Here is a 71,602-nt window from a genome sequence, read left to right as displayed (position 1 = left end):
CATGAGTAGACAGTCTCTTCTTTTTACCAATAGTATTATTATTAGACTTCCCAGCCATCAACAAGGAGCATATTCTGGTTGAATTTACTATGCTATATGTTTTACGTGTAGTTTGTGATGGTGTTTCCCATCAGATATATCCTTCAAAAAAATGGGGCTTGACATTAGAGAAATGCAGATGAAAACTATGATGAGATTTCATCTCACTCCAACAAGGCTGGCATTAATCCTAAAAACAAAAAATAATAAATGTTGGAGAGGCTGTGGAGAGACTGGAACACTTATACACTGCTGGTGGGAATGTAAAGTGGTACAACCACTTTGGAAATCGATTTGGCGCTTCCTTAAAAAAGCTAGAAATAGAACTACCATATGATCCAACAATCCCACTCCTTGGAATGTATCCTAGAGAAATAAGAGCCTTTACACGAACAGATATATGCACACCCATGTTTATTGCAGCACTGTTTACAATAGCAAATACATGGAAGCAACCAAGGTGCCCATCAACAGATGAATGGATAAATAATGTTATATTCACACAATGGAATACTACGCATCGATAAAGAACAGTGAGGAACCTGTGAAACACTTCATAACATGGAAGAACCTGGAAGGCATTATGCTAAGTGAAATTAGTCAGCTGCAAAAGGACATATATTGTATAAGACCACTATTATAAGAACTTGAGAAATAGTTTAAACTGTGAAGAAAACATTCTTCTGTGGTTACGAGGGGGGAAGGGACGGAAGGTAGGAGAGAAACCAAAATAATTAGATAGCAGATGAGAACTACTTTAGGTGAAGAGAAAGACAGCACACAATACAGGGGAGGTCAGCACAATTGGACTAAACCCAAAGCAAAGAAGTTTTCTGAATAAACTGAATGCTTGGAAGGCCAGTGTTGCAGGGGCACAGGTTTGGGGACCATGGTTTCAGGGGACATCTAAGTCAATTGGCATAATAAAATCTATTAAGAAGACATTCTGCATCCCACTTTGGAGAGTGGCATCTAAGATGCATCAATTGGTCTCAACCCACCTGGATCAAAGGAGAATGAAGAACACCAAGGACACAAGGTAATTAGGAGCCCAAGAAACAGAATGGGCCACGTGAACCAGAGACTACATCATCCTGAGACCAGAAGAACTATATGGTGCCCGGCTACAACCAATGACTACCTTGACGGAGAACACAACAGAGAACCCCTGAGGGAGCAGGAGAGCAGTGGGATGCAGACCCCAAATTCTCATAAAAAGACCAGACTTAATGGTCTGACTGAGACTAGAAGGACCCCGGTGGTCATAGCCCCCAGTCCTTCTGTTGGCCCAGGACAGGAACCATTCCCGAAGCCAACTCTTCAGACAGGGATTGGACTGGACAATGGGTTGGAGAGGGATACTGGTGAGGAGTGAGCTCCTTGGATCAAGTGGACACTTAAGAGTATGGGGGCAGCTCCTGCCTGGAGGGGTGATGAGAGCATAGAGGGAGTTAGAAGCTGGCGAAATGGACAGGAAAAGAGAGCGGAAGGAGAGAGGGGGCTGTCTCGTTAGGGGGAGAGTAATTGGGAGTATAAGTTTTTTTTTTTTTTTTTAGCAAGGTATATATAAGTTTTTGTGTGAGAGACTGACTTGATTTGTAAACTTTCACTTAAAGCACAATAGAAATTATTTAAAAAATGGGGCTTGAGCAACCGTAAAGTGTTCTCAAAAAGTAAAGTTGCTTTCCTCATACCATGTGATTTCATGTTACAAATGAAAATAAAAAGATACATATGTGTGTGTAGATATATATAAATAAAAAAAATTTTTTTTTCATATAAAATGCATATATAATGTATATACAGGACAATTGTATATCAACTCAAACCCACTGCTGTGGAGTCGATTCTGACACATAGCGACCTTATAAAACAGAGTAAAACTGCCTCATAGGGTATTCAAGGCTGTAAATCTTTTCTTTTTTATTTTTATTGTGCTTGAAGTAAAAGTTTAGAAATCAAGTTGGACTCTCATACAAAAATTATAAACACCTTGCTATATACTCCTAATTACTTTTCTCCGTAATGAGACAGCACACTCCTTACCTCCACTCTCTCTTTTTGTGTCCATTCAGCCAGCTTCTGACCCCCTTTTCCCTCTCATCTCCCCTCCAGACAGGAGTTCCCAACATAGTCTCATGTGTCTACTTGGTCCAAAAAGTACATTCTTCACCAGTATCATTGTCTATCCCATAGTCCAGTCCAATTCCTGTCTGAAGAATTGGCTTTGGCAATGGTTCCTATTTGGGGTTAACAGAAGGTCTGGGGACCATGACGTTCTGTCATTCTAGTCTCAGTCAGTCCATTAAGTCTGGTTTTATGCACAAGAATTTGAGGTCTACATCCCACTGCTCTCCTGCTCCCTCAGGGATTCTCTGTTGTGTTCCCTGTCAGGACGGTCATCGGTTGTAGCCGGGCACCATCTAGTTCTTCTGGTCTCAAGCTAATGTACTCTCTGCTTTATGTGGCCCTTTCTGCCTCTTGGTTTCATAATTACCTTGTATCTTTGGTGTTCTTCATTCTCCTTTGGTCCAGGTGGGTTGAGACCAATTGATACATCTTAGATGGCCGCTTGCTAGTGTTTAAGACCTCAGACGCCACTCTCCAAAGTGGGATGCAGAATGTTTTCTTAGTAGATTTTACTATGCCAATCGACTTAGATGTCCTGTGAAACCATGGTCCCCAAGCCCCCACCCCTGCTACGCTGGCCTTTGAAGCGTTCATTATTCAGGAAACTTCTTTGCTTTTGGTTTAGTCCAGTTGTACTGACCTCGCCTGTATTGTGTATTGTCTTTCCCTTCACCTAAAATAGTTCTTGTCTACTATCTAATTAGTGAAAACCCCTCTGTCTCCTTCCCTCCCTCCTTCTTCTCGTAACCATCAAAGAATATTCTCTTCTCTGTTTTAACTATTTCTTGAGTTTTTATAAAAGTGGTCTTATACAATATTTGTCCTTTTGCAGCTGGCTGATTTCACTCAGCATAATGCCTTCCAGATTCCTTCATGTTATGAAATGTTTACAAGATTCATCATTGTTCTTTATCGATGTGCAGTATTCCATTGTGTGAATATAGCATAATTTATCCGTTCATCCTTTGATGGGCACCTTGGTTGCTTCCACCTTTTTCTATTATAAACAGTGCTGCAATAAACATGGGTGTGCATATATCTGTTCGTGTAAAAGCTCTTACTTAGTAATACCTAGGGTATATTCCAAGGAGTGGGAATGCAGAATGGTATGGTAGTTCTATTTCTAGCTTTTTAAAGAAGCGCCAAATGGATTTCCACAAAGTGGTTATACCATTTTACATTCCCATGAGCAGTGTATAAGTGTTCCAGTCTCTCCGTAACCTCTCCAACATTTATTATTTTCTGTTTTTTGGATTAATGCCAGCCTTGTTGGAGTAAGAGGGAATCTCATTATACTTTTGGTTTGCTTTTCTCTAATGGCTAATGATCATGATCATTTCCTCAAGTATCTGTTAGCTGCCTGAATGTCTTCTTTAGTGGAGCGTCTATTCATATCTTTTGCCCATTTTTTAATTGGGTTATTTGTCTTTTTGTAGTTGAGTTTTTGCAGTATCATGTAGAATTTAGAGGTCAGACACTGAATGGAAATGTCATAGCTAAAAACTTTTTCCCAGTCTGTAGGTAATCGTCTTTCTCTTTTGGTGAAGTCTTTGGAGGAGCATAGGTGTTTGATTTTTAGGAGCTCCCAGTTATCTAGTTTCTCTTCTGCATTTTTAGTAATATTTTGTATACTGTTTATGCCATTTTTTAGGGCTCCTAGCATTGTCCTTATTTTTTCTTTCATGATCTTTATCATTTTAGATTTTATATTTAGGTCTTTGATCCATTTTGAGTTAGTTTTTGTGCATGTTTTGAGGTATGGGTCGTGTTTCCTTTTTTTGCAGATGGATATACAGTTATGCCAGCACCATTTGTTAAAGAGACTGTCTTTTTCCCATTTAACTGACTTTGGACCTTTGTCAAATATCAGCTGCTCATAAGTGGATGGATTGATGTCTGGATTCTCAATTCTGTTCCATTGGTCTATGTATCTGTTGCTGTACCAGTACCAGGCTGTTTTGACTACTGTGGTGGTATAATAGGCTCTAAAATCAGGTAGAGTGAGGCCTCCCACTTTGTTCTTCTTCAGTAATGCTTTATTTATCCGGGGCCTCTTTCACTTCCATATGAAGTTGGTGATTTGTTTCTCCATCTCATTAAAAAATGTCTTTGGATTTTGGATTGGAAGTGCATTGTATCTATAGATTGCTTTTGGTGGAATAGACATTTTTACAATGGTCTCTTGCAGTAGTGTCTTGTAGTTTTCTATGTATAAAAAAAAAATTTTTTTTTTTTTTTTGTATAGGTCTTTTAAATCTCTGGTAAGATTTATTCCTAAGTATTTTACCGTCTTGGGGCCTACTGTAAATGGTATTGATTTGGTGAATTCCTCTTCGATGTTCTTTTTGTTACTGTAGAGGAATCCAACTGATTTTTGTATGTTTATCTTGTATCCCCATGCTCTGCTGAACTCTTCTATTAGTTTCAGTAGTTTTCTGGAGGATTCCTTAGGGTTTTCTGTGTATAAGATCATGTCATCTGCAAATAGAGATACTTTGACTTCTTCCTTATCAATCTGGATGCCCTTTATTTCCTTATCTAGCCTAATTGCTCTGGCTAGGACCTCCAACACAATGTTGAATAAGAGCGGTGATAAAGGGCGTCGTTGTCTGGTTCCCGATCTCAAAGGGAACACTTTCAGGCTCTCTCCATTTAGGGTGATGTTGGCTGTTGGCTTTTTATAAAAGCCCTTTATTATGTTGAGGAATTTTCATTCTATTCCTATTTTGCTGAGAGTTTTTATCATGAATGAGTGTTGAACTTTGTCAAATGCCTTTTCTGCATCAACTGATAAAATCATGTGATTCTTATCTTTTGTTTTATTTATGTGGTGGATTACATTAATTGTTTTTCTAATGTTGAACCATCCCTGCATACTTGGTATGAATCCCACTTGGTCATGGTGAATTATTTTTTTTATATGTTGTTGAATTCTATTGGCTAGAATTTTTTTTTATTAACTTTTATTAAGCTTCAAGTGAACGTTTACAAATCCAATCAGTCTGTCACATATACGTTTACATACATCTTACTCCCACCTGCTCTTCCCCTATTGAGTCAGCCCTTTCAGTCTCTCCTTTCGTGACAATTTTGCCAGCTTCCCTCTCTCTCTATCCTCCCATCCCCCCTCCAGACAAGAGCTGCCAACACACTCTCAAGTGTCCACCTGATATAATTAGCTCACTCTTCATCAGCATCTCTCTCCCACCCGCTGACCAGTCCCTTTCATTATTGGCTAGAATTTTGTTGAGGATTTTTACATCTAAGTTCATGAAGGATATAGGTGTGTAATTATTTTTCGTGTGTGTGTCTTTACCTGGTTTTGCCGTCAGGGATATGTTGGCTGCATAGAATGAGTTTGGGAGCATTACATCCTTTTCTATGCTCCAAAATACCTTTAGTAGTAGTGGTGTTAACTCTTCTCTGAAAGTTTGGTAGAACTCTGCAGTGAAGCTGTCTGGGCCAGCTTTTTTTTTTTGTTGGGCGTTTTTTAAATTACCTTTTCAATCTCTTCTTTTGTTATGGGCCTATTTAGCTGTTCTCCCTCTGTTTGTTTTAGTTTAGGAAGGTAGTGTGTTTCTAGGAATTCATTCATTTCTTCTAGGTTTTCCGATTTGTTAGAGTACAATTTTTTTGCAGTAACCTGATATGATTCTTTTAATTTCATTTGGGTCTGTTGTAATATCACCCATCTCATTTCATATTCGGGTTATTTGCTTCCTCTCCTGTTTTTCTTTTGACAGTTTGGCCAATGGTTTATCAATTTTGTCAATTTTTTCAAAGAGCCAAGTTTTGATCTTGTTAACTCTTTCAATTGTTTTTCTGTTTTCTATTTCATTTAGCTCTGCTCTATTTTTTTATTATTTCCTTTCTTCTAGTGCCTGCAGATTTCTTTTGTTGCTCTCTTTCTATTTCCTCTAGTAGTAGGGAGAATTCTTTGACTTTGGCCCTTTCTTCTTTTTGTACGTGTGTATTTATTGATATAAATTGACCTCTGAGCACCGCTTTCACTGTGTCCCAAAGGTTATGATACGAAGTGTTTTAATTCTCATTGGATTTTTTGAATTTCTTTATTCCCTCCTTACTGTGTTATACAACCCAGTGGTTTTTGAGCAAGGTATTGTTCAGTTTTCAAGTGTTTCATTGCTTTTCCCTGCTTTTTCTGTTCTTGATTTCTACTTTTATTGCCTTATGGTCAGAGAAGATGCTTTGTAATATTTTGATGTTTTGGATTCTGCTAAGGCTTGCCTTATGACCTAATACGTGGTCTATTCTAGAGAATGTCCCATGTGCACTAGAAAAGAAAGCATACTTGTCTGCTGTTGGGTGGAGAGTTCCATGTACGTCTATAAGGTCAATTTGGTTGATTGTGGCATTTAGATCTTCCGTGTCTTTATTGAGCTTCTTTCTGGATGTCCTGTCCTTCACTGAAAGTGGTGTGTTGATATCTCCTACTATAATTGTGCAGCTGTCTATCTCATTTTTCAATGCTGTTAGAGTATGTTTCATGTATCTTGCAGCCCTGTCGCTGGGTGCATAAATATTTAATATGGTTATATCCCCCTGGTATATTGTCCCTTTAATTATTATATAGTGCCCTTCCTTATCATTTATGATGGATTTAACTTTAAAGTCTGTGTTGTGAGAAATTAGTATTGCCACTTCTTTTTTGATTGTTGTTTGTTTGATATATTTTTTTCCATCCTTTGAGTTTTAGTTTGTTTGTGTCTCTAAGTCTAAGGTGTGTCTCTTGTAGGCAGCGTATAGATGGATCTTGTTTTTAAATCCATTCTGCCACTCTCTGTCTCTTCATTGGTGCATTTTGTCCATTTACATTCAGCGTAAATATGGATAGGTATGAATTTAAAGCTATCATTTTGATGGATTTTTTTTGTGTGTTGTTGACGGTTTCTTTTTCCCACTTAATTTTTTGTGCTGAATAGTTGATCTTTATATATTGTCTTTTCTCATATTTGGTGGTGTTGATTTTCTCTCTGCTGAGTCTCTGTTTTTTCCCTGTATTTTATTTTGGTTTGTCGGATGGTTTGTCTCCTTTGTGGTTACCTTAATCTTTACCCCGATTTTTCTAAATTTAAAGCTAACTTTTATTTCTTTGTATCGCCTTGTCTTCCTCTCCATATGCAAGATCTGCAACTACATTTCTTAGTCCCTCTTTATTGTTTTAATGTTGTCTTCTTTTACATAATAACATGGCTGTTTCCCTGTTTTGATTGTTTTTTTATCTTGATTTATTTTTCTGATTTTCCTGTCTTGGTTGACATCTGATTGCTCTGCCCAGTGTTCTAGTCTTGGGTTGATACATGATATTATTGATTTTCTATCCAAAGAAATCCCTTTAGTATTTCTTGCAGTTTTGGTTTGGTTTTTGCAATTTCCCTAAACTTCTTTTTATCTGGAAATGTCCTAATTTCACCTTCATATGTGAGAGACAGTTTTGCTGGATATATGATTCTTGTCTCGTAATTTTTTTTTTCCATCAATGCTTTATATAAGTCATCTCATTGCCTTCTTGCCTGCAGGGTTTCAGCCGAGTCGTCCGAGCTTATTCTTATCGTCTCCCCTTTGTAGGTGACTTTTCGTTTATCCCTAGCTGCTCTTAAAATTCTCTATCTTCAGTTTTGGCACTTTTGATTATAATATGTCTTGCTGATTTTCTTTTAAAATCTGGCTTATGTGGAGTTCGATGAGCATCTTGGATAGATGTCTTCTCATCTTTCAGGATATCAGGGAAGTGTTCTGCCAACAAACCTTTAACAATTATCTCTGTATTTTCTCTTATCCCTCCCTGTTCTGGTACTCCAATAACTAGTAGGTTTTTCTCTTGCTAGAATCCCACATGATTCTTAAGGTTTCTTCATTTTTCCAAAGTCTTCTACCTGATTTTTCTTCACATGTATTTGTGCCAAGTGCTTTATCTTCAAGTTCACAAATTCTGCCTTCCACTTGCTCAATTCTGCTCCTCTGACTTTCTATTGACTTGTCTAATTCTGTAATTTTATTGTTAATCTTCTGAATTTTTGATTGCTGTCTGTCTATGGATTTTTCCAGCTTATTAACTTTTTCATTATTTTCCTGAATAACCTTTTTAATTTCCTCAACTGCTTTATCTGTGTGTTCCTTGGCTTGTTTTGCATATTGCCTGATTTCCCTCGTGATGTCTTGAAGGGTTCTGTATGTTAATCTTTGTATTCTGCATCCTGTAATTTTAGGAAGGCACTTTAATCTAGAAGATCCCTTGATTCTTTGTTTTGAGAGCTTGCTGAGGTGATCATGGTCTGTTCTTTATGTGACTTGATACTGACTATTGTCTCTGAGCCATCTATAAGTTATTGTACTAGTTGTTTTTATGTTTGCTCACTGTATCGTAGCTTCTTGCTTTGTTTTGTTTTGATATGCCCAAGTGGGTTGCTTGAGTGAGCTAGCTTCATTATTTTTGCCTTTGAAGGTCTGAGGTCCTGTCACCAGATGGCTAGAGCTGTTATCAGGTATCCAAGCTTATGAATCCATTCACTTTTCTTGTGTGGATTCAGCTCAGGTAGCTGGTCATAAAGTCTCTGGTACAGGCTCAGTCCTACAGTCCTAGAGGGTCATGGGTATTTGGTTTAGGTACCGGTATCTGGTTGCAGCAGGGGTCACACACTCAATAATGCAGGGCGTTGACAACGATCCCACGATTATCTCTGAGGAAAGAGAGTCCTTTTTCCCTAGAGCGTACAGGTGGGTGGGTTCTACAGGTGGACCATGGGCACCCAATGCTTTTGGTTGTAAGGGCTGGGAGGTACCAGTTATGCTTGGACCTATTTTGCGAGTGGCTGGGTGACCTGAGTGGAGCCACCAGTCCTTAGGCCCCTGATGTGGGTAGGTAAGGACTCTGTTTAATAGGCATAAAAAAGTGTCAAATATCAAATACTCACCTCTCCACTGCACAGCTTAAACAGTTTTAGTCTGCCAGCAAGGGCCTATTCTCCTGAAATAGGCCCACACAGGTCCATGCAGGGGGGAAAGGTATCCAAAATCCAAGGACCTTTTATGCCTGGACAGGAGCTGCTTCTGTCCTGAGCTCCCCAGGTTGGTGGAGCTGGCAAATCATCTTTTCCCCTTGTTGTGAATTTATTCCTTCTCCAAGTCCGGGAGCAAGGCTCAGGGCACTCAAATGGGCCTATCTCAGGCCCAGGGAAATCAACAGCCATTTATGCCGGCTTGGGAGCAGAGGAGCGGTAAACTGTACGCAAGTGCTTAGCTTTTGCCATAAGCGACATTCTTCTCTGGGTCCGGAGGTCTGAGTAGGCTGTATGGCTGGCTGCTTCTCCCTGAGGAAAGTAGGACTGAACACCACCAGCAGCCTGCTGCAGCCACTTTAGGTCCAGTAACTCCTCTCCGCTTCTGATCCAACTCTCCCTCCCCCTGCTGCTCAGTTCATTTTCTAACTTTGCCTTTGATGTTCAGGGCTCCTAGCTTATCAGAGATCTACTCGATTCACTTGTTTTTTCCCGTCTTTGTTGTAAGAGGGCTCGCTGGAAGTGTCTGGTTATTCTGCCATCTTAGTCCTGCCTCTCCAGTTTTTTTAGTACTTGCTCAGGCTTAGGGAAAAGCAGATTTCCGGCATCTGTAGGAAGGAGCAAAGGCAGACTAAAATTTGGGAAAGACAGAGCATAGGATAAGAAATGGACAATTGTGAATACTTGGTCAGCAGAAGTGAATCCCAGAGCAAATCTTCAGACGAAATATCTGAAAGCTCTGGAGCCCTGGCGGTGCAATCGTTAAGTGCTTGGTCACTAACTCAAAGGTTGGTGGTTTGAAACTACCCGCTGCCCCATGGGAGAAAGGCATGGCACTCTGCTTGTGTAAAGATTTACAGCCGTGGAAACCCTATTGGGAAGCTCTGCTCTGTCCTATAGGGTCACTGCGAGTCGGAATTGACATGAAGGTGATGGGTTTGCTTTTGGTTGGTTTGGAGTCCTCAGTCCACTGTGTGAAGCCACCACCCGTGAGAAACTTTGAACTCACAGGCCCTGGACTCCTTTAAAATGGAAAAGTGTATCTGAAGGTGGTGAAGATGTGGAGTTACTAGAAGCTTAAGGGTAATCAAACCATTAGGGTTGTCTGAGGAGACTTCCCACGGAAAGTGATGTTTAAACCGAGACTGGAGATTAAGATAGGAGGCATTAGCCAGGTGAAGAGGAGAGGACAGAGCTAATTCTGTACAGAAATCTACTACCAGCAAGTTGAGCACATCCAGAAAACTGTGGGAAATGTAAGAAGACAATTGCAATAAGTATGGGAATCCCTTCTGCCCTCCTTTTCTGATGCCCAGCTGACCCCAGCCTGTGATATTGGTCCCACCACTCAGCTGAGTGCTTTGCTTTTAGATATCCCATTGCTTTTTATGCATTAATATTTTTATTCGCTGCACTATGTAATTCTTTTCTGAATTATTTGAGTATGGACCTTGAACAATATTCTTTTAGGTAATGAGATTTGCATATATACCAAGAATTTTCTACTGTGTTCCAAATATTTTTCCAATTATTCACATTTCTTCATATGTGACATTTTGTTTTGTGATAGACAAGGTCTTTTATGACTTCCCCTTGATTTTTCTAATTAAATTTGTACCATAGTTAAATGCTTTTCCAGGGCCACACACCTAGTTTAAATCCCCCTGGTGCCTATTCCATGCCCCCAGGACACTCAAACACCCAGCCCTCTTGGTGAGGAAGATGATGGTGGAGATGGAATCCCTCCCTTTAGGCCTAAAGGCCTGGTGCTCTGTCAGAGTCCTCTCAGGGCTCCTGCTCACGTCAGCAACTGTGCAAAACCAGGGCAGGGAGCCTGAGATCACCCACCTCTGATGCCAAGTGTGTGGTGGACAGTAAGTCCCACCCCACACACCAACTGCATCCTGTGGAAATACCAGCTCCCCTTCCCTGGTCCGTTCAGACCCCAGATGCTCCACAACAACAACAAACAGAAACGTATGTGCAAAGTGTGCACCAATCTATTTACAGTTAGTATCTGTGGATCACGGTGAAGGGATCTTATAGATTGGAGATGCAGAATTATTCTCCAAGTAGACTTTTCAGTGTTTCCAAAAAAAAAAAAAGAAAAACCATTACTGTCGATTCGATTCGGGCTCATAGCGATCCCTTAGGACACAGTAGAACTACCCCATAGGGTTTCCAAGGAATGCCTGGTGGATTTGAACTGCCGACCTTTTGGTTAGCGGACATAGCTTTTAACCACTAAGCCACCAGGGTTTCCTTTTAGTGTTTCGTATTTTCTAATTAAACAAATTTGTTGAGAGAAACACTTGAAAATATTGAAAGAAATTTATAAAAACTTTCTCACATATGTATTGGTTTAGAAAAATGTTCATAGTGTAGGGTTTTATTTTTTTTAAGTACAACTTTTGACTTGACCATTTATCTGTGTATGTGTATTTCTGTCTTATAGTTTCCTCAGCCTAAATGTGTACACACTATCACATGCAAATTTAGTTTCTTCTCACTCAGGGGCTGGACTTCTCACAAAGGATAAAGATTGCTTCCGGGGAGTGGAAAGTTCAAGAAGGTTTTAGCTGATTTGGAGGCGCCCAGGCACTGCCTCCTTGTTGCAAAGCCTCATGGCCTCAGACTTTCAGAGCTACAATTCTGACTGTGACAACTAGGGGGACGCTATCTACACTGGAACTTTTTTTTTTTTTTTTAAGGAAAAGGCATTCCTTCTGCCCATCCACCACCCCCTCCACCCAAATCTCATTCCAAAGATAAGCCAAAGTCCGTTATGCCTTCATAGATTCCAGGTCTGTTTTTTCATATGTTGTCTCTGGGATGGCTAGAGTTATTTCCTGCTATATTCAGGTATTTCTGTTACTTTTCCTTAATGTGAAGAAACCCTATATAGTGCAGCAAGACTTTATTAAATCTGTGTATGAGGGGGTCATCACCATTCCATGGAGCTCAGCTCCACTCTCCGTTTTCCCAGGTAGCATCTGAACAACTGCAAGAAGCTCCTGCACTTCACTAAGCCTCAGCAACCGCAGAGTGCTGGTGATTCTGCATTCAGGGCGCCCTTGTGAAGAATACACGAACAAGATAGATGTAACAAAGCACGCAGGGCACACAGCAGGCCCTCAGAGTTCCTTGAGTTCGCAGAATGAAGGAACAGGATGTAATGTAACAGACACAGCTCTTGGTACACACCCTACCCTCAGTTCCCTGAGTTTGCAGCTATGATATCTGGCTCTCAGGCCTCCTGACCCTAGTTAACAATCTCAGCAGAGGGTAGGCGGATAGCTCAGTTGGGAATGACTCCCTGGGTGTGAGGCTGGTAGCAAACTCAGGGGGCAGTAAGAACAGGAAGTTAAGTCTCCTTTGGCGCACAGGGCTCTCCTCTCTATGCCCTTGGGGAAGAGACTTCCTGTGAGGGCTCCATCTTGCTCTTGTGGCCCTGACAAGGTGGTTTAGGGACTGCTCTCACATTCCTCAACAGCTGTCCTCGATCTGCCCCACACCCCAAACTCCAGCCCTGACAGATTCTCCTCAGGAAATTCCTGTGAGGACATTGGTGACAGGACACTGGCTGCAGGCCACACCATGGGTGAGTTGGTCAGGGCAGGAGGCAGGACGGATTCTGGGCCCTTCCCGCAACCCCCAAATACCAGGAGACCTCTTTAGAAGGGAGGTTGTAAGGACCCAGATGACTTTTCCACTCTCCTGAGGATGGGGGTTGGGTGGGCCCTGAGACCCCTGTCATGTTTCTGCATGGAAAACCTCTCTTTCTGTGGTTTGGTCATAGCTGAGTTGAAATCTTCCCTCTGGTTGAGAGGAAAGGCCTAAGTCAAGTGGTTCAGAGTTTGGGGAGTGGAGAATGTCACCTATGCTGGGGGTGTTGAAAATTAACATTCTTGGGATTCAAACTGGAGGTGGGGGAAGGGCTGGAAACCCACTCTTACCCTTGAATCCTCACACCAGCCATACAGGGTAGACTGCATCACCTTTGTAGAAGTTTCTAGAGGCTTGTTTTATGGCCCAGAATATGATCTATTCTGGAATGTCCCATGTGCAATTATTATAAGCAGCATTCTATGTCAAAGTAAATCTTTTTACACACATTGTTTAAATCTTCTATATCTAAACGATTTTGGGTTTACCTGTTTCGTCTGTCACTTAATTAAAGTGTCCCGCTCTCACTGTGGACATGCCTGTGTCTTCACTTACTTCTGTCAGTTTTTGCTGTGTACATTTGGCTTCTGTGTTAAGAGGTGCACACAGATTCAGAGTTGTTTTATTATGATTTTCTTCTGGAACTGAACCTTTTATCAGTATGAGAGGTCCTTCTTTTTTCTAGAAAGGTTTTTCTCTTAAAGGATACTTTTTGTCTTATTAATCTGGTTTTACCAACATGATATGTTTTGTTACTCTTGGAAATTTCTCAGTGATGATCTCTCCAAATGCTACTTCTTCACTATGCCTGTTCTTTCTTTCCAAGGCTCCAATTAAACTCGCGTTAGATTTAATCACTATATCCCCTTTAACTCCCCGCCCCCTCCTTTGGTATTCTCCATCATTTTATCTCTCCAGGCTTCATTTTGGGTATTTTCTTTAGACCTAGCTTTCATTTCTCTAAATCAGAGTGGGGAATTTGCCTTTAACCCTTGAACCATAACACCAAACATTCATGGTGGATTTTATTATTCCCCTAGAGCAGAAGAGGGAGATAAGGGTTAGAGATGTTAAGCAACTTGTCCCAGGTCACTCAGACTGAAAAGAGCAGGGCCGGGACTACCATCACAGAACGGATCCTCTGGACGAGGCTTCCCACTGTCCTGGCTCTCTCCTAGGCTGTGAATGCCCCCTACCTCTCATATCCCAGGAGGAGGAGCCACAGTGAAGTGTTTCAACCTTTGTAGCACCATGCCATAGTTCTCTCTACATTATAAAAGTTAGTGAAATTACTTCACTAGCCATAATTTTATCACAGAACTTTTTGTGGCATTCGGACCATTGATATGTCTTTCTCAATTTCAGGGTATAGTCATCAAGTTGATTATTTCCAAAGAAGAGCAAGATCCTGGGGTATTTCACAAAGGAGATATGACAGTTGATCTCAACAAGTCAGGCCCAGCATTCATCTGTCATTGCTCCAGGAGCAAGACAGAGATGTGGCAATGAGTGGTGCCCAATGTGGGCCCTGGAGCCAGATGGTAAGTGACTACTCAGCATGGTGGCATGTACCAGCTAGTGAAATACGTAACTGTGTATGTAACTCTGTCATTCCTCTTCCCCAACCTCGTAGAATGGGCAATGCTAGGACCAGATTAATGACTGAGCAAACATTATTACAGCCTTGACATCAGTAGGGCGAGGTGTTAGAAGACTTTCCTGGCATTCATGGACACCTTCTTTCTCTCCATATCCCCACAGCACACCCTATGCCATCCCAAACTACTATCGTGGAGGCAGTTGTCACAGAGGAGACCAAACCCATGGGAATATGGAGAGAGACAGGAAACCTCCACAGGAAGGAACGCAGGGGAACAGGCAAGATGGAAGCTCCAGAAGCTGGTTCAAGGTCACAGTGAGTGTCCTGGCAAAATGCACATAATGTACAGGAGACACAGGTTGGGTGGAGCTGTGGTGAGCTCCTGGAGACACTAGGTACTTTGCTGGGGCACAGAGAGTTGGTAACTTCTCCTTTTTCTTACTAGGTGTTAACATCCTCGATTTGTCCAAAGGTAGGTTGGGAGAAGTAATAAAAAGGAAGAGGCTGAAGGCAGGGAGAATGGGAAGTTTGTCTAAAGGCAAAGGTGGAAACTGCTCACAAGGAGATGGAGAAACTCCCACCACATGGCTCAGTTTGACTCAAACATAGGGGTTGGAGTAGGGGACAGGGATGGGATCAAGTCTCTGGAGTCCTTGTGGGAGGGGCAGGCAGGATCTGCTTTAGGTAGAACCTCTTGGAACCTTACAAAAGGAAGATCATGCTAAGGATCCTAAGTTGAATATTTGGAGGAAAATATTTGAATGTAAAAAAAAAGCATTTAGCAAACCTGTAACTGGAATAAAAGTTAGCCATAATGGACATTGGCCTATGTTTAGAAATTATTTTAAAGCTTGGTAAAAGATCAGAAAGGAGCACATGCTTGAGTCTCTATTTAAGCTTTATTTCCATCATTTCAGTCTCTGCTCCCATCCGTTCTTTTGATCCTAGATTCCATTTGGCATAAAATATGATGAGAAGTGGCTGCTGGGTTTGATCCAGAGCCAATGCAGTGTCCCCTTCAACCCGATTGAGGTAAGAGAGGACACGGAGGCGGCTGGTGGGCACAGGCAGGTAGAGGGGCCAGGCTGAGCACGGAGTCTGGCCTCATACTGTATTTCTCTTGCCCCTCTCTCTTCTTGAAGTTTCACTATGAGAACATGCAGGCCCAGTTCTTTGTGGAGAATGCCAGCATTGCCTTCGAGTTGAAGAAAGTCAGTGGCAAGATTTGGGATGAAGAAAATGAAAGTGTGCGTGTCAGAGCATGGCCAGGGCTAGCTAGGAGCAGGAGGGCAGGCTGCGTGGTGGGTCTTGCTTGATCTTGGGTTTCAGTGTTCCTGGTAGTTACCCAGCCTCTCTTGTCTTCTCTACAGATATCTATCTTTGTCAGCCCCTCTGCCGTACCCCACTCTGTGCAGAAGGATCTGAAGTCAGAAACGGTGAAACTGCCAAACGTAATGCAGACTCAAGACATGATGTGCACCCACACCCAGATCCACTGCGTGCTCCCTCACTGATTACCTGGCTTCCACCTCAGCCTCAGAGTCACTGACCCCTGATTCTGTCTGTGCAGGTGACCAAGAACAAAGGGTATGAAGTCCCCCAACCAAGCTCTTGTCTTCCGGCGAGTCCACTCAGACCCAAGTATTACTGATGGCAGTAATTCTAGGGCAGTTGTGGGCACAGGGAGGGTTAGGGGGCAACTTAGGAGGTGTTGCTGCTGGGGCTGGTCCAGCCAGGCTCCTCTCATCCTTCTGATCCCCTCCTCTTGGCTTCCTGAAGATGTGATGACCCATAATATTGAAATAGGGCCAAATCTTAGAAACTGCATGGCTGCCTCCCTGCAGATCCATGAAGATAATAGGCCCAAGGTGAGGCCTTGGATCCAGTGCTGAGGGGGACAGTGGGACAGATGGGGTGGAGGGCACATTTGTTCCAGATATCACCTCTTGAACCTTCAGTCTAGCTCTTCCCTCCATACAGATTTTGTCCTTCAACTCTAGCAACAACATACCCTACCGGGTGGTTGGCCTGCCTGACACCATGCAGAAAGCCCCCAAATTCAAGAGCCTGAACCTTTCTAAAAATGAGGTGAGAAGCCATAGGCAGAGCACTGTTTAAAGGGAAGGTGTTAGTGCTCATTAGGGTGATGTCAAGATTTAGGCAAGGCAATTTGTGGTAGAGTGTGGATCTGGGCTGTAGGGCCCTCTGGCTCTCTCCCTGATTCATGTTTCCTCATCATAGTTGCAGGTGAAGTCTGAGGGGGAGTTGGACAAGGTGAAAGGGCTGGAGCCAGAAGAGATGATTGCAGACAAAAACCCTCTGTGCACCACCTTTCCAGATAAGTCCACCAACATAAGGTCAGTTGTGCCCTCTGTTCTCCCCTGGCAGCCTGAGCTGCCCCTCACAGTGCCCATCTGCAGGAGGCTGCAGCCCCGGACCTCTGGGAGGACCATGTGCCCTGCCCTCCCCTCTCTCTGTCTCTCACCTGTGCTTAGAGGTCTCCCTGCCTTCCTCTGGCCTGTTCACTGCTCCCCTGACCTGGGGCCAGTTTCATGCTTCTCTGCACTCAGCCTGCTCTGGCGTGGCCTCCCCTAAATGTGCTCCAGGAAGCAGGGCTCCCCCTTCGTCTCCAGGACCAGGGGTGTCCAGACTGTGCCTTACTCCAGCACTGGGGCTGCCTGGAGCCAGGTCCTGGCGCCCTGGACTGTGAAGATTCCTTCTGACCAGGGCCACCTCTGAGACAGGCCTTCCTGCCTCTGAGATAAGATGGGACTTAACTCCCTGTCCTATGATAAGCCATCTCTTCCTTGCTCCAAAAGGGTCCCCCAGCCATCCCCAGTTGGACATCTTATCATGACATCTGTTCTTATGGCCCAGTGAAGGAACTGGGCCCTCCTAGGGGAGAAATCTGAGTTTCCTGAGTCAAGGGTCAGAAACAGCTTATCTCCAGTGAGCAGAGGGCATCGTGAGGCAGGTCCTCAGTGTGGAAGACAGGGGACAATAGTGGATGAGGAGACAGGGGGACTGTTCTCACAGGGGCACTGACCCCTCCTCCACCACATCATGGCATACTGCCTGGTCCTTCAGGGCAGCACTGGGTAGACCAAGATGGTCTGATTCCTCAGACAAGGGACCAACAAAGACACACAATACACTGGACACCAGGTGAGGTAGCAGATGAACGACAGGGCGACAGCAGGGGAGCCATTTCCTCTTTCTTCCCCCCCTTTCTCCCTAATCCCCACCACCCACGGTAAGCTTCTCCCTCTTCCCTCTCCTTGGCTTTCTCTTTCTCTTTAGTCTCCACTCCCCTATGTCTCCCCTCCTTACCTGCACTCCCTTTCTTTCCTCGCCCCCTCACTGCCTCCTGATCATGCTTCATCCATCTCCCTCCCAGCATCTGGGACCATCCTTGTGGATGTTCTGGTGCTGTCCAGGGCCAGGCCTGCAGAGCACTGGACACCTGGTGAGGGAGCTGAGCCCTGGGTGCCACCTCATTCCCTCCTCCCTCCAGAGACTTCCCTGGGGACTTGGAGGGAGGTAAATGAGGCAGGGAGGGCAAGGAATCCCTGGAGCCTGGGCTCCACATGCTGCGTCTGTGTCACTGGAGAAGGGGGTCAGGGCCCCCCTATGGGAGCTTCCCAGGAGGAATGAGAGGGGGAGACGGGTATGAGGAGAGTGTCTACTAGCTCTCTCTGGGTGAGTTCATGGAGGAGGTGCCCAGGGTGCAGGAGGGGTGTTGGCACTGGAGTATAGGTGGGACAGGTCACCTGGATGTGTTCCTTGGCAGGCTTGCTTGCCTCCATGAAGCAGGCCAGCTGTGTCATTACTTGCTTTTCTGTGTTGTCTTATATTTGACAGCTCCATCCTGGAATTGTTCCCCAAGTTATTATGCCTGGTAAGTGTCTTCCTTTATCCTTGACTCCTCTAGCTGGTAAAGACAACACTCACAACCTGCCCTGAGTTCCTTAGCTCTTGATCTGGTTAGATTTTTGGATCTGACCCCTAATCCTCATGGGGGACAGACCCATAAGAGAACATGATAAAGTCCACGGATCTTCTCTGTAGTTCTTTACCCACTACTGGAAGCCCCTAGTGAAGACATCACAGTAGTCTTGCCCATGGAATTTCCAAGGCCCTTCCACCCTGACCTCTGACCCTCACCCTCTCCTGGGCCCATCCTTTTCCCTGAACTTTCAGTACCACCTCCCTGGTTTGCACTGCTGACTTCCTCTTACCTCCCCCAGGATAACCAAGAGGGACCCCCACCCATAGTCTTTGGCACTGAAGCCTCCAAGAAGTTACCAGTCTACAAGGTGAGGAGGTGGGATCAAGTAGGGCTGGGGGTGGGTGGGTGAGGAGAGGATAACAGCCATGGTCCTGAGAACCCTTTTGATTCCAGGGGAGCATCTTGGGATCTGAGACCCTCGGGAATCTAATCTTACTATTCCTGCACCAGTAAGTATCCCTGGGACACCAAGGCAGGGAGGGCTGGGATGGATCAGGTCACCCAGGCTCAGGACTGCTCATGCAGGGCTTTCAAGTCCACTCAGGGTCCCAGACCACAGAGAGCCTGTCCCCTTTACTTCCCCACAGGTATTACTGCGTCTATGACTACGGGTACCGGCATCTCCTTCTGGATGCTTACTACTATGAGGCCTGCTTCTCGCTGGCCATTCCCTTGAACCTGATGACCTAGTTCCGTGAGTATCACAGACCCAGTGACAGCCATGCACCCTGTGACTCCCCATCAGACACTGGTCAGTCAGCTACCTCGTGTTCTTCTTGTTCTCCTAGAAACAGCTTAGACAAATACTCCAAGGGGAGCAGGAATATGAGGAAGCTCAAGGACCCCAGTGAGTGTGTGAGGGGAAACATGGTGGGACAGGAGGCGTGAGGTGGTCAGTCCTGGGCCAGGTGAGTGAGGCAGCCCCTGACATTCTCTTCTCCTCCCCCAACAGTCCTGTGGATTCAGTTGCTGAAATACACAAAACATGACATTGTTGACTTCCTCAGTGTGTTGCCCAGAATCCACCATGACATCAGCTCCTTGGTGGTGGACATGTGTGTCCAGACGGTGAGCATCTGCTTCCTCCTTGAGGCTGGCCCAGAGAGTGGAGGTTGGTTGGGGGTTTAGGGGGATCCTGGGAGCCTGAGCTGTTTTACTCTTTCGGGAAAAGATGCTCTGCTTTTCTGTCAGCGGGGCCTTCAAGGAGGGTGAATGTCTGTAGAGCCCCTTCCTCATGTCGCTTACTGCTCCCTCCTCCTGACTGGCTCCCTCTCAGAATTGTCTAGGCTTTCCTGATCCCTTCCCTTCCTATTCCCTCTGGGATCCCCAGATCCCACCCTGCCCCCAACCCACCCTGGTCTGACCTAAGCCCATAGCTCTCTGCCCCAGCACAGCCCAGGGCTTAGGGACACAGCCTGTGGAGTTTGATGGCTCTCATTCCAGTCTCTCACTATGACGCCTTGGGACACTTTCTTACCTCTCAGCATCCTCATTTTTAAAATGGGGCTAGTAATACCCATCTCTTGGGCTGCTGTGAAAAACGAGTCAAATGAACTTGTGAAGAGTGTGTCACAGGGCGTGACACAGAGTAGGGCCATATCACTGGGAGGTGGTTGGTCCTGTTGTTGCCCTTCCCATTGCTGACACCCCATCCTGACTCCCAGTAGACAGTTGAACCTGTTTGGACACCTTCGGGGTGCCGCAGGTGTATCAGGTAAGACCATGACTGGGGAAAGATGCTGGTGAGCAGGTAAAGCATGGGAAACTCTGAGGGGAATTGTTGTTTGTTGTCCTTGAAGTAGAAGGAATGTCTCCAACTCTCTCCCTTGCTCCAAAAGGGTCGCCCAACCTGCCCCAGTTGGAAATCTTATAATGACATCTGTTCCTATGGCCCAGTAAAGGAACTGGGCCCTCCTGGGGGAGAAATCTGGGTTTCCTGAGGTAAGGGTCAGAAGCAGCTTATCTGCAGTGGGCAGAGGGCATCGTGAGGCAGGTCCTCAGTGTGGAAGACAGGGGAAAAAGGTGGATGAGGAGACAGAGGGACTGTTCTCTCAGGGGCACTGCCCCTTCCCTTCTCCACATCATGGCATCCTGCCTGGTCCTTCAGGGCAGCACTAGGTAGACCAAGATGGTCTGATTCATCAGGCAAGGGACTAAGTAAGACAGACAGAGCACTGGGCACCAGGTGAGGTAGCAGATGAAGGACAGGGCAGCAGCAGGGAACCATTTCCCCTTTCTTCCCAATCCCCACCACCCACAGTAAGCTGCTCCCCCTTGCATTTTCTTGGCTTTCTCTTTCTCTTTAGTCTCCACTCCAGAATGTCTCCCCTCCCTACCTGCACTCCCTTTCTGTCCTCACCCCCTCCCTGCCTCCTGATCCTGCCTCACCCATCTCCCTCCCCGGCATCTGGGGCCATCCCTGAGGATGTCCTGGTGTTGTCCAGGGCCAGGTCTGGGAGAGCACTGGACACCTGATGAGGGAGCTGAGCCCTGGGCCCCACCCCATTCCCTCCTCCCTCTAGACTCTTCCCTGGGGACTTGGAGGGAGCTAAGTGAGGCAGGGAGAGGAAGGAATCCCTGGATTCTGGACTCCACATGCTGCTTCTGTGTCACTGGAGAAGGGGGTCAGGGCCCTCCTGTGGGAGCTTCCCAGGAGGAGGGAGATGGGGAGAGGGTTATGGAGGGAATGCCCACTAGCTGTCTGTGGGAGAATCCGTGGGGGAGGTGCCCAGGGTCCAGGAGGGGTGGTAGCACTGGAGCATAGGTGGGACACACCTGGATGTGTTCTTGTGTAGGCTTGCTTGCCTCCATGAGGCGGGCCAGATGTGTCATTACTTGCTTTTCTGTGTTGTCTTATATTTGACAGCTCCATCTTGGAATTGTTCCCCAAGTTATTATGCCTGGTAAGTGTCTTCCTTTATCCTTGACTCCTCTAGCTGGTACAGACAACACTGGCAACCTGCCGTGAGTTCTTTAGCTCTTGACCTGGTTAGATTTTTTGATCTGACCCCTAATCTTCGTGGGGGACAGACCCATAAGGGAACCTGATAAGGTCTATGGATCTTCTCTGCAATTCTTTACCGGCTTCTGGGAGCCCCTGGTGAGGACATCACAGTAGTCTTGGCCATGGAATTTCCAAGGCCCTTTCACCCTGACCTCTGACCCTCGCCCTCTCCTGGGCCCATCCTTTTCCCTGACCATTCGGTGCCACCTCCCTGGTCTGCACTGCTGGCTTCCTCTTGCCTCCCCAAGGATAACCAAGAGGGACCCCGACCCATCGTCTTAGGCACTGAAGCCTCCAAGAAGTTACCAGTCTGCAAGGTGAGGAGGTCGGATCAAGCAGGGCTGGGAGTGGGTCGGTGAGGAGAGGATAACAGCCATGGTCCTGAGAACTCTTTTGATTCCAGGGGAGCATCTTCGGATCTGAGACCCCGGGGAATCTAATCTTACTATTCCTGCTACAGTAAGTATCTCTGGGACCCCAAGGCAGGGAGGGATGTTATGGACCAGGTCACCCAGGCTCAGTTCTGCTCATGGGGGGGCTTTCAAGTTTACTTAGGGTCCCAGACTACAGAGGGCCTGTCCCCTTTACTTCCCCACAGGTATTACTACTGGATCTGTGACTACGGGGACAGGTGGGGTCTCCTGGATGCTTAGCACAATGGGGCCTGCTTCTCGCTAGCTGTTCCCTTCGACTCTGAGGACCTATTTCCGTGAGTTTCACAGACCCAGTGACAGCCCTGGGCCCTGTGACTCTCCAAGAGATACTGACAGTCACCCACCTCGTGTTCCTCTTGTTCTCCTAGACACAGCTTAGACAAATATTCCAAGGGGAGCAGGAATATGAGGAATCTCAAGGACCCTGGTGAGTGTGTGAGGGGGAAGGTGGGTGGGACAAGAGGTGTGAAGGGGTCAGCCATAGGGCCAGGTGAGTGAGGCAACCCCTGGCCTTTCTCTTCCCCCCACAGTCCTGTGGGTTCAGTTGCTGAAACACACAAAACGTGACATTGTTGATTTCCTCAGCGTGTTGCCCAGAACCCAGCATGACGTCAGCTCCTTGGTGGTGGACATGTGTGTCCAGATGGTGAGCACCTGCTTCCTCCCTGAGGCTGGCCCAGAGGGCTGAGGTGGGCAGGAGGTTAGGGGGAGCCTGGGAGCCTGGGCTGTTTTACACTTTCAGGAAAAGATGCTCTGCTTTTCTGTCAGTGGGGCCTTCAAGGAGGGTGAGTGTCTGTAGAGTCCCTTCCCCATGTTATTTACTGCTCCCTCCCCCTGACGGGCTCCCTCTCAGAACTCTCCAGGCTTTCCTGATCCCTTCCCTTCCTATCCCCTCTGTGCTTCTGAGCTCCCACCCTGCCCCCAACCCACCCTACTCTGACCTATGCCCGTAACTGTCTGCCCCAGCACAGCCCGGGGGTTAGGGACACACGCTGTGGAGTTTGATGGCTCTCATCCCAGTCCCTCACTCTGACACCTTGGGACACTTGCTTCCTTCTCAGTCTCCTCATTTGTAAAATGGGGCTAGTAATACCCATCTCTTGGGCTGCTGTGAAAAATGAGTCAAATGAACTTGTAAAGAGTGTGTCACAGGGCCTGACACAGAGTAGGGTCCTATCACTGGGGGGTGGTTGGTCCTGTTGTTGCCCTCCCCATTGCCGGCACCCTGTCCTGACTCCCAGTAGACAGTTATCCCTGTCCGGCTCCCTTCAGGGTGCCACAGGAGTATCAGGTAAGACCATGACCGGGGAGAGCTGCTGGTGAGTGGGTAAAGAATGGGCAACTCTGAGAGGAATTGTTGTTTGTTGCCCTTGAAGTGGAAGGAATGTCTCTGGCTCATGTTCGTGCCTTCACCCAGATCTTCATCGCTACTCCTTCCAGTAACTTCAGGTATCTGCTGTGTTGTGGGTGCCACTTGGGAACACCCATCCCAGCCTGGGGCCAATGGTGTCCGCCGGTGATGATGGTACTTTCCTCTGGGTTTCACCAATATTGCAAAATTCCAAAAGGTAGACCCCAGGAGCAGCTGAACCCAGTGGTTAAGAGCGAAGGCTCTGAGGCTGGAATAGAGGGTTCTCGCCTTGACCCCAGCATTCACCAGCTGTGTGATCTTGGTCAGGTTACATGACTTCTCTGTAACTCAGTGTCCTCCTCTGAATATGGAGATTAGAGTATCTACTTCCTAAGGCTGTTGTAGAGGGTAAAGGCCAGTGTGAAGAACTCCCTGGGTTGGGAGTAACCTATGAATCTAGTGCAGCTGGGATGTACTTCTCCAAAGGCAGGTTCTGTGGGAGGGGAAAGGGTAATAGCCAAGGAATGAAGGACGCAGGCAGAGCAGGAATGGAAGGAAAGTAGTTGCTGAGTGGGAGCACGATCCTGGTTGGGGATATGGGATTGTCTGTCTGTCTAGCTGTCTGAGGGCCCATTCTTCCTCCAGCTTATGCATCGTGAATGACCAACTGTGTGTGAGGGACAGCAGCCCCATAGAGACCCAGGGTGCCTTCTCCACCCCAGTGCCCACAACTCTTCCAGCTTCCTACCCACCCTCTCCCAGGAGCAGCAGGAAATGGTGCCAGCGTTCACTGCCCAGTCTGGGCTGAACCTTGAGTGGGCTCAGAAGTGAGTGCTGAGAGTGGTCGGGGATGGGGTAAGCTGGGAGGAGCTGGGGAGTGAATGATGGAAACTCGCAGGTAATGCTTTTTGCTTCTTTACTTCAGTCATTGTCACAAGGAACATCTTTTCTTCTCAGTACATACTACACAATGTAGTTGTTTGAACAGGTGCACAGCACTTTCTGAATTCATGGACGCTGTCCCTTTACTGATAGGCACTGGGGTTTCCAGGAGTTTTCTCCGTTATACCATGTGCCACAGTGCTCATTCTGCTGCTTATGTCGCAGAAACCATGTTTCTGATGCATAGATTAGGACGTGGGTTTGTGTGGTCAGTGTCTTCACTCTGGCCCTGATGGGTGTCATCCGGCCCTCCTCCACTCCAGGTGCCTTCATAGCAACAACTGGAACTACACCAGAGCCTCACAAATTTTTGCTCTGTCCACTGTGAGGTCTGGGAACTCAGGCCAGGGAACAGAGGCCAGGTGGCCTGGGGATGACGCTCAGGGCTCCTGGCTCTGATGATGCCCCACCTCCTCCCTTCCCTCCCTCCAGCCTGTGCTCAAGATCCCAGAAGACACCTTCATGAAGTGTTCCATGGTTCTGACGACGAAAACTCCAAAGGAGCCAAGGTCCTGATCATCTTTTTCATCCTTGCTGTTCTCCCTCTTTTCTCTGGGCTGTGACTGAGGTGAGGGGCCCAGCGTGGCCCAGGAAGCCAAGGCTGACCTCGTGGGGCTGACACTCTTTCACCCAAAGGGCCATTGTTCTGTGTAATTGTCCCACCCAGTTTCTCTGTTTCTTTTAGAAATAAAGAGTGAGGTTGCATGTTATGTCAAATCCCTGCGGTACGCATTGGAGGCAGGCATTGTCATCACTGTCCTGCAGAGGGGGAAGGGAAGGTCCCAGAGGGTAAGGGATTTTCTGGGAGACTACAGAGAAGAGAGTCAAACCCTGGACTCACAGTAAAGCCCACTGTGTGTCTTCAGGGGTGGGGCACTCTCTAACCCTGATAAACCTGGGGGCAGGGCTTCTATGTTCCTAGTGTACTAATCAGTTGTTTTTATACAGAGAACAGTACTGCTTTCTTAGCCGTAGGAAGCTATTCAAATTCAAAAACAACTCTTTGGGAAAAACAGCATTAAAGAGCCTATGAAGAGATGGGAAGAAAAAACGTGTTCACACATATGACTGATGTAGCATTAATGTCCTTGACACATAAGGAAATCAATAGGGAGACAGGAAAATGGTATATCTCTGTCTGCTCTAGGGGAAGGTCCTTGTCTCTTTTCAACTTGTATTCATGTCACATGGCATCTGTCTTCCCCCAGTTGTGCTGGCTTCTCTGTGTCTAATCTGCCCTTTTATATTTCAGAAGAGACTGATTTAAGACATACCTTACACTGATACTGTCTAATTATAACAAAGAAAACCCATTCCCAAATGGGGATTATAGCCACAGGTACAGGGGTTCAGATTTGCAACTCATATTTTGGGGGAACGCAGTTCAATCCATAGCAAGGAAGGACACAATCAGGCTTTCGTTTATCTTTTATACCCAAGGGAGCGTGAAGTCAGGACCAAAATCACAGCCACGTTTCTTTTTGTTTCATGCACGTTTGTGACCCTGGTTTTTACCTTCTATGTCATCCAGTCCCTTAATTCCAGCAAGAGGATCTTGCTTTAAGAGACACCAGCTGCCATCCTAGGTCAACTTTGGGGTGTTCCCTTGGGTAAAGCTGACCTGTATCCTCAAGTGACTGTGAACACCTGAGTGGGACAAGAAAAGCTACACATGTGCATGAGATGGAAAATAATATATTAAAGCTCTGCCTAGTCTAACACTCAGCTAAAACTTTATAAAGAGATACAGCATTTCAGCTATTTCTACACATACAGTTCAGCGACATTGATAACATTCTTCACGCTGCGTAACCACTCTCACTATCCTTTTCCACATTATTCCACCACCACCGTTAATATAAATTCACTGGCCCCTAAGCTTGTCATCTAACCTTTCCAGTTGCTGTTGTCAATATGATACCACATAGGTAACTCTTTAAAAGAGCACAATGCTCAAGGCAACATGCTTTACTAATTAAGTTAAACTATGGATTGGTTCAAAGAAGACTTCAGGGGATAGTTTTTTACTGATGTATGAAAAATACGTGAGGTGTGGCAAACATGACAGTATAGACAGAAGCACCACGCCATCCCTCTGCAGCAAAGATCTGAAGAACTAAAACAGATACAAAGGTCAGTCCTGGAACACTGAGCATCAAATGAAGGGATAAAGAGGTAGATCAAGCACTGAATGGAAGGAGAAACCTACAGAGAACAGATAACGAGGACAGCTATGGAATGGAGTTGCCCTGACAGTTAACACTGCATGGCTTTGCCATCTTGGGGTACAGCCAGCACCCAACCTGGACAGAGAGTATGGGAAGGCAATTTCAAAAGCTCCCATAGGGAGACAGAGCACCTGGTAACCAGAGATACAGGCTTTCCCACCCCTCACCCTAGTGCCCTGTATGCTGCTTTCCGAAGGGTTACTCACAGCAGCTCACTACCACCCCAGGTCCACCCCGCCCCAATGAGCAGCCCCCTCAGGCCATAATTTTATTTTTCTTTCTCTTTGTCTTTCTCCCTCCCACCTAGCCCCCTACTCCGCCTCTGGCCCTTCCCGATGGACCTTGCCCCTCACCACCCAGTGGGAGAGACACCAGCTCACTGCTACCCTGGTTCCAACCTGCCCCCATTGGTAGCTTCCCTCAGGACCATATTCTTCTTTGTTTGTTTTATTTATTAATTTCTTTGTTTCTTCACTCTCTTTCCCTTCCTTTTCTTTTTTCCTGCCCACCTAGCCCTGTGCACCGCCTCAGCCCTTTCTTGGCCGGCCTTGTGGCTCCCCTGAGGTAGAGCGCTGGTTGCACACAGCCTCCTTGGCTCTGCCCCACCGTCACCCGTTGGCTCCCGCAGTATGACCACGTTTTTCTTTTATTTCACTATCTTTTGTTTCTCTCTCTTCTTTCTTTTCTTTCTCCCACCTAGCTCCGAACATCATATCCTCTCCCTTCCCTCCTGCTTCTCTGTACTGCCTGCCTACTGCCGGCCTCGCTGCTGAGTGAGACCTGCCCGGACGCCCAGACCCTGCCCTACACCACCCCCAGCGTCACCCCGCTCTTCGCCAAACCCCCCAAGCAGCACCGGAGCCACACTATGGACTCCCGGACCCCGCCCTGCACCGTCCCTCGGCCCCACCGCGCCAAGCACCACCCACCCCCAGCGGAACGGGGACGAACCTCCGGACCTCGGAACCCTACCCAGTGCCACTTTCCGGCCCTGCCCTGTCGATTGCCACACCCCCGAAAAGCACCGGCACAGAGCCCCAGACCCACGGTCCACGCCCCAGGACTCTTCCCAGCCCCGTTGCGCCAAGCCCTATGCACCCGAGCGGAACTGGCAGAGACCTCCAGACCCCAGGATCCTGCCCGTAACGCCCCTTGGCGGCCTCCTGTGAAGAACTGTGCCTTCATGTGGGACCGGTGTGGACCCCAACCGCAGTCTGTGACACCCCCTGGCCCCACCCCACCAAGCGCAAAGCCACTGAGTGGGACTGGTGTGGACCCTGCCGCCGCACCGCCCCCAGCCCCGCCCCATTGACCCTAGTTCAAGCCACAAAGGACCCATTTCCACCATCCTCCTCTTCCCTCCCACCCCCACTGCTGGATCCGCCTTGCAGCACCATACCTGAGTGACCCCTGATGTCTACTAGGAAAAGGTGGTAAGAGCTATCCTGCCCACAGACCAGCAACAACAAAACACTTCTGGGGATGACTCACTTGTGAGAAGCAGGAATGTTTTTTCAGTCACGGTCCCCCACCCTAGTGTGTAACATGCCGTCAGGGTGGGGGAGATGGACACCCATTTATATGAGACAGGCCCTTCAGGGTCAGCTCTGGAAGGAGTCCACTGTGGACCGTCCCCTGACCCAGGAGCGATGGGGTAGGAGGGCTCCAGTGGAGGGGCAGCCCTGGTGCCCTGGATGGGGGTGGAGCTGGTAAACTGCAGGCCTTAAAAAAAAAAGGCCTATACAATGGCTTTATTCTTGTTGTTAAGTGCCCTTGAGGCGGCAACCCTATGTACCCTATATACAATAGAACAAAACACTGCCCAGTCCTGTAACAACCTCACAATAGTTTTTATGTTTGGGCCCATCCTTGCAGTCACGGTGGCAGCCCATCTCATTGAGGGTCTTCCTCTTATTTGCTGACCCTCTACTTTACCAAGCATGCCGTCCTTCTCCAGGGACTGGTCCCTCCTGATACCTTGTCCAAAGCACATGAGGCCAAGTTTCGTCATCCTTGCTTCTAAGGAGCACTCTGGCTGTACTTCTTCCCAGACAGATTCTTCCATTCTTCTGGCAGTCCATGGTGTATTCAATATTCTTCACCAGCACCACAATTCAAAGGCATCAATTCTTTTTTGGTCTTCCTTATTCATTGCCCAGTTTCATATGCGTATGAGGTGATTGAAATGCCGTGGCTTGGGTCAGGGGTACCTTAGTCCTCTAAGCGACATCTTTGCTTTTCAGTTCCTTAAAGAGGTCTTTTGCAGCAAATTTGCCCAATGCAACACAATATTTGATTTCCTGACCTCTGTTCCCATGGGCATTGATTGCACATCCAAGTAAGATTAAAGCTTTCACAACTGCAATCTCTTCTCCATTTATCATGACGTTGCTTATTGGTTCACTTATGAGGATTTCCTTTATGCTGAGGTGTAATCCATACTGAAGGCTGTCGTCTTTGATCTTCATCAGTAAGTGCTTCAAGTCCTCCTGACTTTCAGCAAGCAAGGTAGACTCCTTTGCGTATCCTTGGCTGTTAACGACTCTTCCTCCTCCAATCCTGATGCTGTGTTCTTCTCTGTACAGTTCAGCTTCTCAGATCATTTGCTTCTCATACAGACTGAATAAGTATGACGAGAGGATACAACCCTGACGCACACCTTTCCTGACTTTAAACCATGCAGAATCCACTTGTTCTGTTCAAACAACTGCCTCTTGGTCTATGTACAGGTTAAGTACCTAGGAACAAATTTAACCAGGAAGGTGAAACACATGTATACAGAAAACTAAAAAAACATTAGTCAAAGAAATTAAAGAAGACCTAAGTAAATGCAAGGATATTCCATGTTCACAAATTTCAAGGCTTAAATTTATATGGAAGGTCAAGTGACTCCAAATAGCTAAAGCAATCTTGAAGAAATAGATTAGAGTAGGAAGTCTCACACTTTGTGATTTCAAAGCATACTATAAATTCACAGTAATTAAAACCACCTGGTACTAGTATAATAACATATGTAGGCCAATGGAATAGAATTGGAAGTTCAGAAATAAATCCATACATGTATGGTCAACTGGTTTTCAACAACGGTGCTAAGTCCATTCAATGGGCAAAAAAGAGTCTCTTCAATAAGTGGTACCTGGAAAACCGGATTTCCACATGCAGAAGAATGCAGGATCCGTGCCTCACACCATACACAAAAGCCAACTCAAAATGGATCAACAACCTAGATGTAAAAACAAAATCCTTGAAAGTGTTAGAAGAAAATGTACCGGCAAGGCTGCAGGTCCTAGGTTTTAACAATGCATTATCAGATATGACAACAAAGCACAAGCAGCAAAAGACAAAATAGATAAATGGGACCTCGTAAAAAGTAAATTTGTTCATCAAAGAACTTAGTCACAAAGTGAAGAGACAACCTATAGATTGGCAGAAAATTTTCAGGAAACACAAATCTGATAAAGGTCTAATATCCAAAATATATTACAACAAAAAGAAACAACCCACCTACAAAATGTGCAGAGGACTTGAACAGACATTTCACAAAAGGGTATATCCAAATGGCCAACAAGCACATGAGAAGATGTTCAATGTCATTAGCCATTAGGGACATGCAAATCAAAGCTACAATGAGATACCACCTCAACCTCATTAGAATGGCAATGATTAAAAAAAAAATAAGCAGCATAATGATAAATGGAGAAAAGATTGGAATTGCACATAATCTTCACTGGGGATACGTGGATGGCAAACATGCATATGAAAAGATGTTCAACATCATTGGTCACTAGAGCAATGCAAATTACAACCACAATGCCATATGGCTAAAATGAAAAAAGACTGACCACATCAGGTGTTAGCAGGGATGGAGAGGAATGGGAACCCTCACACACAGCTTGTGGTAATGTAACATGGCACAGCGACTTAGGAAAATGTAAAAGTGAAATGTATACCTACTACATGAGCCAGCATTCCACTCCTTGGCATTTACCCAAGAGGAATAAAAGCATATGTCTACCAATGTTTACAGTACCTCTATTAATAATCTCCAAAAGCTGGAAACAACCCGAATGTCCTTCGACAGGAGAATAAACAAAATGTGGTATAACCACGGAATGGAATACTACTTGGCAATTTGAAGCAATGAACTATTAACACATACAACATGGATGAATGTCTAATAATTATGCTGAGTGCAAGAAGCCAGACACACCCCCTCCCCCCAAAAAGAAAAAGAGTACACGCTGTATGAATCCTTTGATATAAAATCATAGAAAATGAAAACTATGTGGATACAAAGAAGATCAATGGTGGGCGGGGGTGGGGGGAGGAGAAACAAAGGGAGGGTTGGGAGGGAGGGATTACCAAGGGGCAGGAAGTAGCTGTTGGGGGGAGATGGATATGGTGGCTATCTTGATTGTGGTGATGGTGACATGCATGAATACGTATCTCTAAACTTACCAAATACGTGCAGTTTAGTGTCTGTCAGTTAAACCTCAATGAAGCTCTTAATAAAAAGCATGTGACAGATCTCTACAATAATGAATTAGGAAAATAATGACGAGGAAAAAGCAAGTTGCAGAATACCACTCTCCCATTTTTGCAAAAGAATAAATGTGTTCATATGTATACTAGAAAATATGCAAGGAAAAAATCGGGAGACTACATACCAAAATATTACACGATTCAAGATTATGCTCTATAAGTACATTTATTGACATGGAAAGATTTTCACAATATACTGCTAGGGAAAAAGCATGTTACAAACAGTACTGAGAGCATGATTTCATTTAACTGTGTAAAAGTCTTAAAGCGTATAACCCGATACTTTCACACACAGAATCTTTCTCTTTAGCTCAGACCATGGGCTGTACTTCCTGCCATAAGACTTACAGAACTCAGCCACAGGCCAAACTCCTGGGAATACTTTCTGGGCCATACAGACTTCCAGAAATCACCATCTTGTCGGTTGAGACAGCTGCCGTTTTGGGTCGACTGTCGCAGACACTGCTGGGCCAAACCCATCTATACATCCCAGACTTTTCTCCTGACCTCCAGCCAGGTGGAGCCAAAAGCCTAACTGACATGGCCAGATTGGAGAAAGTTAGATGTTAAGAATTGCAAGCCCGGCAGGGACATCATCCACAGCAGAATTGAGCCATTAAAACCAAATAATCCCTGAGCCTTGAAGACCACCATGGGAAAAAGTGAAGGGGGACTGTAAGGCAGTGTGGTGACGGTGGGTTTCGGTATCAGACAAACATGGTTACCAGACAAAACAGCTATGCCACTTGCCAGCTGTGGGGATGTAGGAAAAAATTAAACCCCTCGGATTCTCACTGGAGAGTACCCAGATTAATGACTTAGAATAAAAAGAAATACTAGTAGCCTACCCAACAGGATCATCGTGAGAGACAGAAAAAAAAAAAAACCTGTAAAATGTGGTGCCAACAGTGTCTGACATAGAGTAGGCACTCAGGGAATGTTTCCCCTGTAAACCTCCTTTCTTTCTGTAAGAGATGACACTGACATAAACCAAATAGCCTGACAATATGAGAACTCCAAATGTGGTACTGAGATAAAAAACTTAAATAAACTAACATGACATTTTGACTGAGACTCAGGTCCGTTTACGTGTTGTAGAATGAGTTGTGTCATGCAGGTGGAATAGGGAAAACAGTTATTCCTTTTACATTAAACAGTCTACACTGTAGCAATCCCTGCTCCCTTTAAGGATCAAGAGGGCACATTTGGCTACGAGCATATATACGCTGTCGGTACTGGCGCTTATATTTCTGTGTGTATATGCCTTATTTCTACAACTAGACTATAAACTCAAGGGTTTTTTTGTTTTGTTTTGCATCTCGCTTTTTCCCACGTGAAACCACAAATGGATCTATGTGGATACTAACGAACAAGCTAGCTTACTTCCAATGTTGGTTCACGATCTCCTTATGGATAATGCTACATATCTCCCAAACTAGACAGGATAAAGATCAACGGGTATTTTTGGCTCAAGGGGTAATATTCATTTGATATCCAAATATGATCTAGCTCAAACCCAGAGGCTGTCACAAGTAACATCACGTTAAAGATGCAATTTATAACGTGCACATGGTGATAAGCACAGCATTATGCAAGGCTCTTTGGGAACATACAGCCTATTAAAGTTTGGAGATTGTTCCAAGTTTTCTCTTTTATTTCTGGCTCATTTTACAATTTTTCAATAATCGTTTTAACTTCACGGAACACGGCCTTGAGTTCATTATAACTCACGGGATTAACAACTACAATCAATCCCCTTCTGATATGCTCCTTTATATTAACAAATATGGCCACGGCAGAAACAAGATTGGCTTTTGCCTCTTTCTGGTGAAAGATGAGTTTTAATGCTGACAATACCTGAGTATTCATCATGTCTCTTGCTGCAATGGGATTTTCAGACATATTCAAAAGTACTTTCAAAACCAGATTTCTGGTTTTATGATTTCCCAGGGATAGCATACGGGAAAGCTCTGGAAGGTAAGCGGCAACAATGAAGTGATGGTCACGGTCAGCACTCAGCTGCCCTAATTCCTTTAATCCAGATCGCTGACCAGGTGAGTTCAAGGGAAAAGACACAGTTTCCTTACACATATGCACAACATGTATTATATTCCTGCGTTGTCTTTCCTCCACAGAAATGGGATTCAGAGTAATTTCAGCCTTTTTTGTCATGTCCGGGAATTGAAAATGGAGCAAGCTTTCAATAACAGTCAGCACACCCATCTCATTAATGAGCTGTTGGGCAAGGGGATGAACCTTGATGACACCCATTGCAATTTGAGCTATTTTATGAATGACGGGATCAGCATTTGACCTAAGTAAGCTAACAAGTTTTTCAAAGTCCTCAGAATTCAGGCGGCATTCCATTTTGCAAGGGCAAGGAAATGGCCTAATCCCATTCAGCTCCCTGATCCTGATCTGCCCTCTGATCTTCTCTATGGCCTGAGTGCAAGTCTCAGAATCAAATGGGTACGCGTCTATAGACTGTAGGCATATGGAAGTGCCCTCATGAAGACCGGCTTCTGCCGCAGGCAGGGAACCCGTGTTTTTCTCAGCTGAGGACTGGGCAGTATGTGAAAGAGGCCTTGTCCTCGACGGGACCTGGTATCCAGATGCCAACAATGCCGGAATTTCAGCAGGGCCATTGGGCCAGATAGTTACCTCAGACCAGTCCTTGGGCCTATTTCTTTCATCAATTTCACATGTTACCCAGGGCTTAACTATCCTGTACACAGGTCTAGGATTAGGGTCAAAACTAATTTTATCTCCAACCCAGAACCACTTCCCAATAACGACTTCCCCCTCCTCCTCCTCCTCGTAGTCCTCCCACTCCTCCTCTTCATCCTCCTCCCCCTCCTCCGCCCCTGGCCTAGGCTTCCAGCTGGCCCCAGTAGCAGCCTCTATTCCCAACTCCTCAGTATTGATTGAGGCACCAATATCAGTTTCACCTTCTTCCTTAACATTGGCCTGATCACCAGCCTCTTCCCCAGCCCAGAACCAGGCATCAGTATCAGTCTCATCTTTGTGTGTGGCCCCAGATGCAGCACTCTCCTCAGCCACACAAGAAAAACCAGATACCACAGCGGCCTCATCCTCAGCCCTGGGACCAAAGTCTGTATTCATCTCCTCCCCTGACCTGGCCCAGGATCTAGGCATGGCCTTAGCCACGCCTTTGACCAGAGCTGTAGGCTCTGACAGGGCTCTTGTCTTCATCTCAGTAGCAACCTTAGTCTCTGCTACTGCATCTGTCTCAAACCCTGCCCTGGCCTTGACTATTCCAGTAGCCTCCCTCTCTGCTTCAGCCTTTATGCCGGCCCCTTTCCTAGTTTTAGCATGGGTTCCACTCTTATTCTCAGACATGGCTGAAGTCTTGTTATGTAGCCCTATTCGGTATCGGCCTTACAACTCAAGGTGTCTTGGGTCAGTGTCTTAACACTCTTTCACTGGGTCAGCCTATAGCCTTGGAAGCAACAGTCAGAGTCAATTGTCGGCTCGACAGTCACAGAGTCCCCTCTGAAAACACACAGCCTCTGTTAATAATACAGACAGAGGGCAGAGGCACACTCAGGCTGGAGGAAGATGACGGCTCCTGGGTGCAGACCTGCTCAGAGGGATGTTCTTCTGCCACTCCGAGGCCACCACAGCTGCCACTGAAGATGGACCTGATCTGGAAGAATGAAACGGGGCTTTGAGTCTCTTCCCACTGTACTGCTCTATGCACAAAGTCACATAGAGAGACATGAAAGAAATAGCAGAGACTGACTGTGTGGTACAAATCGATCAGTAGAAAACCTGCGTCCTCATTTTATCCCTTCCACACTCTCACTACTCCCAAACAATACCCTGCCCAGGCCCTACACACTCTTTCCTCTACATCAAACAGGAGATCGGACTGTGGGAAAGCTTGCTGAGATGAGAACATGAGAGGCTAAGGAGCACCCAGCCCTTCTGACCCCATGCTGGTGTACACCACTCCCCTACAGTTCTACCCAGGCAGGCCTCCTTCTCACGCCAACCTGCACTGATCCTGTGCGATTCTCTCCTCCTTCCTTGCTTCCAAAGTAGACAAGCTCTACAGCAGATCCACTGGCAGATCTATGGGCAAAAACACACAAGGGCAGTCTCTCAATCCAGAGAACATCTGCCTTTCCAAATCTACAGCACTGGTTACGCAACATAGCCGACGTCCTTGGACCCTCTTTGCATCACTTCCTTCCCCATTTCCCACCACAGTATCTACCAATTACTCTATAGACATGATCCTGGCTCACCCACCCCCATTTCCTGTACACAAATGGTGAGGGCAGAGGTGTCTGGAAAGCTGCAAGTCAATGGTCCAAGATGTCATCTGGTCTCACCCAACTGCCAACAGCCAACCCCCACCCCCAGTCAACGGGGGTACTCATGTTCATACCCACCTTGGATCCAAGCTAATAGTTCATCTTCTTTCTTAAGTTCCAAGAGAACAGCTCCCTACAGACATCTATAGGAGAGGGACAGAGCTATGGATCGACAGAAAGACAGGGCACAAAAAAGAAGAAATAGGGGGACTAGCAGATGGCCCAAAACCCACGACAAGGGTTATAACTTTAGCTTTTATATATTCACGGCCATGTTAAATGCCTACCACCTGTCTGGGTCTCCTCCACTGATTCCCCAGCCATCTCCCCGCCCAGACACACAGCCTGTCTGAATACCCCTCCCCCCATCTCTGAAGTCAGCCATTTCCCAGGAGAGGGCACACCTCTTTCATTGACAAAAGCATGAGGTGTAAGAATGGGTAGTAGAACACAGGTAACTATATTTAGAAAGCATGCAGAGAAAATAGTGGGAACTATTATTTCAGTAATAGCATTATGTGCCCCCTCACCTTCCCCATGTGCTTCATACTTAGATCCTACCTCACTTACCTATGCGAGCCTGCCCTCACAGTGGGTTCGTCAGGAGATGTGCACCTCCCTACCAAAGGAGAGTCCTCCTCCTAGAGAATCAATACATAAAAAGCACTTGGCACATCATAAATTTTAGTCATTTTTATGTATCCTTATTGGCCAATTGTATTCTTACAGCCATGAAAAAATATGATACAGGCTAATTTTTATTCACCATCAATGTAACTTGAGGTATTCTACAGGGTAGCTATGAGTTGGAATCGACTCGATGGCGATGGGTTTTTTTTTTTTTTGGTGAGATAAGAAGTTTACAAAACAATATAAGGTGGCATCTTATTTTTTGTACATAAAAATATAAATACATGCACACATGTATAAATATATAAATATCTGCATAAGAAATCTTTTGGAAGAATGTGATCCTGAAGAAAACATTACCAGGGCTTATTTGTGGGTGGTATGTGTGGTGCGGTGAATTATAGCCATGTGCCACATAATGTCAGTTTGGGCAATGTCCGACTGCATATAGGTCCACGGTCCCATAAGATTATATAGCACCGGGAGGAGGAGCCTGTGGCCCTTCCTGGATTGGAAGGCTACCGGAGGCAGCGAGTGGATCTGCTGCTATGCTCACGTGAGTTGGCCAATGGGGTCCATGAAATGGGCAGATATGGGGGTGCTGCAGCAATACAGAGATGGGCTGAATCTAGACACATCCCTCTTGCACCCTCTGAGGCACAAAATGCCAATAAGGACTGCTCTGTCTGCCAGCATGAAAGACAGAGGTTGCAGATACCTATGGGGCAGATTTCCTGGGTGGAAGGCCCTGCACATAGCTGGCAAGTTGATTATATTGGACCAATGACACTGGTGGCACCAGGTGGCTACAAATGGGTCCTCACAGGAATAGATAGATACTTACTCTGGACTGGGTTTTGCATATCCTGTGACAGATGCAAATGCCAAAAACACCATTAAGGGATTGGAACAAAAGATACTGTTCCAAGAAACACACTTTACAGCCCACAGGGTGTAGCAACGGGCCAAGAAACATCATAGTAAATGGACATACCATGTTGCACACCACTCTCAGAGTAATGGTTTGATAGAGAATTGGAATGGCCAACTCAAACATTTGTTATCTAAAACAGAGGGAGATAAAGGCATGAAGGGCTGGCTCACATGCTTTCATGAGTATGTGCTCACAGTTAACATGTGGAGGGCAAAGGGTGGATCACCACTGGACAGATTGCTACGATTCTCTGGGGGATCTGGGGAAGAGGGATTGGGGGAGGACGCTGGTGCCACTGTACAGTTTTTCCCCATGTCACCTAAAATTACTTATTTCCAGCTGGTTGCTACAGCCCCAGGACCAGGGATGCAGCTGCAGGCGCTGGAAGCAGGGGTGATCCCTAAGCAAGAGACTGTAACTATACCCCTGAACTTGTATGCCAGAATTCTCAAGGGCCTGATGGGATGGATTGTACCTTCCCCCATCTGGCAAAACTGGGGTTGACAGTGAATACTGCTGTATTGCCTAGTGGCTGAGATAGCCCACTAGTGTTATACCCAGGTCACCCCACCCAACATGAATGGGAGTGGATTGAGGGGGAGGCACTTGCTAGACTGGTGTTGCTATAAGCAATATAGACTAGCACAGCAGCTAAACCTGATGTTCTTTCCCAAGGTGAAAAAGTTTGGGTAAAAATAAATGACAAATGGAAGGAAGGAGAAATAATAACTGAAGGTAAAGGAAGGAATAAATGGGTAATGCAGTAGGGGAAATCTAACATTATACTGATACCTCAAGAGAGACTCAGAGCAAGGGCATAATCTCTCAGGTAAATTTTATCAGAGGCCAGAAAGGGTTAATCTGAGAAGACTTTTGGAGAACCTGACCAGAGCAAATGGATACCTGCTGCAGACCTGAATGGCTGGTACCTGAGTAACCTCACCCTGAGTACTCTTTGCCCCACTGAACGACTGATTGTTAATGACTATTTGGGACTAGTAAAATGATTGGGAGTGTGTCATGGATTGAATTGTGCCCCCCAAAAATATCTTTCAACTTGGCTAGGTCATAATTCCCAGTATTGTATGATTGTCTACCATTTTGTCATCTGATGTGGTTTTTCTATGTGCCATAAATCCTATGACTATGAGGTTAATGGGATGGATTAGCAGCAGTTATATTGATGAGATCTACAAGACTAGATAGTGTCTTGAGTCAATCTCTTTTGAGATATAAAAGAGGGAAGTGAGCAGAGAGACTTGGGGACCTCATACCACCAAAAAGCAGTGCCAGGAGCAGAGCATGTCCTTTGGACCTCAGGTTCCTGAGCGGAGAAGCTCCCGGGCCAAGGGAAGATTAATGACACGGACCTTCCTTCAGAGCCAACAGGGAAAGTCTTCCCCTGTAGATGATGCCTGGAATTTGGACTTGTAGCCTACTAGATTGTGAGGGAATAAATTTCTCTTTGTGAAAGCCATCCACTTGTGGTATTTCAGTTATAGCAGCACTAGATGATTAAGACAGAGGGGGAAGTTAATTCTTCAAGTATGAAAGGGCCAGTGGCTGGAAGAGCCAGGGGGTGGCCTGCGGTGCAGTGAATTACTTAATAGGGCCCTTCTAGCCATAATCTTTGTGACTCCCATACGAGGATTCAGTGGGACTATGCAAATAAGGTGCTTATGGCCCCTCAAGGGGATTGGACTGCTTGCTGCTCATGCAAATGAGGTACATGGAGCACTTGTGGGGGTGGGACCATGCAAATAAGATATATGAAACTCTAACAAGGAGATTGGTCAGCTTTGCCATCCCGCTAGGCTTAAAAAGAGGCACGAGAGAGAGAGAGGAGGAGCTGGAACACAGAAAACAGCAAGATGGCTGTGCAGCAGTAGCAAGAGTGATAGCAGCACGAGACTGCAGGAACCAGGAGACTGGCGCCAGACAGATGAGGTGGGGCTTCCCGACCCACGGAGCTGAGAGTTGTAACACTTGCCCGAGAAGGCCCTGAGCAGGGCCCAACACCAGAGGGCAAGAAGAAGCTATCCCGATCAAGAACTGTATCCTGAGTTGTTCCTGTTACTTCTGAGTTGTTTCTGATTCTGAGTTGTTCCCTGTTACTTACCTAATACACCACTTAACTCTTAACTCTATGTATGGTTTGTAAGTTCTGTAAGATGTTGCAGTAACTTACAGAACCCAAAGACCAGAGGAAGAGTACTGAGGGGAGGAGGAGTAGATGATGTTAGACATGATGGGGTGGTAAAGTAGTTTAGAAAAGTTGGACATTTGGGATATCTTTAACCTCTGCCTCATAGGAGCCAGTTTGTGTTAATCCTTATAAAAGAAATTAGTATATTTTGGGGGAGTTATTTTATTTCCTTTTCTATGTTATCTATTCTTACATCTATTATAAACACCTATTGGTCTTGCAATTATACGGAATAAAAAAATGGCAGGGAATCCTATGTGTTCTCATCCCCACCCACAGGAAAGCAACTCAGCTTTACAATGAGGAACATCCCCAAGGTACAGGAAGGGAGACAAGATGTCAGGGGATCCCCTTTCACAGTATAACAAGGCCCATTTTCTCCACCTTCTAAACCACACTGATTATTATCAAGATTTTAAATTTATGCCTAGTAAACTGACAAAAAACAAACAAACAAACATGGTAGCTGTCTAAGGCTGGGTTCTCTAGAGAAGCAAAAGCAGCAAAGTGTATATATATATATAAATATATATATAGATAGATAGATAGATCTATATCAAGAGAATGGCTCACGAAATTATAGAAGCTGGAATGTCCCTAGCGGCATAGTGGTTAAGTGCTACAGCTGCTAACCTAAAGGGTTGGCAGTTTGAATCCACTAGTTGCTTCTTGGAAACTCTATGGGGCAGTTCTACTCTGTCCTATAGGGTCGCTGTGAGTCGGAATCAACTCGACGGTACCGGGTTTGTTTTGGTTTGGTGGAACGTCCCAAGTCCACAGGCCAGGATAGTGGCTTCTCCTGATTCGCAGAGCTGCAGGGGTTGGTGAACCCAATATTGGCAGGTCAGACAGCAGGGCTATTGCTCACAGGCTGCAAAGATGGGTGAATCCCAAGATCAGCAGGGAAGACGGCAAGTAAGCTGCTAGCTCAAGACCCAAGAAGTGGAGGTCAGATGAATGGGAGCCAGGTGCAGGATCCAGAGTAAGCAAAAGCCCACGAAACTTGCCAGGAAGTCCACTTATATATTCAGTGCAGGTCACACCCCCAAGGAAACGCCCTTTCAACTGATAGCCTACTCACAGCAGATCCCATCATGGAGGTGATCATATTATATCAAATCTCATCCTGGAAGTGATCACATCATCATACGACTGCCAAGCTACATCATAACTGCCAAACCACTGAGGATCATGGCCCAGCCAAGGTGACACATAACCTTAATGATCACAGTACCTCAGTTTCTATTATTGTGCTTTGCCCTGATTAATAGTAAGGTCTTACAACAGGAGGTAGTGTATACTGTGTAGCTGTATGGACTTGGGAGCCACACAGCCTTGTTCAAGTTTTGGCCCTGCAAATTGCTTTGTGTGCCTCAGTTCCATTATGATTAAAATCGGTTACAAAGCACCTCCTCACAGGCTGTTGTGAGGATTAAATGAGTAAGTATAGCTTTGGCATATACAACAGTGTTGGGCACGGAGGAAGTCAGCAATAAATACTAACCATTTTCAACATTATTTTTATTCTAAAATTGACCGTTAGTGTTTCTACTGCCACTTTTATTATTGTCTGGATTTATCTTGATACACATGGACTGACTTTTGCTGGAAAAAAGCAGTTCAGAAAATTGTAAGTAATATCATCTCATTGTTGTCCTTAAATATACAAGTGACATTCACATAGTAAATTTCTGAAAACAATATCTATATTCAACTCTTAACGGTGCCTACCCATGAGAAGTAGACTTTTACAAGTTTCTAATTACTTTTTTCCTTTCTTGAATTTTCCATTTTTACCTATGTCAAACATGTCTTGGTTTTCGAAGTGAAAAAAATGGTAAGAACAAATAAATATCTCAGCTTGCTATGGGTCGGAATCAACTCAATGGCAATGGGTTTGGTTTTTGGTTTTCCACCCATAAGTAGAAGGAGCCCTCGTGCTGCAGTGGTTAAGTGCTTGGCTGCTAACTGAAAGGTTGGTGGTTTGAACCCATCAGCCAATCTGTAGGAGAAAGATGATAGCCAATTAAAAGAACATTCAGAAAAATGTTTGTAACTTATATCTCCCACAAAGTGTTGACTCACTTCTATATCAAAGTTTAAAACAGAAAAGCATAAAAACTAATTACCCATTCAAAAACATGTAAGGAATATCAACAGCTTACAGGAAAAAATGCAAATTGTCTTTAAACATATATAAAGAGGCTCAAACTTGCTTTTAGTAACAGAGATGCAATTAAAACCACACTAAGATAACGTTAGGAAGCCCAGGTGGCACGATGGTTAAGTCCTCAGCTGCTAACCGAAAGATTGGCAGTTTGAACCCACCAGGTGGTTCCATGGAAGGAAGACCTGGCAATCTGCTCGCATAAAGATTACAGCCTAGAAAACCTTACGGGACAGTTGTATTCTGTCACATACGGTGGCTATGAATCAGAATCGACTCAATAGCAATGGGCTTAAAGATATGTCAAAGTCCTAAACCTCCCGTACATGTGAGCGTGACCTTGTTGGGAAATAGGATCTTTAAAGATATTATTAGTTTACATGAGGTCATACAGGAGTGGGTGGGCCCTAATCCAATATGAGTAGTGTTCTTATAAAAAGAAGAGAAGGGACACAGAGGGGCCTACAGGGAAGCGGCCATGTACAATTGGAGGCAGACATTGCAGTCATGTACCTACAAACCAGAGAACACCAAGAATTGCTAGGAACCATTAGAAACTAGGAAGAGGCAAGGAAGGACCTTCCCCTAGAGCCTTCAGAGAGAGCATGTCCCTGCCGACAAGCTGAATTCAGACTTCTAGTCTCTAGAACCGTGAGACAATAACACAAATGCTTCATGCCCGGCTGCTAATCTACAGGTTGGGGGTTCAAACCTCCCCAGTGGCACTGCAGAAGAAAGGCCTGGGGATCTGCTTCCATAAAGATTACAGCCAAGAAAACCCTATAGAGCAGCTCTACTCTGTAACACATGGGATCACCATAAGTAGGAAGCAGTTCAACGGCAATGGGATGGTCCTCCTATGTTACCTGCCAGTTAATCCTTGGTGCATATTTCCCTGAGCCTTGAAAAGTGATTTACTACACACAGGGTTGCAAGCTAACACTACATATGAGGGACAGACAACTGGATGAGAGATAGGAGATCTACCTAGGCCCCAGTGCCACACCTAACCCAGTAAGTCTAGGGAACCTTGGATAAGGCACCTGGGCTCATCTGGCCTCACCTGTCCAAGGGGCGCAGAGTAGCCCTGCTCCTAACCAGCAACGCCTCAGGGACAGGGGAGTGGGATTCCCATCTGAAAAAGTGCTCTGAGCTCCTCAAAGGGAAAGTAATTCACCATGGAAGTCCAGGGAATGATTTTAACACCCAAGCCATCTACTGCATAGTAACAGTGATGATCACTGCCTTTTCATTTTTATAATTATTAACTTTTTGCTTTACTTACAGAAACATCCTCTGCTACATGGCAAAATCACTACTGAGGCATAGTTTCCACCCAGAGAGCTATGATTGCTGCCTAACATCAACCACCATGGGTTGCCATCATTCAACAGGTGCCTTTTTCTTCTTCCTAACTGGACTGGCTAGGAGTACAGTACTGGAGACGTGCTCAGTTCAACCCCTAGCTGTGTCACTTACAAACGGTGTGACTTTGAATACTTTACTTCACCTTGCAGTATCTCAATTGCCTCATCTTGAAAACTAGGATTATATAATACTCACCCATAGAAGAGAAAAAGATTTAAAAAATAAATGGTCAGACTGTGGCGGGGAAAACGGTGGACCAGAAGGCGGGAGAGGAGAAGCTGGAGAATCCGCAACGAGCTGGAGCCACAGGAGGACCTGAAGAAGAAACAGAAAAACCTGTGAAAACTAAGACTGTTTCTTCCAGTAATGGAGGGGAAAGCGCCAGTCACAGAGAGTATTGGGAGGAAAAGTGTTACTGGACCATTGCCTGAAAGTAAATTTAGATAAAATTAAATACAACTGGTTTTGTCATGGGCATTTGTTTTGTTTGAAGCCATAAAGCAGTTTTGCATTGTTATCAGTAGATACAGATGCTTATCTCTTTAAAAGTAACCATTTTTTGAAATTTTAGGTAAACAAATACTTGATATAGCTCACTTCACCTTAATGGGTCTTGTCTGCCTTCACTAGTCTTTGAAGAACAACCATTTGCTACCAAAGTAAATCAGTATTTTGAAAATAAAAATAAATGGTCAGGAATAATATTATTCTCAGAATTCTACTACAGAGAACATTGGGACACAATGAAATGGGGGTTTATCCCTGCTTGCTGGTATATTTCCATCTATGCTCTCTGCTAGCTCTGCTATTCTATTATGCTAACGACAGAAGCATGGCGTTCACAGAAAGATGGGGGAAAAGGCGGAAGGAGGAAACAACATTTGCTGAGGTGCACAGATGCCACAGGCTGTAGGGTTTTATTTTCAGACTTTTTCTCTCCAAATCGTCAAAGCAATGCTCTGGGGCAGGCATCATTAATTCCCTTACAGATGGAGAAATGGGCTCAGAGAGCAAAGTGCATTCTCATCTCTAGGGAGTTGTCAAATGGACACAGAGGCCAACTTGAAGGAGCTTCCACTGGCCACTTTGGGGACAAAACGAACATGAAAACAATGATAGCAGTAGATGGTAAATCTTTGAGTAAAATAGAAATCTATTAGTTTTACTGATATAAATTAATACACACATGAATAGATAGGTATATGGATAGATGAGGGAGAAAGGGAAGCTGTAGTCTACATTCGAAGGCTAATTAGTAAATCTAGACAGAATTAGGAAAGCAACACTTGACAACTGTCATAGTTATAAGTGGTTCATGGGAGAATCATAAATGGGGGCTCAGTCTGCACCAAATCCCACAGCAGTCATGGAGCCCTCTGGTACCCACAGAGGCCACGTAAACCCAGGGGAAACAACAAGCCTCACTTGGTTCTTAATATCCCCTAGGAACTCAATGGGACCGACATGATGCACATTAACTGCCTCAAGTATTCCTCACCATAAACACTCCCCGCAGCTGCGGTGACACACACACACACACACACGCTCTCTCTCCAGCTGCAGAGATGCACACACATACATGCACACATGATCTCTTCCCCTCTCTGTCCCTTTCCTCCCAAGACCCTCTCTCATCGCCCCTACCTGTGTATGGAAACACCTCCAGGACACCCCTGGAGAAGGACACCAGGCTCCCTCAGGCCGGCAGGGACCACAACAGCCCGTCTCTCTCTTTGACGACACAGCAGGACACCGAGTCCCAAAGCAGGAAATCACCCCTTGGCTCTGGGGCCCCTTGTCTCCCCACACCCACGGCGGAGCACCCACCTCCTCTGCTGAGTCCCAAACACCTGATGGCGGGAACCTGCTCCTCTTACCGGGTCTTATCCTCTATTGAAAAGTCGTCACGGTCGCCATCTTTACGTCGGTTTCTATGGCAACCGCGAAGCACCGGAAACGCCTCCGCTCAGTTGTCCCCCCCTTCATCTGTCGCTGAAAGCAGAACACCTGGGCCTTTCAGACCGCGCGACCTGACAGAGCGTTCTAATTAGAGCAACTAGACAGGGACCCTATGGGGCAGTTCTACTCTGTCCTGTAGGGTCGCTATGAGTCGGAATCAACTCCATAGGAACAGGTTGTAACAGGTACAGACAGGGACCCAGGCGATCGGTGAAGTCTGCCCGGTGTGGTGGAAGAAAGCATGCTCCTGTTGTCAGAAATTTTGTTTGCTTCATAAAGAGACCAAAAGCAAGCCCATTGCCATCCCGTCGATTCCGACTCATAGCGACCCTATAGGACAGAGTAGAACTGCTCCATAGGGTTTCCAAGGAGCACCTGGCGGATTCATACTGCAGACCCTTTGGTTAGCAGCTGTAGCACTTAACCACTATGTCACTAGAAACATTTCAGTTTTTATAATTTCGTGAGCCATTTTCTTGATATAAATCTATCTATCTACCCTTTATTGCTTTTGCTTCTCTAGAGAACCCAGCCTTAGACAGCTACCATGTTTGTTTGTTTTTTGTCAGTTTACTAGGCATAAATTTAAAATCTTGATAATAATCAGTGTGGTTTAGAAGGTGGAGAAAATGGGCCTTGTTATACTGTGAAAGGGGATCCCCTGACATCTTGTCTCCCTTCCTGTACCTTGGGGATGTTCCTCATTGTAAAGCTGAGTTGCTTTCCTGTGGGTGGGGATGAGAACACATAGGATTCCCTGCCATTTTTTTATTCCGTATAATTGCAAGACCAATAGGTGTTTATAATAGATGTAAGAATAGATAACATAGAAAAGGAAATAAAATAACTTTCCCAAAATATACTAATTTCTTTTATAAGGATTAACACAAACTGGCTCCTATGAGGCAGAGGTTAAAGATATCCCAAATGTCCAACTTTTCTGAACTACTTTACCACCCCATCATGTCTAACATCATCTACTCCTCCTCCCCTCAGTACTCTTCCTCTGGTCTTTGGGTTCTGTAAGTTACTGCAACATCTTACAGAACTCACAAACCATACATAGAGTTAAGAGTTAAGTGGTGTATTAGGTAAGTAACAGGGAACAACTCAGAATCAGGAACAACTCAGAAGTAACAGGAACAACTCAGGATACAGTTCTTGATCGGGATAGCTTCATCTTGCCCTCTGGTGTTGGGCCCTGCTCAGGGCCTTCTCGGGCAAGTGTTACAACTCTCAGCTCCGTGGGTCGGGAAGCCCCACCTCAGCTGTCTGGCGCCAGTCTCCTGGTTCCTGTAGTCTCGTGCTGCTATCGCTCTTGCTACTGCTGCACAGCTATCTTGCTGTTTTCTGTGTTCCAGCTCCTCCTCTCTCTCTCTTGTGCCTCCTTTTAAGCCTAGCGGGATGGCAAAGCTGACCAATCTCCTTGTTAGAGTTTCATATATCTTATTTGCATGGTCCCACCCCCACAAGTGCTCCACACACCTTATTTGCATTAGCAGCAAGCAGTCCAATCCCCTTGAGGGGCCATAAGCACCTTATTTGCATAGTCCCACCATATCTTTGTGTGGGAGTCACAAAGATTATGGCTAGGAGGGCCATATTAAGTAATTCACTGCACCGCAGGCCACCCCCTGGCTCTTCCAGCCACTGGCCCTTTCATACTTGAAGAATTAACTTCCCCCTCTGTCTTAACCATCTAGTGCCGCTGTAACAGCTAGATAGTATAAATAACACTGACACTGTGAGCTATAGTTATATCTGTGTGTGTTACCCCATTTAATTTTCAGAACAACTCTAAGAGGTTGGTTATATTACACCCCCTTTTTACAGATGAGAATTTAGGCACAGGGTGAGGTTAAATTGTGCAAGATCATACAATTAGCAAGTGGCAGAGTCCAGAATCAAACTCAGGCAGTCTTTCGCCAGAGCCTGTACTCCTAACCTCCTCACTGGCACAAGGAAGGCATAAGGTTTGGGGTACAAAAGTCCCAATGATACTGGGATTTACAAGAGCTGTCTGGGTTCGGGAGGTGCAGGGCTTTTGGAAAAAAAAGATATTTTTTCCTGAGAGAAACAGCAACATCCATCCTAGGACTAAGAGGGTAGCAGGAAGCTGCCCAGAACTCCAGGGTAGAGAGATGTCCTAAAGGCCCTGTCTCAGGATAACCCGTTTTCATCAAGTCGATTCCAACTCATAGCAACCCTATAGGACAGAGTAGAACTGCCCCCATAGGATTTACAAGGAGCGGCTTATGGATTCAAATTGCCGGCTTGTTGGTTAGCAGACAAACTCTTAACCACTGTGCCACCTTTCCTTCATGGACTGTGTCATTATCTCTCTCCTTCCTCCCTGTGGGCAATGCATGTAAATATGTACTTCCACTTCAGAGAAGCTGGAGCAGAAATTTGAGGAAAGAAAACCTACTTCCAGAGAGGAAGTTGGTGCATTAGGGATAGAAGTGTGTGTGGGGGTGGGGGGAGAGGAAGGGAGGGCATTTCAGATAGATAGCTTGACTGAAGGTTTGGGGCACAGGGGCAGCAGGTTGACAAAGAGGAAGTCTGGATGAGATCAAGGCCTTGCCTGAGCTGGGAGATACTTGGCTAGAAGCTGGAAAACATCTGCCACAAGAACACTGGGCAAGCTTCTTCCTTACTCTGTGCTTTATGGTCACCTCCGAAAACAGAGAAATCCGACGGGATGGTTGTTAAGGCTCTTTTTGTAAACTAAACAATTCACAAGTGCTGACCAGGTGGCAGGCAGAGAGCTGATAATAAGGCTATCTTGGGGCTCTCGTGTTCAAAGATGACATTCTGCTGTGGGGAGAGTAGGGTCTTGTGGTTCTGTGGTCTCCCTCAGGGTAGGCCTTTAACACTGCTCTCCTCAGCTCTCAGAGAGCAGGGCCCTCCTACCATTACATCACCAGCTTTCTTTGATGCAGGTTAGGGTGATAAGAACAGCCAGGCACCACTTCTCCTGCTTTATTTTGGTAGGGGTCGGGGACAGTGTCTCACCTTGCCTGATCAATGTTTGAGGTTTCTGCCCTTGGATATGGCCACTGAGGGGAGTGAAATGTTCACATCCAGCCTCTGGCTCTCCCCAGCACGGGGGTTAGAGGAGGGTGGGGTCACAGGGGCGCTGCATGGAGGGGAATTCTGCCATTAGTAAGAGCATGATGCCAATAAAGAGTCATGAGCAGCCAAGGGGGATCCATATTTTAGGAAGCTAAGCAGCAGTTAGGATCTAGGGCCATGGGGGTAGGGACCGCAAGCCAGGTTAGGTAAGGATATCAGATCAGTTCAGAGACAAGTACTGGGACAAAGCATTAGGGGTGGAGAGTGACTTACGAGGTCTAGAGATATTCTGAGGGAAGGCACATAAGTTAGTTGGGGATGAGGGATGAAAAACGGCATCTTCAAGGCCACTCCCTGTGAAGTTCCTGCAGCTGCTTCGAGGGATTCTTCTCCACAGATGATCACAGTTGCTGATGAGGGAAGAGGAGAGAATCCAGGAATCACCACCTTGGTCCTGTCTGTCCCCACCCCCACCAGCAACCCTTGTAGGAAGTGTAACTCATTCGGGACATCAGTGAACTCATGCCTTTTTAAGTGTAAGTGACAGTCAGAAAGAGAAGTGGCATATGGGAAATAATGCCACTTTTCAGAGCTAAGCCCACGTGAATCCCACAGCCCCAGCCTCCATTTCTAAAATGGTATTAACATTTTAAATTTCAGACAAAGGGTATGAACATTTTAAATTTTAACTGATTCTGCCAAGTGAAACTTAAAATTATTCTAAGAATTTGAAGTAACAACTCACAGTACGTAAGAAGGGCCTGTTTCCCAACATTCCTTCTGTCATGGATTGAATTGTGTCCCCCCAAAATGTGTGTCAACTTGACTCGGCCATGATTCCCAGTATTGTGTGGTTGTCCATCATTTTGTGAACTGATGTGATTATCCTATTGTAAATCCTAACCCGTATGTTGTTAACGAGGCAGGATTAGAGGCTGTTATATTACTGAAGCAGGGTTAAGTTGTATTTCGAGTCAATCTCTTTTGAGATATAAAAGAGAGAAGCAAGCAGAGAGACAGAGGGACATGCCACCAAGCAAGAAGAACGAGAAGGGGAGCACGTCCTTTGGACCTGAATCCCTGCACTGAGAAGCTCCTAGACTGATGACAAGGACCTTCCCCCAGAGCCGACAGAGAAAGCCTTTTTTTTTTGGAGCTGGCACCCTGAACTCAGACTTCTAGCCTCCGAGACTGTGAGAATAAATTTCTCTTTGTGAAAGCCATCCACTTGTGGCATTTCTGTTACAACAGCACTAGATACAAAGACACATCCCATCTAAAAAATGTAGCTTATTCTCTATTCCAGCATTTCCACTTCTGAAGATTTATCTTATCATTTAACGTATTATCTGAAGTTTTGCATGAGCCTTTCTGTAGTTATTGTGGCTGGGAAGGTTTTCATGGGTTAATCTGGCATTTCTGTTGCTCTTAATGAGGATTCTAGGTTGATAGTGTTTTCTTATCTTTCTCTGGAGTAATTTCTATGTCCAGGATATTAATCTTATGTCTGTCATATGCATGACAATGCTTCTTCCCAGTTTTTCATATGCCTCTTATTGTTATTTTTGAAAGCAAAGTATTTTATGTTTCAATAGGTTTTTATGATTAAGGAGGTAATAAGGTTCACGTTTAAAATGTTAATGAAGAATAGCTGGAGACCATATCGAGCCAGTCCCCAGGTTGATCAGTGTTAGAGAACAGCCCCTGCAGTGGAAGCTCCAGGAGCCGGTGAAGCACAGCTTGGGCTTTAGGGTAAATCTAGTATTTCAGTCCCTGCTCTGCATTTTCCTAGCACTGTGCTCTGTGGCAAGTCATTAACCTGCCCTGACTTTCTGCTTTCTTGTAGTTAGAAAAATGATAATAATTTCAATTGTGAAAGGTACCATAAGGATTGAGGGAGATGAAAGGACAAGTTTCATCCATAGAACAGCAGATTGGTTACTTCGAACCTGTTCCTCAGATCTCCTCCATGTCCAAACCTCGGCTTGTCCCTGGACACCATGGCTTCTCAGGGACCAGCCATATAGCGATTCTTGCTGAGTAGGTGATTAATCATGACTTCCAATTTCTTATTTACACTCTCTACATTTCCAGATTAGAGAAAATATCAAAATTGGGTCTGTGCCCTCTTTGACTCCAAAACAGCAATAGCGTCCTTCATGGATAAGAATCAGCATAAACCCTATCCCCAGAATGTGAACAGTAATCAAATCCCCATTTTCCCACTTAAACGTCATTTCTGACACCAGCTGCCTGTGGGGTACTTTCTTGCTCTGACCCTAGCCACCTGGAGTTAGGGTGGATCTCGTAAGCTAAAAGGACACTGTCCTTCAGACTGCCAGAGAGATGCCAGCCACAAGTTTGGGGAGTCCACAGGACACCCCAGAGTTCTTACCTCCTGGCCACAGATTTGGGCTTTTTCCACTACCCCTACAGGATGCCAGCCACAAGCACAGGCCCTCTCCTCCCCCCTGCCCAGGTGCCCTCACTTTCACCTGCTCGTTCCCCTTTCTCCTTTGGGTTCGATAATTCACTGGAATGACTCAGAGAACTCATGAAAAATACTATACTTACAATTATAGATTTCTTACAGCAAAATGGTACAAATCAGGATCATCCTAAGGAAGAGACGTAGGAGCGAGATCTGGGATGGTTTCCAACATGAAGCTTCCATATCCTGAAGAAGGTACATCACCCTTCTTATACCAATCCTTAGTGCTCCAGGATTTTATTGGCCAGTCCTGCATAACAGGCTAAATCATGCCTCTTGAGGCTAGTTGAGTTCGGCCTCCTAGATGAGTCTTTTCTGGTTTGGCCAGCCACCACTCCTTAGCACAAAGCTCCAGGTGTGGTCTGGAAGTTTCAGATAAAGGCACTTCAATTACTCCCAGGTTGCTTAACAGGAACCAAGGACAAAGGCAAAAATTGTTTTCCATTACCACATACCTCCTTTCTTTCGTTATGTTGTACAACATATTTTCCTTTCACTATTTTGCACAACAAAATGTCCACTGTTGCTAATTCAGGTTTTAACCTCTAGATATGTTTCAGTGTGTATAATATCATATAGGTGGGTTCACAGGAACATACATACTCTTCTTCAAAATTTGGATCACTATATACGCTTTGTTCGATTCACTTTTTGATTGACACACCTCATTACTTTTTGTACTTCTTTAATATTTATATGTTTGTGAGTCATAGCTCTCTGAATCATTATACCATAGACTTTGAACAACACTAAAACACTATTTTAGCATTATTTATTTCTATCCGAAGAATTTGCCTATGAAATAAATTCCAAATATTTTTTCTGATAATTCACAATTCTTTATATGTGACATTTTTATTAGGGATAGACAAGGTCTTTTTAAACTTCCCTTGATTTTTCTAGTTAAATTTGTAAAATAGTTAAAAGCTTTTTCAGGGTCACACATCCAGTTTTAAATTCCCCTGGTGTCTATGTCATACCCAGAAGGTACTGAAACAGCCAGCCCTCTTGTGAGCGAAGATGATGGTGAAGAGGAAATCCCTCCCCTATAGGCCCAGATGTAGAGCCACATGGTCTGGCCTGTCCGGGAGGTGTATGTGCGGTCCAGAAAGAAGCACAGAAAAGGTGACCACCACGGAGGAAAGCAAATGAATATTTAGAGAATTACTTTAAGCCAGGGGCCACCTTACATGACAGCTCGTTTAAGCCATTATCCCTATTATTCACAAACACAGAATTAGGTCTGAAACTTTTTCCAGCGTGTCCTGAAGCCTTCAAGATTTTCAATGCTGGAATCCCCAGTGGTCTGGTATGTAATGCAATGTTGTGTATTGATCAGTTTTTTCTGCTATGAACTGTATTATTTTTAAATTTAAAAACAATTTTTAAAATTTAAAAACAATTTCTGCAGTGCCAAAGGAAAAAAATTAAAAGTGTGAAAAGTTTGGAGTAAATATTTGCAAACAATGTTACAGACATTATGCTAAATACATGAACATAAAAGGCTTTTGCCAATCACTAGAGCGATGGACAAAATATATCAACAAATGATTCACCTAAAAGGGAAAAATTCTTCTCCAATAAATATCTAGACAGATGCCAAACCACATTAGCTGAAGAAGCAAAAATCATAATAAGTGAAAAAGGCAATTTGAAGAAAATCATTTATGTAATTTCAAATTTCGAAAAGAATATACATGTTGTTGTTTGTTGTTAGGTGCCGGTGAGTCAATTCTGACTCATAGTGACCCTATATGACAGAGTAGAACTGCCCTATAGGGATTCTAAGAAGTGACTGGTGGATTCGAACTGCTGATCTTTTGGTTAGCAGCTGAGCTCTTAACTACTGTGTAACCTGGGCTCCGCCCATGGAAGCAGCAGTCTCGAAATCAAACTACATATATTGCATTGGTCAAATCTGCTGCAAAGGACCTCTTTAACGTTCTAAAAAACAAAAGATGTCACTTTGATGACTAAGTTGCACCTGACCCAAGCCATGGTATTTTCAATCATCTCAAATGCATGCAAAAGCTGGACAATGAGAAAGGAAGACTGAAGAAGAATTGACACATTCGTATTGTGGTGCTGGCAAAGAATATCGAATATACCAAGGACTGTCAGAGGAACAGAAACCCTGGTGGCATAGTGGTTAAGAGCTATGGCTGCTAACCAAAAGGTCAGTGGTTCAAATCCACCAAGCACTCCTTGGAAACCCTATGGAGCAGCTCTACTCTATCCTATAGGGTCGCTATGAGTTGGAATCAACTTGACAGCAGTGGACCTGGTTTTGGGTTCAGGTCAGAAGAACAAATAAATCTTTCCTGGACAAAGTACAGCCAGAATGCTCCTTACAAGGTAGGATGGTGAGACTTTGTCTTGCTTACTTTGAACATAACATCAGGAGGGACAAACTGCTGGAGAAAGACATAACGCTTGATAAAGTGGAGGGTCAGTGAAAAAAAGACACTCAATGAGATGGATTGACACAGTGGCTGCAACAGTGGGCTCAAGCATAATGATGATTGTGAGGATGGCACAAGACTGGGAAACATTTCCATCTGTTATACATAAGGTCGCTATGAATCAGAGCCCACTCAATGCCACCTAACAACAATATGCTTATACCAACTTAATGTCTTTTGTTACTTTTGGAAATTTCTCTGTCGTGATATCTTCAAATACTGCTTCTCCATTGTTCTTTCTCTTTCTTTCCATGACTTCAGTTTAACAGGTGTTACATTTATTCACTACATTCTCTTTAACTCTCCTTTGGTATTTTCCATCATTTTGTCTCTTCAGATTCATTTTGGATATTTTCTTCAGGCAAATCTTCCATTTCTCTAGTTCTTTCTTTAGGTGAGAAACTTGCTTTTGAATCATAACACCAAACATTCAGGGTGTATTTTACTATTCCCCTGGAGCAGAAGAGGGAGGTGTGAGTGGAGATGTTAAACAGTTTATCCCAGGTCACCCAAACTGAAAATGGCAGAGCAGAGACTAACATCTCAGAATGGACCCTCTGCCCAAGACCTTCCCTCTGTGCTTGCTCTCTCCTGGGCTGCAAATGCTACACGCCTCCCATCTCCCTGGAAGTCTTCCAGCCTCTGTTGCACTCTGCTATCTTTCTTTTTAAACCATAAAATCAGTGATGTTTCTTCACTAAACCAAACCCGTTGCTGTTAAGTTGATTCCGACTCATAGCGACCCTATAGGACAGATTAGAACTGCCCCATAGGGTTTCCAAGGAGCAGCTGGTGGATTCGAACTGCCAACCTTTTGGTTAGCAGTCAAGCTCTTAACCACTGTGCCACCAGGGCTCCTGTTTCTTCACTAGCCATGATATTTTCTCAGAATTTTTGTGGCATTCAGATTATTGATGCATAATTCCCAATTTCAGGGAGCAATCACCAAGTCAGCTCCTTTCAAAGAAAGGCAAGATGCTAGGGTGTTTTCCGAAGGAGGTGTGGCAACTGGTCTGAAGATGGCAGTTCTAACATTCATCCTTCATCCCTCCAGGAGCCAGATGGATACATGGCAATGAGTGATGCCCTCATGGGCCACTGAGTAGGCAGTAAGTGTTATGGATTGAATTGTGTCCCCCCAAAATATGAGTTGCAAATTCTAACCTCTATGTCTGTGGTTATAATCCTACTTCGGAATGGGTTATCTTTGTAACGCTAAAGAGGATTAGTGCAGGGTGTATCTGGAGTCAATCTCTTTTGAGATATAAGAGATTAAACAAGCAAGTGAATAAGAAGAGGTGGGAAAAGAGAGATGCCAAGCAACATGAAGATTGCCCAGAAGCAGAAGATCAAAAGAGACAAGGACCTTGCTTGCTCCAGAGTTGACAGAGAAAGCTTTCTCCTAGATGCAAAACCAAAAAACCAAAAACAAAACCAAACCTGTTGCCATAGAGTTGATTCTGACTTACAGTGACCCTATAGGACACAGTAGAACCGTACCATAGAGTTTCCCAAAAGTGGCTGATGGATTCAAACTGCCAACCTTTTTGTTAGCAGCCAGGCTCTTAACCACTGTACCACCAGCCAGCACCCTGAATTTGGACTTCTAGCCTCCTAAACTGTGAGAAAATAAATTTCTGTTTGTTAAAGCCACCCTCTTGTAGTCATAATAGCACTAGATAATTAAGACAGTAAGGGACCAGTCAGCATGGTGGCAAGTACCAGTCAGTGCAATACGTAATTGTGTATTCAACTATGTCATTCTCCTCCTTCTCTCCAACCTGATAGAATGAGGAATGCTAACATCCGTTGCCGTTGAGTTGATTTAGATGTGTGTGTTCCTCTCCCATCCTTTCTTTTGATCCCAGTTTCCATCTCGCATAAAATATGGTAAGTGGCTGCTGAATTTGATCCAGAGCCTATGCAGTATCCCCTTCAACCCGATTGAGGTAAGAGAGGAGAAGGAGGCAGCTGGGTGGGCACAGGGTAGGTGGAGGGTCCAGGCTGAGCAGGAACTCCAGCCTCATATTGTATTTCTCTTGCCCCTCCCTCTCCCTGAAGTCTCTGGCAGAAAATACAGGCCAAGGTCTTTGTCAAGAATGTCAGCACTGCCTTCGAGTTGAAGAAAGTCAGTGGAAAGACTCTCAATGAAGAGTGTGCGTCACGGCATGGCCAGCGCTAGCTAGGGGCAGGAGGGCAGGGTAGGGGATGGGTCTTGCTTGATCTTGGGTTTCAGAGTTCCTGGTACTTACCCAAACTCTCTTGTCTTTTCTATAGATATCTATCTTTGACAACCCACTCTGAGCAGAAGGAGCTAACATCAAAAAAAAAATCAAACTGCCAAAGGTAATGCAGACGCAAGATATGTAGTGTGCCCACACTCAGACCCACTGCTTCTTTCCTCGCCGTTTGTCCCTCCACCACCTTGGCCTCAGAGTTACTGACTCCCATCTCTGTCTGTGCAGGTGACCGAGAACAAAGGATATGAAGTCCCCCAGCAAGCTCTTGACCTCCAGAGACTCCACTCAGACCCAAGTATGACTGACAGCAGTAATTCTAGGGCAGGTGCAGGCAGAGGGCCCTTTCTGGGAGGGAGGGTTAGAGGGCAACTTAGGCAGGTGTTGGTGCTGGGGCTGGTCCAGCCAAGCCCCTATCTTCCTTCTGATCCCCTCCTCTTGGCTTCTTCAGGATGTGATGATCCATGATATTGAAATGGGGCCAAATCTTAGAAACTGCATGGCTGCTTCCGGGCAGATCTATGAAGAGAACATGCCCAAGGTGAGGCCTTAGGCCCAGTACTGAGATTCAGGGTTAAGAGGAAGGTGGGACAGATGGGGTGGAGGGCAGATTTGTTCCAGATATCACCTCTTAAGATCTTCACTGTAGCTCTTCACTCATCATAGCTTTATCCTTCAACCCAAGCAACAATAAACCCTACCAGTGGGTTGGCCTGCCTGATACCATGCAAAAGGCCCCCAATATCAAGAACCTCAATCTCTCCAAAAATGAAATGAGAAGCAGTGGGTAGTCTGACAAAAATCAATCAATGTAATACATTGTATTTACAGAATAAAGCACAAAAGCCACAGGAGCACATCAATAAACAAATAGAAACATTCAATGAACTAGAAATAGAAGAAAATTCCTCAAACTGGTAAAGAGCATCTATGAAAAAACATTAGTGAGGGCATTAGTGGTTCAGTGGTCAGTAAGTGGAGGCTTGGGTGTTGCTATCATACTGAACAGGTTTCAGCGGAGATCCCAAATAAGAGAAACTAGGAAGAAAGCCTTAGTGATCTACTTCTGAAAATCGGCCAATGAAAACCCTATGTATCACAATGGTTTGATTCACAACCAATCACCAGGATGGCGCAGGACCGGGCTACATTTTGTTCAGTTTTTCATGGGTCACCACAAGTTGGGGGCTGATTTATTTATTTATTTATAAGAACAACATCATAATTAATGGTGGAAGACGGAAAGATTTCCCCCTAAGATCAGGAACAAAACAAAGGATGTCCACTCTCATAACACAATTCACCATTTTCTGGAGGTTCTATTTAGAGCAGCAACAACAAAATAACAAAACAAACAAATTCATCTAGATGGTAAAGGAAAAAATAAAACTGTCTACTTGTACATGAAATGATACTATATAGAGAAATAATAAGAAATTGTCTAAAAATTTCAGCTAATAAATGATAAGTGAGTTTAACAATGTTGCAAGATACCAGAAAAATATACAAAAATCAATTGTGTTTCTCCACATTAGCAATGAAAAATTGTAAAATAACCTTAAGGAAACAGTTCCAGTTACAATAGCATAAATAAAAGACTAAAATATTTAGTATAAATTTAACCAAAAGTATAAAACTTATAAAACGAAAACTGCAAATTATTGTTGAAAGATATTAAAGAAGACCTAAATAAATGGAATCTTATCCCCTCTTCATGTATTAGAAGTGTTAGTATTAAGATGGCAATAATACCCAAACCGACTTACAGATTCAAGAAAATCCCTATCATAATACCAGCTGACTTCTTTGCAGAAATTGGCAAGCTGATCCTAAAATTCATATGGAAATGCAAGGGATGCAGAATAGTTGAAACAATCTTGAAATCAAAAGATGAGCACAGATGGATGAGTCACACGTCCTAATTTCAAAACTTAATACAAAAGCCACAGTAATCAAGAGTATGTGGTATTGGCATATGGTCTACATATGGATCAATGAAATAGAAATGAGTGTTCAGAAATCAACCCATACGTTTATGGTTAACTGACTTGCGACAAAGTTGCCAAAACAATGCAAAGGGGAAAGAGTAGACTTTCAACAGATTGTGCTGGGACAACAGGATATCCCACTTGCAAAAAAAAGACATTTGATCTTTTCGTCACACTCTAGACAAATATTAACCCAAAATGAATCAAAGATCTAAATGTAAGAAATAAAACTATAAAACTCTTAGAAGCTCATTGTTGTTGTATAGAAACCTGACTGATTTTTATATGTTGACCTTGTATCCTCCCGCTTTGCTGATAGCTCTAGTAGCTTTCCTGTGGATTCTTTGGGGTTTTCTACATACAGGATCAAGGAGCCCTGGTGGCGCAGTGGTCAAGCTCTCGGCTGCTAACCAGAAGGTTGGTGGTTCAAACCCACCAGCTGCTCCATGGGAGAAAAATGTGGCAGTCTGCTTCTGTAAAGATTTACAGACTTGGAAACCCTATGGAGCATTTCTACTCTGTCCTATAGGGTCACTATGAGTCAGAATTGACTCGATGGCAATGAGGTTTTTTTTTGTTGTTATATATAGCATCATGTCACATGTGAAAAGGGAGAGTTTTACTTCTTCCTTCTCAATTTGGATATCTTTTATTTCTTTTTGTTGCCTAATTGCTCTGACGAGGACATCCAGTACAGTATTGAATAGTGGTTGGGAGAGTGGGCATCCTCGTCTTGTTCCTGATCTTAAGAGGAAATTTCTCAGTCTTTCTCCACTGAGTATGATGTTAGCTGTAGGATTCTCATAAGTACCCTTTAACAGATTGAGCAATTTCTCTTCTGTTCCTAGCTTGTTGAGTGTTTTTATCATAAAAGGATGTTGAATTTTGTCAAATGCTTCCTCTGCATTGATGGAGATGATGATGTGACCATTTTCCTTTGTTTCATTGAAGATGAAACAGGATGGGGCAACCTTTTGTTCTGTTATACATAAGATTGCCATGAGTCAGGCAACTAACAACAACAAATGATGGTGTGTATGTATTACAGTGATTGATCTTCTAATGTTGAACCACCCTTTCATTCCTGGGAATAGAAATTTCATTTAAAGAAGAAATACAAATGGCCAACAAGCACATTAAAAGGTGTTCAACGTCATTAGTCATTAAAAACAAAAAACCAAACCTACTGCCATCGAGTTGACCCTGACTCATAGCGACCCTATAGGACAGAGTAGAACTGCCCCATAGAGTTTCCAAGGAGCATCTGGTGAATTCAAACTGCTGACTTTTTGGTTAGCAGCTACAGGTCTTAACTACTACGCTACCAGGGCTTAGTAGCTCATTAGTCATTAGGGAAATGTAATTCAAAACCACGAGGAGATATCACTTCACCCCCCCCCCAAGAAGACTATGACAAAAAACAAAACAAAATAAAACAAAACAAGTGTTGGCAAGGATGTGGAGAATTGGAACCCTCATCCATTGCCGATGGGATTGTAAAATGGTGCACCCACTCTGGAAACAGTGTGGAGGTTCCTCAAAAAGTTAAATATGGATCAACGCTGTGTAAGTCTCAATTAAGCACGGGAGGGCTTGATAGAATTCTGCTGTCTTCCACTATTGTCCTATGTCTATATAATTACAGAAATTAGGGTTGGGATAGACATCAGGTCTTGATGTCAGATTCCATCCTGTGACTGTACATAGATGCTTCCTAAATCCAACTTAAAGTTTCTTATTTGGCTCTATTGTAAATATGCGGCTACATTTTCCTATCCTGTATTTACATGTATATAATAATTAATAAAAAAAAACTTTTCCAAAATGATCTGAGACCCACAGATTTTTGGAAATTCTGCCATCTCTTCCTATTCCTTACTCCAAAACATCATGACTTCCTTTCAGTCAGCTCAGAAACACAAACACACAGTCTCTTGTCCTTACTGGTATATTCCACTTTAACCATAATGCAAAATCTGGTCTGTTGAGTTTTCTTCAGCTTGTTTTTGTAGCCATGAGACATTACAGGGACCTAGCAAAATTGTCTCACTGCTTGTATAGCATTAAGTTTGCCTAAGCCAGCAAACCAGAAAGACCATGTCAAATTCATTTTGGACATACATACAAAGCTGCAGTTTCCTATACAAATCAGCAAAAGAGGTGTTTGTGAAATGGCAGTTTTATTTTTTTATAACTATAATGTATGTTTTCTTTTCTCTGACCTTCCTGGAGATGTGCATACAAAATACAAATACAGTAAATCCAATTAATACAGATTCCACTCTTTTATAGATTTTGTAATTCAGGTGAGAGGAAGGTATGGTATTTAAGCTTTGCAATATTTCTCTTTTTAGTGCTTATTTAAAAGAAGGATATGTTGTAAACTAATATGTAGCATTTTATACCCCCTTTTATAATTTATATACACATATTTCATATATTAATGATAAGTGTATACATATACATTAAAATGAATCTCCTGAGGTCCTTAATTAGATTCAATTTTGACTCTAATTACTGATAGTACTTGAAAGTATTTAAATGGCACTTCAAAGAGATCTTCCATGTGCTCAACTTTTCATTAACTGAGGCTGACTTTCCATTTTGTCTGTATTAGTAAGGTTGAATTAACATTAATTTTCTTTGGGGAATCTGGTGGGTGATCAGAACAGAGAGACTGGAGCCAGACTGCCTGAGGACAAACCCTGGCTTCACCACCTACAAGCTCTGTGACCTCTTATGCAAGCAATGTAACCCCTCTGTACTTCAAGTTCCTCATGTGTAAAATTTGAAAAACAATAGTGCTTCCTCCGTAAAGTTACTATTATAAAACGAGTTAACCTTTTAAAGCACCTGGCATATAGTATTAGCTATACTAATTTTTTTCCAAATAACAACTAAAACTCATTTATTAGGTTTGCTTTAACTCCCTTTAGACCAGATGAAATTAAGTCATCAATGCTTCCCTGTACCTACTGCTTAAAACCAGAAAAAAAAAATGTCCAGTCGATCTCGACTCATAGTGGCCCTGTAGAACAGAGTAGAACTGCCCAATAGGGTTTCCAAGGATGTAAATCTTTACCGAAGCAGACTGGCACATCTTTCAGACTGCCACATCTTTCTCCCTCAGAGTGACTGGTGAGTTTCAACTGCTAGCCTTCCGGTTATCAGCCAAGCACTTAACCACTGCAACACAGGGCTCCTTTTACCCACTGCTTAGGCTCTTGCAATGGTTCTGTTGCCTGATTAGGGTCCATGCCCTGCAGCAGTCGAGCCAATGAAACATACACCAAGTCAGAAAGAGTGAGAAAGTTTATTCAGGAGATGTATTCATCACCGGGGAACCTACAGCAACACAGGCTGTCTCTATGGAGTCCCAAAGAGCAATTTTACATTACACCTTATATAGAATTTTACAAGGGTTAGAAGTGTCTTTGTAGCCCACAGATGGCATGGCTGGAGGAGTTATTCATTACAAGATAGTGACAAAAGACTCTTCATCAGACTAAAGAGATACATGCTGGACATCTCTTTATCAGGCTAAAGATATACATGTCAGACATCTGGGCTCTGATTTCCCTTTGGGGAGTTGTAAGTCACAGGTGGTTGGACAGAACAAAACAAAGTTATTTGCATCAGATTAAAACAGAGAACAAAGTCATTAGCATTAGGTCAAAACAAAGTCATTAACAAAGGTATGCAAAGGAGGAGGTAGAGGAAGGAGAAAAACTTACAGGTTAATCATGGCATTAGTTACATCAAGCTCTCACTTGCCCGTTTGGAAAAAGGAGAAAACATGCTGGGAGTATTAGGGTCACAGTTCCTACAGTAAGGCAAAGGTTATGCTTTTAGAGAGGTCCTATTTTATGGTCGGAACCTATTCTAGGACACTTAACATTTTATTGTTATGTAGTAATTTTTATGTATTAAATTTAAAGAATTATCAGTTAAAAACACATAAAATTAGCACATTAAAGAGGGGTGGGGTAGGTAAAGTCTAAGCTTCTGTGCTGCTGAAGGTCACCTGGAGGCGCCCCTATCACTGGGGAGTCCAGTAATGTGGACAATCTCAGATCTTCAGGTCACACTAACACTATGATTTCCTGAACTACACAAACCAGAACACTACAGTCATTGGACTCTACTGTCAGGAGGCCAATCCAGCCCTCCCAGACACATGAGCATTGTGGGCTCCTAACGCTGCAGGTCACGTGATCCATCTTGCGGATGCTGCAGTCCTGTGGTAGGAACAATCCTGGTCACATGTGCACCATGGACTAAAACCCTGGGGTCATGTGGTCTCTCTAGTCATATGTCTGCTATGGTCATGTGGTAAACCTAGCTCTTCAAATCGCAAAAGCATTGTGGACTCCTGAGCCCTACTGGTCATATGGATCCTTCTGTCAAGTGGCCCCCACTGGCTGCCAGCATGTGGAAGGCTCAGGTTCAAACTCCCAAAACTACTGCTGTGGGTTACGTGGACGGTATAGTGGTGTACCCCTCCCCCATGGTAATGTGGCAGGCTCTGTCCTCTTGTCACATGATCCTGTGGGCTGGTGAACTCTTTGGTCCCATGCATCTGCAGCTAGTGGCCCCTACCATTATGTTGCAGGCAAGCCCTTGCACTCATGTGAGCACTTCAGGTACCACACCGCTGTTGGGCATGTAGAGCCTTACGGTCATGTGCCATCCTGTGGTCATGTGACAGGTTCAGCTCTCAGTCACGTGAAGACTGAAACTCCTGAGTCTTGAGGCGAGTGAGTCCAGCAGGTAAGGGGCTGGCAGTGCGGTAGAGCGTTATAACCGCAGGTCACGTGGATCCCGTGGTCACGTGACCCTCCCCTCTCGTCACGTGCCAGGCCCCACCCCGTTATCCGTCTCCTGAACTGTTGTGCGTAGGTAGCCTTCTGATAGAGTTCTGCGGCTGCGGAAGATTTTAGAATCGTGTTCTGTGCTCTGCCTCAGACCGAGCTTTGATCAGACTGTGGCTCGGATCCCGACCGTTCCATCAACTTTTACGTCTTCTGGCGGAGGGCAGGTGGGGCGCTAGCCGGTACTAGAAGTTTATTCAGAAAATTGGGCGCTTAGGAGCAGCCGAGCGGCCTCGGGCCAATGCCTGGCCAATTCAGGGAATGCCCGAGAGGGGGTTGGGCGGAGGTAGGGGGACTTCTGAAAGTGGCCACACTTTCATAGGCTGGCAGAGAAATTCTGTGGGTGTGTGCGACCTGATCCTGGACTCCCCAAAAATGTTGTTGGTAGAGAGAGAAGAGGAGGAGGACCAGTTGGGGAGCGGTGTGATTTTCATGGACTTGTAGATCATCTGTCATCTGCCTGACACAGTGCTCTGGAAGCCTGGTGGGACACCCTCTTCCTCACCACTCCCACAGTAAAAGCCTACACTTGCCTAGCACCCTGTCATATTCGCTGTGTGATGTGATGACCTCTCTGTCCCTCCTCTGACCATGTTTTTATTAAAGACAGTTTTCCCAGTAATCATTCTAAAGATGTGCTCAGGGAAGAAGCAAAGCAGAGAGAAATGGAGGGAGAGAGAATTTTTTTTTTTTTTAAGAATTGGATTTTCAGTAAAAGTGTCAAAGGAGCCTCATGTGAAAGTTGAAAATTTATTTCTTATACTTAATTTGAAGTTCTGTAATTTTACAAAATACATTTGGAAGTGAATCACCGTAATCTTTTTGTGTTCTTCCCCCCCCCCCATTCTTTGTTGCTGTCTTGTGCTGTGCAGTGGAGTAGATTCCAACTCATGGCAACCCCATGTGCTACAGAGTAGAACTGCCCCACAGACTGTTCTTGGTTGTAACCTTTACAGAAGCAGATTGCCAGGTCTTTTCTTCTGCAGTGCTGCTGGGTGGGTTTGAATCATTTTGGTTTGCAGCTGAGTGCAAACTGTGCTACCCAGATACACCCCAATTCTCAAAAGCATTGCTTTTTAGATTCCTTGAAAACTCCTTGCTTACCTTCATGTGGAAAATAATAGTGAATGACTTAAGAAAAAATATTAAATATAATTGTAGGTGATGCTCACTCTTGGAACATCACGAAAGTGGTACTGAATGCAAAAAGTTGATCAAATAACAAGATCATGCTTACATTTATGGGGAATTTAAGTATTGTTTTACAGGTGGTTAAAGAATATTGTCACTTGTGATATTTTACATGTATCTTAAACTATTCACTTTATTTTTTTCTCATATCAGCATTTCCACATTTGTGCTGCAAAACACTAGGTCTGAGAGGCTACAACCACAAAAGATGAGCTCTACTATAAAAAAGGGTGGGACCTTCAGAACTGAAGGTAAAACAATTTCCAGACTGTCAGATTTTTTAGATAATATGCTGATATGCAATATGAATCTCCAAGGGAGGGATCATTTCCCCAAACTCTATGGGAATGGAGCATTTTTCCACAGAGTATTTGAGGTACTAGTGTTCTTCAGAAAATATTTTGGGAAACACTGTTCGACTAAATTTCTTCTACCAGGTACTTTTGATTACTGGGAGTCCCTGGGTGGCGCAAAGCGCTTGCTGCTAACTGAAGGGTTGACAGTTCGAGTCCACCCAGAGGTACCTTGGAAGAAGGTTTGGTAATCTACTTCTGAAAAATCAGCTGCCGAAAACCTTATGGAGCACAGTTCTACTCTGATACACATGGGGTTACCATGAGTAGGAATTGAATCCACTGCAATTGGTACCTTTGTTTACTAAGAACAATGCAATGTATGTTTGGTAATAATTATAATCTATTTTTGTTCTCATTAAGAAATTACTTCTTATATGTTAGTTAACTCATTTTATCTTACTTGAGTCAGTATCCAGAATACGTAGAACACTCTTACAACTCAACAATAAAATGACAACCAAATTTTAAAAATGGGCAAAAGACTTGGGTGGACATTTCCTCAAAGGAGATATACTAATGGCCAACTAGCACATGAAAAGTTACTCAACGTCATTTGTCATTAACCGAATGAAACCCGTTACTATGAGTTGAATTCCAACTCCTAGTAACCCCTATAGGGCAGAGTAAACTGCTAAGGTTGTAAATTTTTACAGAAGCACACTGCCACATCTTTTTCCTGCAGAGCAGCAGGTGGGTTCGAACCACCCTCCTTTTGGTTAGCAGCCCAGCTCTTAACTTCTGTGCTACCAGGGCTCCTTAAGTAAATATACAGAAACCGAAGATTATTAGTGGTTACCAGGGGCCAAAGGAGGGGGTAAAGAGGAGTTTTTGCTTAGGGAGCAGTGAGTTTATGTTAATAGTGTTAGAATAATTTGTGAAGAGATAGGGAGAATGGTTGCACAACTTGAAGAATGTAATCAGTGTCACTGAGTTGTACATGTAGAAATTGCTGAATTAGCATATGCTTGGGAACCCTGGTGGCAGTAGTGGTTAAGAGCTACATCTGCTAACCAAAAGGCTGGCAGTTCAAATTTACCAGGTGCTTCTTGGAAACTCTGTGGGGCAGTTCTGCTCTGTCCCATAGGGTCTATATGAGTTGGAATAGACTCGATGGCAGCGGGTTTTGTTTGTTTGTTTTGGCATATGCTTTGTTGTATATATTTCCACCGCAATAAAGAAAAGTATGTTCCATAATATCATCTTGTTAAGTTCTGAATTTCCTTTTCCTTTAGTTTTAGTGCCGTTCAACTTCTGCTCTTCAGGATCTTATAGTCTTTAGTAATTGGGTGAAACAAGTTTAGAAATACAGACATGCATAATGTCGCAAGTTTACAAATTTGGTAAACATTCCTACTGATTTTTCTACATACTACATACAAATACATGTGTGGAGGACAACTTTAATAGCTCAAGGAAGAATAAGGTCATAAATGGGTTTTGAAAATTATTTAGAAGGGTAAATAACTTCTAAGCAGAGAGTATTGCTTAAATAAGAAACTACTGTATTGTTCACTCACCTAGTAAGTAACCCTTACTTGGTAGGTGAGAATTTCTCTAATGTTGCAAGTTTTAATCCTGAAGATTCTTTGTCTTTTTTATTTCAAATTGAAATATTTTCCACTTGATAGCACAAGTCACAAAACAATGCTCATTGTGCAAATTATCAATGCTTTTAAATATGTAGCAGTTAATGTAACATATCCATTTCTAAGCTTGGTAAGATTTCCTTAAAGAAAGGATTGTGTTTCTCTCCTGGGAAAACCAGTTCATCTTGAGGATGTCAGGATGATTTTCTAAAGATTTTTCATTCAACTGAAGCAGACACAAAAGTGAATGTGATAGCTTTCCTAAATCTTAGATACAATGGCAAAAGATTGCTTTATTAACATCTTCTTCACTCAAATTCACACATCAATTATATTCATACATGGAAAAATCTCATTCCTTTTAATGGCTGCGCAGTGTTTCACTGTATTGGTATATTAAAAGTTGGTTGATGATAAGTGGGTCTCACATGGTTTGGAAATGAGTGCAATGGGTAGAAGAATTGCGCGTCCGCCCCCCACCCCCGCCCACCCCAAATGCCAACGTTGCTCCAGTGCAAAAACATTCGAAGTTTTGGGTTCTTAACAAAATTTCACAATCAGCAACCTCACTTCCATGAAGCTCCATGAATGTCAGTTTCCCTCCAGAAAGATTGTGGCAATTTAGACTCCCACGCACAGTGTACCACAGTACCTATTTGCCCACACTCTCACCAAGTGTTATCATTTTTAAACGCAACATGACAAACATGTACACATGTGCAATAAAGTACAGAGAATTATTTTACAGACTCCAATGAACCCATCACCCATATTTACGACCTGCTGGTATTTAGCGCCCTTTGTGGTCCTCACACTACTTGCATCAGAATGATGTACTAGAGGGACAAGAGACATGCTGAGGATGAGCAGAGCACTGAGCTGTTACTGACGATGATAGTATTGGGGTTTGCCAGTCAAGCTTCAAGAAGGAGGTGTCATTTGAGCTGAGAAAGGATGAGTAGGGACTTTGTAGGCAAAGAACAGCCGCCAGGTGGCATTCCAGATTTGATCCGTGATACAATTTTTTTTACAGAGGTGAGAATGTGCACAGGTGTAATTGGTAGTTAAGACTGATAATCCAGTGTTGCTGAAGTGTAGACTACGGGCAAGGAAGAGGGGAGAAATGATTGAGAGATAGACCAGTCAAGTTTCCAAGGACTGTAAATGCTCTGGTCATGGAATCAAGATGTTACCCTAAAGGTCTGTTGTTGTCAAACCTGGCACAGCATCAAAACCCCTGTGTTTCTTGTTGCTTGTTTGCCTGTTTGTTTAGTTAGTTTTGGTGCTGGGACTGGGGAAGGGGAGCAAATGTCAAGATCTGAGCTGGGATCTTCCAGGGTAACTTCTTAGCCTATCATTAGTCCTAGATGGTCCAAACCTATAGTTTGTCTTAAAATGATTAACTGCCTCTTTCAAACTTAGGATCCATATATGAGAGGATTTATGAGCTTTATCTGAGGTCTCCACAGACCTGTTCTGAAGATGTCCACCATTAGCACTAGAAAGTTTTCACTCACCCTGTAAAATACAAATCCTTAGCCAAATCCTTAATCTCAGAATCTAGGGGATCAGGGGTATACAAGACCTGAGTCCAACAGAATTAGTTTTCATGAATGCCACCCTATAACTACCACCCTGAACCAGATAGAGAACATTACCAGCACCCCAGAGGACTCCATATTACCATCACTGCCCCTATGCAAAGCTCATTACTATTCTGATTGCTAATACCATAGATTAGTTTTGCCTGTTTTTGATCTTCACAGAAATGGAATCATACAGTATAAACTGGCTTCTTTATGTCTGTCAAGTCATCAAGTTTAGCAATAGTTTGTTCATTTTTTTATTGCTTTATATAGTATTCATTCTTTGACTTTATCAAAGTTAATTTGTGTATTCTTGTTGGTAGACTGGTTGTTTTCAGTCTTGGGCTATTATGAATAACACAACTATGAACATTTTATACATATTTTTTGGTGCAATTACAAATGGATTGTAGATTATTATCTAGCGAAAACCCTTTTCTCTCCTTCCCTCCCTACCCACTCTCATAACCATCAAAGAATATTCTCTGTTTTAACTATTTCTCGAGTTCTTATAATAGTGGTCTTATACAATATTTGTCCTTTTGCAGCTGACTGATTTTGCTCAGCATAATGCCTTCCAGATTCCTCCGTGTTATGAAATGTTTGACAGATTCATCATTGTTCTTTATCAATGTGCAATATTCCATTGTGTGAATATACCATAATTTATTTACCCATTCATCCGTTGAAAGGCACCTTGGTTGCTTCCATCTTTTTGCTAGTGTAAACAGTGCTGCAATGAACACAAAGGTGCATATATCTGTTTGTGTAAAGGCTCTTATTTCTCTAGGATATATTCCAAGGAGTGGGACTGCTGAATCATAAGGTAGCTCTATTTCTCGTTTTTTAAGGAAGCACCAAATCAATTTCCAGAAAGTGGCTGTACCATTTTACATTCCCACCAGCAGTGTATAAGTGTTCCAGTCTCTCCGCAACCTCTCCAACATTTATTATTTTGTGTTTTGTGGATTAATGCCAGCCTTGTTGGAGTGAGATGGAATCTCATTATACTTTTGATTTGTATTTCTCTAATGGCTAATGATCGTGAGCATTTCCTAATGTATCTGTTAGCTACCTGAATGTCTTCTTTAGTGAAGTGTCTGTTCATATTCTCTGCCCATTTTTTAATTGGGTTATGTGTCTTCTTGTAGTTGAGTTTTTGCGGTATCATGTAGATTTTAGAGGACACTGAATGGAAATGTCATAGCTAAAAACTTTTTCCCTCTCTGTATGTAATCTATTTTCTCTTTTGGTGAAGTCTTTGGATGAGCATAGGTGTTTGATTTTTAGGAGCTCCCAGTTATCTAGTTTTTCTTCTACATTCTTTATAATGTTTCGTGTACTGTTTATGCCATGTATTAGGGCTCCTAACATTGTCCCTATTTTTTCTTCCATGATCTTTATCGTTTCAGATTTTATATTTAGACCTTTGATCCATTTTGAATTAGTTTTTGTGCATGGTGTGAGGTATGGGTCTTGTTTCATTATTTTGCAGTTGGATATCCAGTTATGCCAGCACCATTTGTTAAGGAGACTGTCTTTTTCCCATTTAACTGACATCGAGACTTTCTCAAATATTAACTGATCATATGTGGGTGGATTTATATCTGGATTCTCAGTTCTGTTCCATTGGACTATGTAGCTGTTGTTGTACCAGTACCAGGCTGTTTTGACTACTGTGGCAGTATAATAGGTTCTAAAATCAGGTAAAGTAAGGCCTCCCACTTTGTTTTTCTTTTTCAGTAATGCCTTATTTATCCAGGGCCTCTTGCCCTTTCATATGAAGCTGGTGATTTGTTTCTCCATCTCATTAAAAAATGTCGTTGGAATTTGGATCGGAACTGCATTGTGTCTACAGATCGCTTTCGGTAGAATAGATATTTTTACAATGTTAAGTCTTCCTATCCGTGAGCAAGGTGTATTTTTCCACTTATGTGGTCTCTCTCGGTTTCTTGCAGTGGTGTCTTGTAGTTTCTATGTATAGGTCTTTTACATCTCTGGTAAGATTTATTCCTAAGTATTTTATCTTCTTGGGGCTACTGTAAATGGTATTGAATTGGTGATTTCCTCTTCCATGTTCTTTTTGTGAATGTAGAGAAATCCAACTGATTTTTTATGTCTGTCTTGTGCCCTGATACTCTGGTGAACTCTTCTATTAGTGTCAGTAGTTTCTTGAGGATTCTTTAGGGTTTTCTGTGTATAAGATCATGTGATCTGCAGATAGAGATACTTTTAATTCTTCCTTACCAATCTGGATGCCCTGTATTTCTTTATCTAGACTAATAGCTCTGGCTAGGACCTCCAGCAATGTTGAATAAGAGTGGTGATAAAGGGCTTCCTTGTCTGGTTCCTGCCCTCAAGGGGAATGCTCTCAGACTCTCTCCATTTAGAATGATGTTGGCTGTTGGCTTTGTATAAATGCCCTTTATTATGTTGAGGAATTTTCCTTCTATTCCTATTTGGCTGAGAGTTTTTATCATGAATGGGTGTTGAACTTTGTCAAATGCCTTTTCTGCATCGATTGATAAAATCATGCAGTTCTTGTTTTTGTTTTATTTACATTTATGATGGATTACATTAATTGTTTTTCTAAGGTTGAACCATTCCTGCATACCTGGTATGAATCCCATTTGTTCATGGTGAATTTTTTAATGTATTTTGTTGAATTCTATTGGCTAGAATTTTGTTGAGGATTTTTGCATCTAAGTTCATGAGGGCTGTAGGTCTGCAATTTTCTTTTTTTGTGGTGTCTTTACCTGGTTTTGGTATCAGGAATATACTGGCTTCATAGAATGAGTTTGGGAGTATTCCGTCCTTTTCTATGTTCTGAAATACCTTCACTAGTAGTGGTATTAATTCTTGTCTGAAAGTTTGGTAGAACTCTGCAGTGAAGACATCCAGGCCAAGGCTTTTTTTTTTTGGGAGTTTTTTGATTACCTTTTCAATCTCTTGTTATGGGTCTATTCCGTTGTTCTACCTCTGTTTGTGTTAGTTTAGGTAGGTAGTTTGATTCTAGAAATTCATCCATTTCTTCTAGGTTTTCAAATTTGTCAGAGTGCAATTTTTCATAGTAATCTGCTATGATGCTTTTCATTTCAGTTGGGTCTGTTGTAATATCACCCATCTCATTTCTTATTTGGGTTATTTGCATCCTCTCCTGTTTTTCTTTTGTTAGTTTGGCCAGTGGTTTATCAATTTTGTTAATTTTTTCAAAGAACCAGCTTTTGGTCTTGTTAACTCTTTCAATTGATTTTCTGCTTTTTATTTCATTTAGTTCGGCTCTTATTTTTATTATTTGTTTTTTTCTACCACCTGAAGGTTTCCTTTGTTGCTCTCTTTCTATTTGTTCAAGTTATAGAGATAATTCTTTGATTTTGGCCTTTTCTTCTTTTTGGATGTGTGCAGTTATGGTTATAAATGACCTCTGAGCACTGCTTTCCCTGTGTCCCAAAGGTTCTGATAAGAAGTGTTTTCATCCTCTTTGGATTCTATGAATTTCTTTATTCCACCCTTACTGTCTTCCATAACCCAGTCATTTTTGAGCAGGGTATCGTTCAGCTTCCAAGTGTTTGATTTCTTTTTCCTGCATTTTCTGTTACTGATTTCCACTTTTATGGCCTTATGTTCAGAGAAGATGCTTTGTAATATTTTAATGTTTTGGATTCTGCTAAGGCTTGCTTTAAGACCTAATATGTGGTCTATTCTAGAGAATGTTCCATGTGCACTAGAAAAGAAAGCATACTTGGCTGCTGTTGGGTGGAGAGTTCTGTGTGTGTCTATAAAGTCAAGTTGGCTGATTGTGGCATTTAGATCTTCCGTGTCTTTATTGAGCTTCTTTCTGGATGCCCTGTCCTTCACCAAAAGTACTGTGTTGGGTGCATAAATATTTAATACGTTTATGTCCTCCTGATATATTGTCCCTTTAATCATTATATAGTGTCCTTCCTTATCCTTTGTGGTGGATTTAACTTTAAAGTCTATTTTGTCAGAAATTAATATTGCCACTCCTGCTCTTTTTTGATTGTTGTTTGCTTCATGTATTTGTTTCCATCCCTTTTTTTTTTTGAGTTTTAGTTTTTTTGTGTCTCTAAGTCTATGGTGTGTCTCTTGTAGGCAGCACATAGATGGATCATGTTTTTTATCCATTCTGCCACTCTCTGTCTCTTTATCGGTACATTTAGTCCATTAACATTCAGCATAATTATGGAAAGGTACAAATTTAGTGCTGTCATTTTGATGTCTTTTTTTTGTGTGTTGCTGACAGTTTCGTTTTCCCACTTAATTGTATGTGCTGAGTAGTTTATCTTTATATATTGTCTTTTCTTCTTCGTTTTTGTTTCTGCTGAGTCTCTATTTTTTCTTGTATTTTATTTTGATGAGTAGGATAGTTAGTCTCCTTTGTGGTTACCTTAATGTTTTCCCCTATTTTTCTAAGTTTCAACCTAACTTTTATTTCTTTATATCGCCTTGTCTTCCTCTCCATATGAAAGATCTATGACTTCATTTCTCAGTCCCTCTTTATTATTTTAATGTTGTCTTCTTTTACATAATAACATCCCTGTTTCCCTGTTTTGAGCATTTTTTTATCTTGATTTATGTGATTTCCCTGTCTGAGGTAACATCTAATTGCTTTGTCCAGTGTTCTAGTCTTGGGTTGATACCTGAAATTACTGATTTTCTAACCAAAGAACTTCCTTTAGTGTTTCTTGTCATTTTGGTTTGGTTTTTACGAATTACGTAAACTTCTGTTTATCTGGAAATGTTCTAATTTTGCCTTCATAGCTGAGAGACAGTTTTGCTGGATATATGATTCTTGGCTGGCAATTTTTTTTCTTCAATGCTTTATACAAGTCATCCCATTGCCTTGTTCCTTGCAGCGTTTCTGCCGAGTAGTCTGAGTTTATTCTTATTGACTCTCCTTCGTAGGTGACTTTTCATTTATCCCTAGCCGCTCTTAAAATTCTCTCTTTATCTTTGGTTTTGGCAAGTTTGATAATAATATGTCTTGGTGATTTGCTTTTAAAATCTACCTTATGTGGAGTTCGATGAGCATCTTGGATTGATATCTTCTCATCTTTCATGATATCAGGGAAGTTTTCTGCCAACAATCTTTAACAATTCTCTTTGTATTTTCTGTTATCCCTCCCTGTTCTGGTACTCCAATCACTAGTAGGTTTTTTCTCTTGCTAGA

The 71,602-nt window shown here is 43.8% G+C and overlaps 1 protein-coding gene across 4 annotated transcripts; it reads right to left on the bottom strand.

Annotated features, from left to right (window-relative positions):
• Positions 1-30,778: 30,778 nt before the first annotated feature.
• LOC100674967 (G protein-coupled receptor associated sorting protein 3-like) lies at positions 30,779-44,633 on the bottom strand. Of its 4 annotated transcripts, none has more exons than XM_064278631.1 (6): positions 44,437-44,633; positions 42,805-42,924; positions 35,875-35,945; positions 35,383-35,447; positions 34,981-35,059; positions 30,779-34,631 (listed from the first exon to the last, which is right to left on the bottom strand). In XM_064278631.1, the coding sequence occupies exon 6, from the start codon at positions 34,322-34,324 to the stop codon at positions 32,633-32,635; it is 1,692 nt and encodes a 563-aa protein (XP_064134701.1). In that variant the 5' UTR covers positions 34,325-34,631; positions 34,981-35,059; positions 35,383-35,447; positions 35,875-35,945; positions 42,805-42,924; positions 44,437-44,633; the 3' UTR covers positions 30,779-32,632. The 4 variants fall into 4 exon arrangements, with proteins under 4 accessions (XP_064134701.1, XP_064134705.1, XP_064134702.1 ...); XM_064278635.1 differs by having other exon boundaries at positions 44,487-44,633; XM_064278632.1 differs by having other exon boundaries at positions 34,981-35,447.
• Between the last annotated feature and the right edge of the window lie 26,969 nt (positions 44,634-71,602).

Source organism: Loxodonta africana, chromosome X (assembly GCF_030014295.1).
Source record: "Loxodonta africana isolate mLoxAfr1 chromosome X, mLoxAfr1.hap2, whole genome shotgun sequence".
Classification (NCBI taxonomy): Eukaryota; Metazoa; Chordata; class Mammalia; order Proboscidea; family Elephantidae; genus Loxodonta; species Loxodonta africana.
The sequence above is the reverse complement of the archived record's forward strand: the minus strand, read 5'-3'. Positions and strand labels throughout refer to the sequence as shown.

What these genes read in the sequence shown, in the direction of transcription:
- LOC100674967 (XM_064278632.1), bottom strand. Translation starts at nt 34,324, where the DNA reads ATGTCTGAGAATAAGAGTGGAACCCATGCTAAAACTAGGAAAGGGGCC.